Source organism: Macaca fascicularis, chromosome 3 (assembly GCF_037993035.2).
Source record: "Macaca fascicularis isolate 582-1 chromosome 3, T2T-MFA8v1.1".
Lineage (NCBI taxonomy): Eukaryota > Metazoa > Chordata > Mammalia > Primates > Cercopithecidae > Macaca > Macaca fascicularis.
This window is the reverse complement of record NC_088377.1, coordinates 165546337-165618425: the sequence shown is the minus strand read 5'-3', so window position 1 is coordinate 165618425 and position 72089 is coordinate 165546337. Positions and strand designations below refer to the sequence as shown.

The window sequence follows — 72089 nt, the reverse complement described above, 5'->3', positions numbered from 1 at the left end:
AGCATATTATATCAAAATGTTACTAATACATTGTTTGAAAATAAATTGGTCCTATGTTTCTGACTTTTTGAACACTGTATGAAGTGTTGTTTTTAACTATAAAAAATGAAACAAGGCCAGTTGTGGTGGCTCACACTTGCAATTCCAGCACTTTGGGAGGTCAAGGTGAGCAGGTCCCTTGAGGCCATGAGTTTGAGAAAAGCCTGGGCAACATAGCAAGAACCTATCTCTCCAAAAATACAAAACTTAGAGGACGTGGTGGCACATGACTGTAATCCCAGCTACTCAGGAGGCTGAGGCATGAGAATTGCTTGAACCAAAGGGCAGAGGCTGCAGTGAGCTGAGACCATGCCACTGCACTCCAGCCTGGGTGACAGAGTGAGATCCTGTCTCAAAAAAAAAGAGAAAGGAACAACTTAAACAGTTAATAAAGGATTGTTAATAAATAAATTATTCCTAATGAAATAAATCCCCATAAATACATTCCTGGAGAAGTGTTATAAACAATTGTTCTAGAAAGACTGCAGGTAACTCATTTTTTTTTAAGTTGAATTGATCTGTGATACGTAGACCTGACTGGACTGAAGCCATGGACCCCAAAGAGCAAGACTCCACTGAAGAAAACAGTCCCCACAACTTTACAAGATATAAGCAAATCAAGAATCTTTACAGAATTTTTAAAAATCTGTGTCTCCAAGGGAATTTTTCCTTTAAAATGTAACAGTGTACCAAAGGAAATTGCAAAGCAATTTGTAAATATTACTCTATTTTTGGTGAGCTAAATAAAATTATATATGTTTATTTATATGCTTAAAATGTAGTCCAAAAGAATTTTTTGATTTACTTATATACTTCTACCCTGCTTACATTTTTTTCAGTATTTACTATTTTCATACTTAATTTTTAAATTAATGTTAAATCAAATTTAAGTTAGTCATATACAAGCATCAAATGGTAAATTGTTTTTATAACAGCATAAACTTATGTGTTTTAATATCTACTCCATATTTCCACTAAATAAAATTTTAAGCCATAGCATACAACCAGAGAAGCCCAACAATTCAATCTTTTCCTTATCTGAGTTTTGTATTAATAGACTCTTTCTTATCTACAAAGAATGCCAGACGCATTGAAAAACAGCTAAGATTAGAATCGCAAAACATTAGTGTTTGAAAAGAACTAACAACACTGAGCAATTATCAAGTGTTTAGTATTTACCATCCTTTGTTCTAAGAATTTTTAAATTACAAGTTATTTTGTCCTTAAAAATCTTATTGTTATCTCAGTTTTACAGTTAAAGAAACTGAGAAACACAGTTTGAAAAACATAACAAAGGTCACAACTTCACAGTGGTGGAGCTAAGATTTGAACCAAGCAGATACAGTGCTATTAACCACTCACCTACCAGCATTCATTCCAGGGTACTTTTTAGAGAGTTTAAACAATGGACAGAAATCTTAACAGGGTCTATTTGATAGAGGTGGTTCTAGGTATTTGATGGTTTTTGGTTTTAATCATATTGAGTCAAAGTCTGCTTCCCTGAAATTTATACTAACTGGTCTTAGTACTTCCATCTAGAAAAAATATAACAAGTCAGAGAATCAGTAGACAATGAGTTGAAAAAAAACTTTAACAGTTACATTGTCCAAATATCAAGTGCTCCCTCATCTAAATGGAATTTGAGGAGAGCTATCATATCTCTTGTACTATTCCTGTACTATTTCCCAAGCTTCTTTATTCTTTTTTTTCTTTTTTTTTTTTTTTTTGAGACAGAGTCTCACTCTTTTGTCACCCAGCCTAGAGTGCAGCGGCGTGATCTTGGCTCACTGCAAACTCTGCCTGCCGGGTTCAAGCAATTCTCCTGCCTCAGCCTCCCAAGTAGCTGGGATTACAGGTGTGTGCCACCATGCCTGGCTAACTTTTTATACTTTCAGTACAGACAGGGTTTCACCATGCTGGCCAGGCTGGTCTCAAACTCCTGACCTTGTGATCCTCCCACCTTGGCCTCCCAAAGTGCTGGGATTACAGGTGTGAGCCACTGTGCCTGGCCGCTCTCTTTTCTAATTTTTTCAATCTGGCTCTTTGGGAACCAGATTGGGAACCACAGTTAAGATGTACTTTGGGAACCACAGCAGTTTGTCAAAGTTTCTCCTGGGTTTTGATATGCAGAATTGAATATAACATTTTAGTATAAAATTTGTATACCACAGAATGAGAGATATTATATTATACGTAATATATAATTAAATTATATAATGTGTTGATAATATGGTTTGAAGGAGAAGACATCCCTGCTCTGCCCACATTTGTATATCTCATGCTAATGTTAGACTATTGCATTATGACACAGTTGTCCTAAGGAGGCCACAGTGTATTGTAATGCCAATCGCATGAGTAGAAATTGGGTCTCACTGTGATGAAGTAGTCACTCCCAGTGCCAGTTATCCATGGAAAAGATAAATCCTGGGAATCGAATTATAATTTGGGAGAGTCTACAGTGAGGAAAAAAAAATGAATCATGTTCTTCACTCTACTCTGAGTCTTCAGAAGTGTTTGGAGGGTTCTTGGGTGATGGGGAAAATAGACACTGCACAAGGAGGCAGACCAGGTAGTTAACAAGGAGATACAACCCTCTCACTGGGCAGGGGTCACACCCACAGTGGACTCAGAGGACGGCTAGGGTTCTGTTCTTAAGAAAAGCCATTCCCAGAGGCCAATTGTATGTGATGTTCCTTATGTAGAAATTCTCTCCAGTTTCCTGAAGGTTTTAGTTAAATTATAGTCATAAGACCATCCTATCTGCTTAAATTATGGTTGTGCCAGAGTAAGAATATACAGGATGCAATTTGTTGGTGCCCATGAAGTTTCTTAAAAGAGAAGAGAAGAGCTGTGAGGTCCAGCTGCCCCTCCCTATCTGGAGACTCTCTGTCCATGACCAAGCCTGGAGAATTGGAAAATTATTCTATTAAGGGAGCTGGCTAGTTTCCTTGTAGCATGCTAATATGTTTAGCTTTTCAACAATCACATTACACCTTATAATTACAGTAAACTTTAAATCAACTAAAATGCTCGACTTTTTCAGATATCTTAACTGTACATGTACCATACTCTTCGAATTATTATTATTATTATTTTTTTTTTTTTTTTTTTTTTTGAGACAGAGTCTGGATCTGCCGCCCAGGCTGGAGTGTAGTGGCGCGATCTCGGCTCACTGCAAGCTCCGCCTCCCAGGTTCACGCCATTCTCCTGCCTCCGCCTCCTGAGTAGCTGGGACAAGCACTCGTCACCACGCCTGTCTAATTTTTTGTACTTTTAGTAGAGACGGGATTTAACTGTGTTAGCCAGGATGGTCTCGATTTGCTGACCTCATGGTCTGCCCGCCTCCGCCTCCCAAAGTGCCCGGATTACAGGCGTGAGCCACTGCCCCCGGCCTCGAGTTAGACTTTTAACGTAAATATGAGACTTCACAGTTTTCAATTACATAGGGTTTGTTTTTGCCCTAATATCCCAGCATGTCAAGATCATATAGTCAAACTCCGTTTGGATCATTTTAGTACTAGTGAGCCCTCCCAGCCTTGGCCATATTCAAGTTGGACAAACATGTGTTATTAATAAATAAGGCCAAGGATGTAACCTTGCTTTATTTATTTGCCCAGCCTTGAAAGTTGAAATTGCTTACTATTAACTAGTACATATTTCATCATCGAGTACTCAAGGATATCACAGGAGGCTTGTCAAATGCCTTGCAGCACTTAAAATATGCTATATTTATATCACCCCTGGATAACTTAGTGATTTTACCTGCAAAATAAAAACAAATAATTGGTTAATTTAGCTGTTATCAAATCTATCTTATGGTTCTTGTAATTAACTTATTCTTTTTTAAAATACCAAACTATCTGCTTAATACTTGTTTTATACTTTTTGCCAAGAATCAATTTCAGCATTAATAGAATTCACATTTCCAATTTTTAAAAAATATGAAAAGCATTATTCCATCAATCCATTTTCTCCTTATGCAAGATTTAAAAAGCAGCATACCAGGTATCTCTTCTGCTAACTTCCCCTTTTGCTGGTTCTAGGTATTAGGCAACAGAGGCAGAGCAATAGAGATGTAAAGCCAATTATCAGAGATGGACTTCCTCTGTTCCAATAGTTTTCAAGTATGAGTGACCATCAGAACTAAGTGGGGAGTGTTTTTTTAATTGTCGACTGGCTTATTTTCATATACATTCCTTGGACCCATACCCCAGTATTCTGACACAACAGGTAAGAGGAACCGGAAATCCCCAGGTGGTTCTGTTTAAGAGCCAGGTTTGGGGACTACCATGCTCATATCTATAATTTTTTCTTGGATATGATGGAACAAATTATTTTGATAGAGAAATAATTATTACTGTATTTCATAGATTCCAAGACACTTTTTATGCATTTTAATACTTTCTTTTTTTTTTTTTTTTTTTTGAGGCGGAGTCTGGCACTCTTGCCCATACTGGAGTGCAGTGGCCCGATCTCGGCTCACTGCAAGCTCTGCCTCCTGGGTTCACGCCATTCTCCTGCCTCAGCCTCCCGAGTAGCTGGGACTACAGGCGCCCGCCACCTCGCCCGGCTAGTTTTTTTTGTATTTTTTAGTAGAGACGGGGTTTCACCGTGTTAGCCAGGATGGTCTTGATCTCCTGACCTCGTGATCTGCCCGTCTCGGCCTCCCAAAGTGCTGGGATTACAGGCTTGAGCCACCGCACCCGGCCTGCATTTTAATACTTTCTAAATGGGGATATAGTTTACAACTGGTAGTGGTACAGTTTAATTGAGAGCATCTTCTTTTGCTGTGCTTAAAATGTGGTTCATCTTACAGTTGATGGCATATTTGATTCAATGACATATGGTTGGTACAAGTTGTCAATTAATTTCACTATGTTTTATAGTCACACCTTATCTTTAACCTTTAATCACGTGGCAGATAAATACATGCCTTTGGTCACAAGGTGGAATTAGTTGAGAATGCCTAGGGAAAACTACACATTTCCTTAGGACCTCTGGAAAAGTCAGCAATCATCTCTGTGGTGCAAGAAAAGCCAATAATATCTAGGTGTTTTTGGTAACAAAAATTGAGGGTGAAAAAAGAAGACTCATGAGGAGTTATAGACAATTCTAAGCTCTCAGCTTAATGTGGCCAAGAGAAAGCTTTTAGGAGTAATAACTTGCCTGTAATCTCAGCACTTTAGGAGACTGAGGCAGGCAGATCACAAGGTCAGTCAAGACCAGCCTGGCCTTCATGGTGAAATCCCGTCTCTACTAAAAATACAAAAATTAGCCGGGCATGGTGATGGGCACCTTTAATCTCAGTTTCTTGGGAGGCTGAGGCAGGAGAATCACTTGAAACCGGAAGGCAGAGGTTGCAGTGAGCCAAGATCGCACCACAGCACTCCAGCCTGGGCAACAGAGAGAGACAACATCTCAAAAATATTATTAATCAATTAGAGAGAATGGCACTGCATTGCTACATAGGAACCTTTTATCGTCTTGCTTTCAGGAAAGCTTCCTTGTGGTAGAGGTAAAGCTGGAAATGAAACTAAGAAATAGGGGTCAGACTGTGATCCATGCTGGCACATAGGGGTAGGCTGCATGATGAACCATGTGTGACAGTCATAGCAGGAAAAGAAGTCAGGACTATCGATCTGGCCCAATTAATTTTTAAAAAGAAGAAAATGAAGAAGAGTTACAAAGCTGTTTAGTGACAGAACAGGAAGAAGAACCCAGGAGCATGGCTCTGAGTCCGGTGTTCTTCACATTATGTTACATCTCTTGACGTCTAAGCAGAGTGTACAATTTCCATGAACCTTAGAAGTCAACACTTTAAAAATTATGTTTATATTATTTCAATAATCTATGAACTTAAGTATCTTCCAGATATATGGTGCTAACTACATTTTGGTGACTAGGCTGCTTCGTTTTTCTTTATATAGAAGTCCAGATTTTTTCAACAAAAATATGCTCTATCTTAGGAAAAATATTTGACCTTAAGCATTTATCCATTTTATTTCTTGACAATTACTCAAAAAGAAACAAAAGTAAAACAAAAATCAATAAAAGTCACTTTCTCAAGACCATAGTCAGACCTTGCTGTCACCTTGGTTTAAGAATCATTAAAATTTAAGACTGATTAGTCTGCATTAGAAGAAAATAAAAACTTTAGAGAAATCTTTTACCATAGATTTCAGATACATAAGCCAAAAGATACAGTATAAGTGATGAAAAAGAACATTTTTCTCAGCTTTTACTTCCTGTGGTTAGTGTTATTTAAAACCAGTTGATTAAGATGATACTGAAGAACAATGGTCTTATCAGTAAGTGGCACTGATTAAATTGGATATCCATATAGGAAAATAAATTAATTTCCACTGTATCTTCCATGATTTAAAAAAAAAAAATTCTACGTATATTCCAGGTGTAAACATGAGAGGTAAAATAGTAAAGTTTCTTGAGACTAGCATAGTGATATAGTTTGGCTGTGTCCCCACCCAAATCTCATCTTGAATTCCCATGTTTTGTGGAAAGGACCTGGTGGGAGGTAATTGAGTCATGGGGGCAGGTCTTTCCTGTGCTGTTCTTGTGGTAGTGAATAAGTCACAATGAGATCTGATGGTTTTATAAGGAGGAGTTTCCCTGCATGGGTGCTCTCTCTCTCTTTGCCTGCTGCCATCCATGTAAGACATAACTTGCTCCTCCTTGCCTTCTACCGTGATTGTGAGGCCTTCTCAGCCATGTGGAACTGTAACTCCATTAAATCTCTTTCTTTTGTAAGTTGCCCAGTCTCAGGAATGTCTTTATCAGAAACATGAAAATGGACTAATACACATAGTTATCCTCTAGATAGTATTAATGGCTTTGGTTTAAACAAAGATTTCTTAAGCAGGACATAAATATACTATCCTTACAGAAAAATGCTGTTACATCAGGCAACACTGACATTAAGAACTTCTCTTCCTTTCTTTTTAGGAAAAAAGAGGGGGATCTTCCTGTGTTGCCTAGGCTGATCTTAAACTCCTGGCCTTAAGTGATCCTCCTGCCTCAGACCCCAAGTAGCTGGAATACAGGCACGTACCACTGCATATGGCAGAACTTTTGTTCTTTAACATAGACTATTAAGAGATAAAAAGGCAAGCTGCCAGAATGGGAGAAAATGTTGAGTAGATATTTAACTTGGACTAGTGTTGCTATGGACACTCTTAAACCTCTTCTTTTGTGCACATTCTATACATTTCTCTTAGGTATAGCCTAGGAGTGGTTTATTATATAAATCGTATATATATGTGTGTGTGTGTGTGTATTTGTATGCAATCAAATATTAAACAGCAATGAAGATGAACAAACTACCATCAAAACAGCATGAACGAACCTCATAAAAATAAGTCGAAGGGGGAAAGGCAGGCACAAAAGGGTGTATGCTATTATGATTTTATCTATATCAATTTATAAAACAAAAAATCTAGGGTAATAGAAGTCAGACAGTAATTGCCTTTGACAGGGAGGGTGGTAACTGGGAAAGAACACAAAAAGATTTCAATGTAAAAATGCTTGACCCTGCAGATGTGTAATCTGTATACTTTATGTATGCTATACTTCAATAAGACTATTGTTATAAAAAGAATAAAATAAAAAACATTATAGTAATCATCATGAATTGTAGAACTGATTGTGAATTAATAGAGTTGTGAACTGTAAATGATCCAAAACAATCAATAAATTTTAGCTAAAACAATTACTGAAGGTGACTGTACACATTTCTGGTTACAGAGGATATTTATTAGTATATTAATCTTATTCTAGATAAAATTTGTTTTATTTTGAAGTGATGAATAAGTTTATCAGGTGGTATTTTTAATTTTTAAACTTTATTATTTTCTTTTTTGAGATAGGGTCTCGTTCTATTACCCAGGCTGGAGTGCAGTGGTGCAATCACGGCTCACTGCAAACTTGACCTCCCAGGCTCAAGTGATCCTCCCACCTCAGCCTCCTGAATAGCTGGGACCACAAGTGTGTGCCACCATACCTGGCCAATTTTTTTAATTTTTTCTAAAAAATAAGTCTTGCCATGTTGCCCGGGCTAGTTTCAAACTTCTGGGCTTAAGTGATCCTCCCACCTTGACCTCCCAAAGTGCTGTGATTACAGATATGAGTCACTGCACCTGGCCTATCATTCTTATTTTTATTTAGTTTTATTTTATTTAGTTTGCTTCTATAACATAGATTAATCTGGAGCAATTTGATGAATTGCAAATTTTCTTCAGAGTTGCTTTTTTCCTGGTTAATTCTCTAATATTAGGCTTTCAATAGAAATTATATTCTGTAGTTTTCTCTGATCATAAAGGTAAAAAATTCAGCAGTTCATATGTTTAACAGACTATGGAACCTTTTAATCTCATTTTTCTAGAGAATACGTACTTGCTATGGTCTGTGTGTTTCTGTCCTCGCAAAATTCATATGTTGAAGTCCTAATCCCCAAGGTGAAAGTAGGATTTTGGGGCACTTCTCTCATGAACAGAATTAATGTCTTTATGAAAGAGCTCCCAGAGAGCTGCCTTGCCCCCTTCTTCCATGTGAGGACACAATTAGAAGGTGCTGCCTATGAACCAAAAGGGGACCCTCTCCAGGATAGCACAGTGATATGGTTTGACTGTGTCCCCACCCAAGTCTCAAGACACCTTGATCTTGGACCTCCCAGCCTCCAAAACTGAGACATAAATTTCTGTTGTTTAAAATCTACCCCAATTTATGGTATGTTGTCAGAGCAGCCTGAATAGACCAAAACACACTACTATATCTACTTGATTTTTACAGGCAAAGAAAGAAAACAAAAATCTTCAAAATAGAAGTACTAAAGGCATGGAGACCAGGTAGGAGGCTGTGGCAGTCAACCAGGCCGGAGAGCATAGTGACTCACACTAGGTTAGCAGCAGCAGAGGTGGTGAGAAGTGGTCAGATTGTGGACATATTTTGAAGGCAGAGCCAACAGGACTTCTGATAAATTGAACGTGTGGTGTCAGAGAGATGTCAGGAGTGACTTCAAGGACTCAGGCCTGAGCAATCAGAGGAGTTGCCATCAACTATGTGGAGAGAACAAGTATGCAAATAGAAGGAGGATAGGGACATCAGGGCTCTAGGAAGCCTACAAGGAACCCAGCTTTGTGGAGTGTTCTATTGATCTCAGACAAAAGAAAGGATCAATGAATAAACTATCAAATTAGAAATGATCACTGAGAAAGAACACATCTGTCATCAAGACTGTTCCTCCTGTGGAGTAATTTTCTCAATTTTCTCAGGGATTAGAATGTGGTTAGCAGCTTCCTAAATATGGATGACATCCTCATCAAAATTTAGAAGGTGGGTTGCAACTTCTTCTACCCTCTGGAGACTGAGGCCTAAGGAGAATGAGTATCTTATCTAATAATAGTCAATAGTAATTTCCAGGTATCCTCCTATTCCTAGAATAAACACATCTTTAATCTTAAAACACTTATTGTTTGTCAAATGGGAATAGCAAGCTAGACACCGGAAATTTGATTCGAAAAAATTTTTAGCAATGATAAAGCAGAAGTTATACGTAAACTAAATTGGAAATATCGGTTGCAATATTCCCGGTAATAATAATAAATTCAGTAATTAGTAATTTATCATTATTATTATGAAATATTTCTTCTATGCAAGGCATCACACTAAGTTCTTTTGTGCTTTATCTCATGTAAACTTCATTACAATTTCCTGATTGTACAAATGAAAAAACCTTAGAGATGGGTTCACAGCTCAGAAGCGTGCATCCAGATCTTAAATCTACATCTATCTGGTTCCACAAACAATGCTAGTTAGTTACACTGCAAGAATAAGTTTAACAATTTAGAATTAGGTATGTCTATCTCTTCTTCTCATATTGCTTCATTTTCCATAAACACATCTTAAAATAGAAAGTGTTAATTTGAGTTGGCGTGGTCACTTTTCCAGTATCATGTGATAGCTACCAAAGAGCTGCTTTATCTTGAGCAGAGCCTCCTCATGACAGAATAGGGTAGAGGAGGGGACTTTCTGGGAGACCTTGAGGTCCTATTCCAGAAAGTGACATTCTTTCATTCTTAAGTTATTTTCTCATCTAGTATTCACTATCTTAATTTGTCCTACAATAATTACATGTGTTAGATAAGACTTTTATGAGCAATCTCATGTTAGAGAAGAAAATTGTTGCCATAAATATTGAGGTGATTTGCCTAGAGTCTGAGAGGATGTTGGTTCTATCTCTGGGACTGGAATAGTTAGATTTATTTCTTAAGTGAACTGTGTATTATTTTTCTCCTTAAAAGCAGATTTATTAAGTTTTATTTTACAGGTAAGAAAATTCGTCCATTCTAAATGTATAATTCAATGAGTTTTGTTAAATGCGTACGGCTGTGTGACCATCACTAAAATTAAGAAAAAAAAATTTCCTTCTTACCCTCTATAGTCAATTTCCCCTCCTGACTCCCAACACCTGGAAACCACTCACCTACTTTCTGTCACTAGAGTTATGCCTTTTCTAGAATTTCATATAAATACAATCCCATATTCTATAATTTCTTGTGTCTGCCTTCCTTTGATTGCCATAGTGCTTTGGATATTTACCCACGTTATTACATGTATCAGAAGTTTGTTCTTTCTTATGCTGAAGAGTATTCCGTTGTGCAGATGTACCACAACTTGCTTATACATTCATCGGTTAATGGACATCTGGGTTGTTTAGAGTTGTTTGCTGTTATGCATAAAGCATAACATAACACAAATTAATATGAACATTCACAACAAGTCTTTGTGGGAACATGTTTTTTCACTTTTTCCTCAGTAAATCCCTAGGATTGGAAAGGCTGAATTGTATGGTAGATATATGTTCAACTTCATAAGAAACTGCCAGTTTTCTAAAGTGGTGGTAGCATTTTTAATTCCCACCAACAGTGTGTGAGAGTTCTGGTTGTTCTATACTTTCACCATCATTTGGTATTTTGGCCATCATGGACAAGTTACTTAATGCCCTGTAGGCCTGGTTTCCTCAGCTTTAAATTGCAGCTGATAATAATACCAACCTCATAGGATGGTTGTGAGGATTAAATAAGTTAAGCATAGTCATATGTCACATGACTGCATTTCAGTCAATGAAAGACTGCGTATATGAGGAGGTTCCACAAAATTGTAATGGAGCATATATAGAAACCTGATATTGGCACTTGATATTGGCATTGCAGACCAAGGTGTGGAAATGACTGACATTCAGAAGTGGCATTGGAACATTTGGTTTTTTATATGAAAAAAACATGTAAATATAAATATGAGCCAGGTGCAAAGGCTCGTACCTGTAACCTTAGAGCTTTGGAAGGCAGAGGCAAAAAGATCACTTGAGGCCAGGAGTTTAAGACCAGTCTGGGCAAAATAGCAAGTCCCTGTCTCTAGCCAGGGGTGGTGGCACACACCTGTAGTCCTAGCTACTTGGGAGGCTAAGGCAGGAGAATTGCTTGAGCCCAGGAGTTTGAGGCTTCAGTGAGCTATGATTGTGCCACTGCACACCAGCGTGGGTGACATAGCAAGGTCTTGTCTCTAAATAAGTAAATGCAAATATACATACCATCTAGGTTTGTGTAAGTACATCCTATGATGTTCACATAATGACGAAATCTCCTAGTGATGCATTTCTCAAAATGTATTCCCATTGTTGAGTGACTCATGACTGTATGTGCAACACTTAGAACAATGTCTGGGGCTTGGTAAATGTTTAATAAAGATTAGTTCATTTTTTTGTTATTGTTCTTACTGTTATTATTATCTTAACTCAAAAAGGAATTGAAAACTTTTGCTATGTGGTCACACTGTAAATAATCTTTCTGGAGATGTGAGACTTGTTGCAACTGTTTTATGGCACTAGTGGGGAGAGTGTAATAAAGAATGGTTTGGGAGCGTGTCCACTTCTTCCATCCCCACATACCCCAGATACCAAATCCATTGGCAAGAAGCAAGATGGTGGTTTACCTGGTTTCCATATGAAAGATGGGGAAACTCATTTAACAATTCACACACAAAGGCAATACAATATTGGGATTGGAGTTTAAGATAAAAGACAGAGAAGGAGGAGACAAGCACTTCAAGATAGATGCTCCAAGGACAAGAGGGGAAGGAAGACTTAGGGAGTAGAACCAAGTCAGTCGGTACAGGCAGATACCTGAGGTAAAGCCTGGGGCAGGCTAAAGAGGCTTCATGGACAGCTCTGGGAATGATGGTTAGAATGAGGCGAAGACAGGTAGGATGGAGAGGATTTCACAAGCAAGATCTAGACCCAACTAAAGAGAAGATCAAATTGGTGCTAGAGAATTAAATCAGATTTGAGAAGAGGTAAAGTGGTAGTTTTTGTAGGCTGAAGATAGAATCTTTCTATAGTTTCTCCACACTGAGAATTATAAACTCCGTTATACCCCCAAGAAAGCCAGCAAATATTTCTACAGACAAAATAGCAAAACCCTCATGATAGATAGAGCACATCTACATTAGGGAAAGAATGTGAGTCCAAGTCTTTGGCGAATAACTTCCCACTCTTACCCTTGGCATGGTAGTCTCTAAGCATCATAGTCTGGATGATCTTAAGCCACATACCTACCCACTTCGACCTTTCTACCTTGACTCTTAGGCCAATCAAATCTCTTCTACCATCTTTCTAGATCTATTTCTGATGGATTTTTCTATCCCACTCTCCCCATCCTCATCACGTCTACATTCAGCCTCAGTTTCTCTCTCTACCTGCTGCTTATCCTGACACAAGGACTTTTGATCTCTGCTTTTTCCTCTTCACCTACACTGGCTCATCCTCATCCCACCCCATTCTCTGAGTCTCTTCAGTCTAAGGAAACGCACAAGGCATACATTTAGCATCCTTGTCTGCTTAATTGTAACATCATCACTGTGAAAAACACCAACTGCACTGCCAAGTGCCCCTGTGCTCATCTCCTTGGCTTTGTTGAGCTAACAGAGCTAGGCTTCGCATCAGGCTCAGTTCTTGTTTTGGTCTTCTCTGGCACTCCCCCTCTCTCTCTGTGACCTTAAATCAAACAGATGTTTTACCGCTTGCTTGGAGGCGGGTAAAAAATGTCCTAATTCATGGGAGAGTTGTGAGGACTAATTAAAACCTCCTGAGGTCTTTTGAGAACTTGCTCCATTCTTAGGAAACCTAAGTTCTTGACAGCCTGGCTGCCGGGATCCTTGTAAACATGTCTGGCTTTTAGGAGCAACTTCCTCAAGGTAGGAATGGACTAAAACGAAACTGCAGTGTGACCAGCCATCACTTCAAATGCAACCCTAATGCAAGTATCCATTTGTATAGCACCCCTTTTTGTGTTCAAAGTGATTCAGATATATTTTCTTTATTCTGATTTCTTCATTTAGAGGCTTTCATGTGGGAGACCCAATGGTTAATACATGCAAGAATATGTAGTAATACTTTTTTGTGGTAAAGAAGGTAATCTTGGAGAGAGGTTTCAGGCCAAAGTTTCTCTTATGTTACTTGACTGAATGAAATCCCTTGCTAATTTATATCTACAAATATGCCTTTGAAGTGACAACAATCTAGCTCAAAATATATTGTATAATCAAAATGTGGGTGAGGGATACTAAGAGAAGCAGATGATGCCACCCGGAAAGTCCATCTGTGTGACTTTCAACGTAACTATCTTAAGCAGGAGGACGGATTCTATCCACTGTGGCAGGAAGCCTCAGACATTGTTTTAGAATGAGAATCAGAATCAGAAAGCAGTCCAGGGGATTTACAGGGCTGTGGACAACTGCACCCTTAGCCCTAATCTTCCTGAGAGTAATAGAGTAGGGGGCAAGCCCCATTTTCTGCTCTGTCCCAGTTTACTCTTTACCATGCTACTTCACAGAATCGACCTAAATAAATAAAAATGGCAGAAATCAGAAATCAACACTCCCTTTCTATAACCTTAAGCCAGATGGATAATTTTACAGGAAAAGATATGAAGGAGGAAATTCAAAAATATAAACAACAGATAAATGAAGCTCGATCCAGCTGGAATAATTTCCCCCAGGCAGAACAGGCTCCTCCATTGATTGTAGCCTGACAGAATTCCTCAGAAGGAATGAAAAGGAACAGCACGTGTTTGTATGGACCCCAGAAAAGAACCATGCCCCGATGCTATGAGCCTCTTTTAAAAGAATTTGTTTTATTATTTGATGTTCTTTTTCTTTCCTCTCTGTGTTTTGTTTCCTGATCATACATATGAAATCCAAGGCAGTTACAATACACTGTCATGCCACACAGATCTATCAGAGATACTACTGGGTTTGTGCAAAAGTTACTATGGTTTTGGCCATTACTTTCAATGGCCAAAAGTATTTTACTCAGGCCTGACAATAGCTCACTATTCCCTCAAATTTCTTCTCCCAGACAAGCAGGGTCTTATACCCCTGGGCTGTAGCTGAAGCTGTTTCCCTCAATTCCAGGTCAAGTGGGGGCATGTGTTACCTGCACTCAGACTGAGGTGTGGGCCGCCAGCAGGAGACGATGATCTGAGAAGCATGGAAGGAAGCGAATCAGATGTGAGCAGACCATCCAAGGGAGGCATCAACCTGTGGGGCAGAGCATGAAGTTCACAGAATACAATTGAAAATCAGCCACCAGAGGAAATTTAAAACACAGCAGAGAGGAAAAAATCTGATTTCAGCCCCAGCTCTCTCACTGCTATCTGTGTAATTGTGGCTATGTCATTTAGCATATCTAAGTCTTAATTTCCTCATCATGGACATAATGACAACTTCTATCTCAAGTACTATGAGGAACAAATGTGAAGATACATGCAAAGCACTAATTAGAATACTTGGCATAAGGTAGAGGTTCCTTATATTTCATCTACTAGAATTACTACTATTATTGTTATTGTTGCTCACCCTTAACAAAGAGGAGAGTCGCTGTGTCCATATTCATAGGGCATTCATGCATTTAGTGTGGCAAGGAGGGATTAAAGAAATCCTACCTGGGCAAACACAAGATGCCTAGCACATGTTGACCCCAACTGCTCTCCCATGTTAAAAATGAGAAAACAGAGGCAAAAAAGAGATTAAATAATTTGTCCAGGGTCAAAAAAAATAAATAGCAGAGTTAAAATTCAAGCCTGAGCAGTCAGCTGTGTCTCGATATCTAAACATTCCCACATAACCTTTTAGTTTCTTAGCGTCATCCACACTCCCCGACATTTCCCAGATTACGACATCTCCCTTTTTAGTTTCTGCCTGGAACATCCTTTCTCCTCTTCTCGACCTAATAAACTTCTACCCAACCTTGAAGTTGCAGCTCAAATGTTATCTACCGGGTCCTTGTGAAGCCTTTTCTAAGGCCACCAGGAAAGGGGGTTTCTCCTTTCATTGGGCTCGCACGGCTCTTTGTCATCACATTTAATTTGGGGTCAGTTGAAGGGGCTGTCCACTCCCTTACAGCAGGGATCTTAGCCTGATGTCTGCGGAAGGGCATCGAAGGGAGGTCTGTGAATCAGGCATGTGGATATGTACCTGCATGCACACATACAGTCACAAACAGAAATGCACACAGATACGCAGCAGAGATTTTTATTCTATTTTGCAAAATTATCTTGCTGTACACATTATTTTCATGTCTATTAAGGGCTGCTCCTGTAGACAAGCACTGTATACTCATCAGTGTTGTCATGATATGTCACAACAGCTTCCCATTGGTAGGAATTAGTGAATCTGTGTCCTGTGATGATTATCATGAGCACCTATCTTTACTTTAGGACTGGCTTAAGTTAGAAAAATGTAAAAAAAAAAAAAAAACCCTAACAAAAAATATCAAATATCCTTTGCCTTTGCTTTCTACTATATATGATAGCGCACCAAAGCCCAAGTGCTTTATGACAACATTCTTGCTAATGGAAGGAGCATCAAGCCAAAAATGCTGAAGTGTCATTTCATACTTTTTCTTCCAAAAATATATTAGCATAGATCTGTTTTAAGAAGGGAAGGCTGGAGTTGAAAAGGAAAAACTTCGCCAAAATTTGATCTGATTTGACACTAGGCAGCAGCACAGTGTCAAAATAGAAACAAGGTAATTGGTAAAAGCCATGTACCCCAGAAATAATTTACTGTGTGGTTTGAAGCAGAAGAAGCAGGTAAAAGTAGTGCTTATTTAAAATGAAATTATCGGCCAAGCACGGTGGGTCACTCCTGTAATCCCAACACTTTGGGAGGCCGAGGTGCAAGGGTTACTTGAGGTTAGGAGTTCAAGACCAGCCTAGGCAACATGGTGATATCCCATCTCTACCAAACATACAAAGAGTTACCTGGGTGTGGTGGCACGTGCCTGTGGTCTCAGCTCCTCTGCATAGGCTGAGATGGGAGGATCCTTTAAGCTCAGGAGGCAGAGGTTGCAGTGAGCCAAGATCACACCACTGCACTCCAGCCTGGGTACAGATTGAGACCCCATCTCAAAAAATAAATAAAATAAAATAATTATGTGACGACTGACGTTTTAAAATTAATATTGTGAGACATGTGATGAAGGAATTAGAAGATTCTTTATGCAGCCGGCTAACGCCTTCAAAGATGATTTCCTATTTAACAAGCCCTTTTTGAAATTTAAAATCCATCAACATCTTCGGAATGTTGATAAGTTTCTGTTACACATAAACCTCATTGGACGCTTTGTGAACAAACAGAACCCCTGTGGTGCAGGGTAGCACATCTTGGAGTTTCACAGTTTTAGAGGAGGAAGTATCTTCATGCAGTAGATCTGACTCACTGCCTTCTATGGTCCTGCTTGTCTATAGCGAAGTGTCCACTAATGCTAGGGCCTTGAATCATTGCCTTTTGAATATGTTTTGTCAGAAAATGAAAACAGAACATGAACTTTTTTTTTTTAATCTATGATATAGAAATATGCAGACAACCCAAAACTCAGCATAACTCTTTTTAAAGTACTTCTGCTCAGATAACCCTAAAATTGAAACCCGGGCTCTTAATTCTTCCTTTGTTGACATCAACCTCCCCTTGCTGAAAATGAAACTCAGTGATGTGAAGCCAATGGAAATTAAAGGATGCAAATCTAATTCAGATAGTCTTGAAATATTTTGTCGTCCCCTTGTCACAGGCCCATTGTGTCATCTGTGAGCTTGAACTGATTCTATTTGCTACAACATGCTGTTTTGAGCCCAGCTTTTTAGAATGTGTTACCATCAAAACAGAAAGTCTGCAGGAAAGTGCACATACTGCCATGTCAAAAACCATTCTCCAATTTCAGATTCTCATTCAAAATAAGGAAGAGGCCTGGTGTGGTGGCTCATAGCTGTAATCCCAGCACTTCAGGGGGCCGAGGCGGATGAATCACTTGAGGTCAGGAGTTCAGGACCAGCCTGGTCAACATGGTGAAGCCCCATATCTACTAAAAATACAAAAATTAGCTGGGCGTTGTGGTGCATGCCTCTAATCCCAGCTACTTGGGATGCTAAGGCAGGAGAATCCCTTGAGCCGGGGAGACAGAGTTTGCAGTGAGCCGAGATCACGCCATTGCACTCCAGCCTGGGCAACAAGAGTGAAACTCCATCTCAAAAAAAAAAAAAAAAATGATAAGGAAGAGATGCTTTCTCATTGAAATTTATTTTTTAGCAAAACCAAAGTTTATTTTTAACTTTATTTGCACGTTATAGACTTTTTTTTCTTTCCCCAATGTTTAAGCATGTTGCCTGAAATTACTTTTCCATGCTAAAATTGACAGAAAAGGTGTAATTCTTTATAAACAGCATTTTGATCCAATGCAATAAAATAAGCTGTGTACGTAATTTTTCTTATAATCTTATATAAATATCTTCTGGAAGAAAATCGATAGGCTTCATCAGATTTCCAAAGCCTCCATGATGTTAAAAAGGTTAAGGATAATACCATGAAAATCTGACTATCTTGAGGAAAAGTCTATCTTTGTAACTTGCCTTCTCCCCACAGAATCTAGGAGAGTGACCGCACTTAATACTCAAGGATGTTAGTGATGATAATCATGGTTTTTTCATTTCCTAAAGGATATTGATCATGAGACAGAGTTAGCTGAGTAAACAGAAACATATATGGATTTTAATTTTAAAACTGAGTTCAAAACTGTCTTCCTTATAAAGTCAAGGAAGAAAACCTCTTTATTTAGTATCTTATGAATTGGAAAAGGAAGACCAGACTGGGAAGATGTAGAACAAAAATGTATTTCCTTTGTTTGCTACCACAAAATTATGGAATAGAATATGTTTCTTTACTTGTAGTGCAAGCATTTGTATACTGGGTTCATCAAAGTCAAAGTCTTTATCAATTAAAATAAACATCCTAAAGGTACTGATTTTGATATGGACTGAACTGTGTCCTTTCAAAATTCATATGATGAAGTTCTTAAACCCTAGTAGCTTACTATCATTATCATTAGTAGTAGTAGTAGTAGTAGTAGTAGTAGTAGTAGTAGTAGTAGTAGTATTTGTAGAGATGAGGTCTCTCTGTGTTGTTCAGGCAGGCCTTGAACTCCTGGCCTCAAGTAATCCTCCCATCTTGTCCTCCCAAACTCTGGGATAACAAGCATTAGCCACTGCACCCAGCCTTAAACTCTAGTAGCTTAAAATGTGACCTTATTTGAAGACAGGATCTTTACAGAGGTAATTAAGTGAAAATGAGGTCTTTAGAGTATTGTCTAATCCAACATAACTGGTGTCCTTAAAAGGGGAAGAAACATGGTCACAAACAGAAACATATGGAAGACACAAGGAGAAGATAGTCACCTACAAGCCAAGGGAAGAGGCCTGAAACACGTTTATCCCTCATGACTCTCAGAAGAAACCAATTCTGCTAATACCTTGATCCCAGACTTCCAGCCTCCACTGTAAGAAAATTAATTTATGTTGTTTAAGCCATCTAGTCTGTGACACTTTGTTATAGCATCACTAGCAAACCAATAGAGATATATAGAATAAATCCCAGGAGACTCCAGGTAAAGAAAGTGAACCCAGACTAAAGGACTTGAGGAAGCACTAAGCTGGGGCACAGAAAAAGATATGATGTATTAATTCCTCTGACCACCACCCTAGGGAAAGAAGAAACCTCTCTTAAAATACAGAGCTAGCTCTGAGGTTCCAAGTTTTCAGTTTCTTCACCATACATGAAAGCTATTAGATATACTATCCGAAGCAATCTATAGATTCAATGAAATCCCTATCAAAGTACCAGTGTCATTTTTCACATAAATAGAGGAAACAATCATAAAATGTGGGTGAATTCAAAAAAAAAAAGTCCAAATAGCCAAAACAATCCTGAGCAAAAGTAACAAAGCTGGAGGCATCACACTACCTGACTTCAAAATATACTACAAGGTTATAGTAACCAAAAGCGAGAGCATAGTATTGGTACAAAAACAGACACATAGACCAACAAAACGGGATAGGGAACCCATTTCTATGGACGGGTAAATCCATGTTTCTATGGACAATTGATTTTTAACAAAGGCGCCAAGAACATATATTGGGGAAAAGACACCCTTTTCAGTAAATGGTGCTGGGAGAACTGGATATCCATATGAAGAAGAATGAGAACGTACCCCTATCTCTCAACACATACAAAAATCAACTCATGTTATATTAAAGATTCAAACATAAGACCCCAAACTATAAAACTACTGGCATAAAACATAGGGGAAATGCTTCACTACATTGGCTTGGGTACAGAATTTATGGCTAAGACCTCAAAAACACAAGCAACAAAACCAAAAATAGACAAATGGAGCTATGTTAAATGAAAGGCTTCTGTACAACAAAGTAAACAATCAACAGAGTGAAGAGATAACCTGCTGAGTGGGAGAAAATATGTGTAAACTGTTCATCTGACTAGGGACTAATATCCCGAATATATAGGGACCTCAAACAACTTAACAGTGAAAAAACAAATAATCCCATTTTAAAAATGGGCACTCCAACCTTGGTTTGCATCTTGACCCTAGCCCTTGTTTCCCAGTGGGTTACTTTGGGAAAGTTGGTCAGAGTAAAATCTCAATTTCTTCAGATAATAACAGTGTCACCATCACAGGGTATTATGGAGATAAATGAGAAAATGCCTATAATCTTTTAACACAGGCCTTGCCCAGAGCGAGTAATCAAAAAATAAGAGCTAAAATAAAAATAACAGCAATACAACAAACAAGCATATGGGGCTTACTATATACCAAGTACTGATCAAAGAGCTTACACATATCAATTAATTTCATTCTCACACAGATGAGGAAACAAAGGCACAGACAAGTTGTGTAACCTGCTCAAGCTTACACAGCCAATGAACAATGGGCCTAGAACTCAAACTTAGGTAGTCTGGCTCTAGAAACCATATTTTCAAACTATTAGACATACTATCTCTATTATTATCCATTGTTAAAGACACAGCCTTTATCTCTTTCTTGAGCTTTGAAATCACATGGCTTTGAAAAAAAAAATTATCAAGATACCCTACAGGCACCTCAAATACAACATGCTCAAAACCTAATCCCCCAAACCTGCTTCTCCACCTGTGCTCCTTTCTCAGGACTCGATGACATTGTCCTGGCAAGGAACTTGGTGTCAGATTGAGGTTAGGAGGCAAGACTTTACTCCAGACCAGATTGAAGATTGGCTGAAACATGAAAGAGGCACCAAAAGCAATTCTCCATAAGACACACCTGCCAGTATCATGACAGTTTATTGTTGCCATGGCAACACCTGGAAGTTGCCTTCTCTTTCCATGGCAATAGCTCAGAAGTTACCACACCTTTTCTCAAAATTTCTGAATAACCTGCTCTCAGTTTGCATATAATTATAAGTGGGTGTACATATGACTGCAGAACTGCCCCTTGGCAGCTACTCTCAAGCCCTGCTCGGCAGTAGCGGTCATGAAGCTCTAACACTGCCACCTCAATAAAGCTGTTTTCTTCTGCCACTGGGTCACTCTTGAACTCTTTCCTGAGCAAAGCCAAGAACCTTCCGAGGCTAAGACCCAATTTGGGGGCTTACCTGCCCTGCAAAAAATTAGGTTCCTTGCTTTCCCTTGACCCTCCCATATCCAATCATCCAAGTATTGATTTCTAATTCTATCCTTTTCTCTCTATCCCTAATACTTCCCTAATTCAAGACTTTATCCTCTCTGGCCTAGATAATGGCAATAGCCTTCTAACTAGTTTTCCTGCCTCTAGACTCAAAGACCCAATTTCTCCACAACGTACTTTCTCTGCAGATTTAAAATACAAATCTGACCATTTCAACCTGGGCTAAAGGATTAATTGCTGTTTCACTAACATCATCCAGAAGACACTTCATATCTGACACCTACCTTTCCAGCCCCAACTCCCATCTTGCACCATGTCCCGCTTCCTTCTTGCATTTCAGCAATCTCCAGAGGCTCTTACACTCTCTCCATCTCTCACACACACACACATACACCCACACATGTGCACACATGCACACACACATGCACAGACACTGTGCTGTTTCACAAATACTATATTGGAGTCTGTGTTTTAAAATTATCAGCATAACTCCTAAGAATATATAAAACAATCACAGGGAATATATAATCACTTACTTCCTACCCTACCAATTCCCTCACTGACAAAATAACCACAAAATTAATTTACTTGTAGAAAAAAGTTTAAATCAGTTTTATAAGTAATTTTAAAAAATTATCTTTCAAGGACACTGAAGAACTTGCAGACAATCACCAAACAGTAACATTATTCATATACTGTTTTTACATTGTAATACCAGATTTATCTGAAATATAAGCTGACTGATTTCCTTCAGGATACATACTGTGACTAGCACTGTGACTAGCTATTATTTCTGTTTATTGAAACCAAAAGGCTTCAAGGACACAGAAATGTTACTGCTGAAGAAGCACAGGGAACTTGATGCCGTTATCTTACTGCCCCCTGCTGCTATTACTGTGTGTTATAAATGAGGCCCAGGAAATCGTAAAGTGATGCAACCTTCTAATAACCTAAGCTTCCTCTTTTCTCGATTGCCAGTGTCTCCTTTAATCCATAAAAGCCATATTGAAAGCATGTAAAAAATTAACAGATGACCCTTGATAACCTATTCCCTATGATACAGCACCCAGAAAAAAAATATATTTATTTTTTCTTCAACCTTTAAGTTTCAGGGTGTATGTGCAGGATGTGCAGGTTTGTTACGTACGTAAATGTGCGCCATGGTCGTTTGCCGCACAGATCAATCCGTCACTTAGGTATTAAGCCCAGCATCCATTAGCTATTCTTCCTAATGCTCTCCCCTTACACAGGCTCCAGTGTGTGTTTTTCCCAATGTGTCCATGTATTCTCATTGTTCAGCTCCCATTTATAAGTGAGAATATGTGGTGTTTGGTTTTCCGTTACTGTGTTAGTTTGCTGAGGATAACAACTTCCAGCTCCGTCCATGTCCCTGCAAAGGACATAATCTCATTCCTTTTTATGGCTGCATAGTATTCCATGATGTACATGTACCACATTTTCTTTATCTAGTCTACCACTGATAGGCATTTAGGTTGATTACGTCTTTGCTATTGTGAATAAGGCTGCAATGAACATACATGTGCATGTGTCTTTATAATAGAATGATTTATATTCCTCTGGATATATACCCATTAATGGGATTGTCGGGTCAAATATTATTTCTGCTTCTAGATCTTTGAGGAATAGCCACATTGTCTTTCACAGTGGTTGAACTAATTTGCACTCTCCCCAACAGTGTAAACGTGTTCCTTTTTCTCTGCAACCTCACCAGCATCTGTTGTTTCTTTTTTTTTTTTTTTTTTTGAAATGGAATCTCACTCTGTCGCCCAGGCTGGAGTGCAGTGGTGCCATCTCCGCTCACTGCAAGCTCCGCCTCCTGGGTTCAGGCCATTCTCCTGCCTCAGCCTCCCAAGTAGCTGGGACTACAGGCACCCGCCACCTCGCCCCGCTAATTTTTTGTGTTTTTCATAGAGACGGGGCTAATTTTTTGTATTTTTAGTAGAGACGGGATTTTACCGTGTTAGCCAGGTGGTCTCAATCTCCTGACCTCGTGATACGCCTGCCTCTGCCTCCCAAAGTGCTCGGATTACAGGCGTGAGCCACCGCACCCAGCCCAACCTCTGTTGTTTCTTGACTTTTTAATAATTGCCATTCTGATTGATGTGAGATGGTATCTCATTGTGGTTTTTATTTGCATTTCTCTAATGATCAGTGACGTTGAGCTTTTTTTCATTTGTTTCTTGGCCACATGAATGTCTTCTTTTGAGAAATATCTGTTCACATCGTTTGCCCACTTCTTAATGGGGTTGTTTGTTTTTTTCTTGTGTATTTGTGTAAGTTCCTTGTAGACACTGGACATTAAATCTTTGTCAGATTACAAAAATTTTCTCCCATTCTAGTAGGTTGTTCACTTGATGATAGTGTCTTTTGTGTTCAGAAGCTCTTTAGTTTAATTAGATCCCATTTGTCAATATTGTTAAAATGGCTGTATCACCCAAAGTAACTTATAGATGCAATGCTATTCTAGTTAAACTACCATTGACATTTGTCACAGAATTAGAAAAAACTATTTTAAAATTCACAAAGAATGGAAAAAGACCCCAAAGAGGCAACACATCCTAAGCAAAAAGAGTGAAGCTGGAGGCAACATGCTATCTGATTTCAAACTATACCACAAGGCTACAGTAACCAAAATAGCATTGTACTGGTACAAAACAAGCACATAGATCAATGGAACAGAATAGAGAACTCAGAAATAAGACCACACATCTTCAACCATCTGAACTTCAACAAACCTTACAAAAATAAGCAATGGGGAAAGGATTCCCTATTTCTTAAATGGTGCTGGGAGAACTGGGTAGCCATATGCAGAAAATTGAAACTGGACCCCCTTCCTTACACCTTATACAAAAATTAACTCAACATGAAGTAAAGACTTACATGCAAAACCCAAAATTATAAAAACCCTAGAAGAAAATCCAGACAATACCATTCAGGGCATAGGCAAGGGCAAAGATTTCATGACCCAAACGCCAAAAGCGAATGCAACAAAAGAAAAATTCGTTTCTTTTGTTTACCCATGGTCAGAAGCTACTCTGAAGCCTGGAGTGAAAAGAAATAAGAACTAGTTCCTTTGTGTTATAATGTTACTTGACTTCACATCCTTGCAGGAGCAGTATTGTATAATGGTGGAATGCACAGGCTTGGGAGTCAAAGTCACCCACTCCCATCTTCTTTCAGCCTCTAGGACTTATTAGCTGTCTGACCCAGGGCAAGTCATTTATCTAAGGTGTAGTTATTTCAACTGGAAGAAAAATTATTAAATGAGAAGTTGTATGTAAAGCATATGATTGTTGTATAATAAACAGAAGCTCTTCTTATTTATGAAGAATTGTAAAGTGGTGATTAACAATTTCAGTCAGACTAATTGGCAGCATCACGTGGAAACAGAACATCACTAAAAGTATTCGTCACTAAAGGCAACCCTAACTATTCGGGAATTAAGGTTTCTACAGGATACAAAAATTATGTATTTAATTTTGCCTGCTCAGCCCTCAAAAACATTTGTATAATACATATTGCAGTTTTAATGGTTTTTCCTACTTTTACAAAGTTATAAGCACAGCATATTGAACCCAGAAATGTCTTTACCTCCAGTCTTTAATTAAAACCTAGCAGTGCCACATGTGATGGGTCACAGCTGTGGTCACACCTGCACTCTCAGCTACTAAGGAGGCTGAGGCGGGAGGATCACTTGAGCTCAGGAGTTCAAAGTTACAGTGAGCTATCACCATGCTGGTGCATCCCAGCCTGAGCAACACAGTCAAATGGCAAAATATCCTGTCTCTTAAACTAAACATTTTTAAAAAGTCAAAAATTTAAAACCTAGCAGAGAAAAATAAAATCATTTATAATGATATAGTCTAAAAATTACATAATTGTATATTTATCCAAACCCATCCTTGTCCTTATATCTGTTATCTAGGATTAGCAAATTAGAATAAAAGAAGTGATATGCTTCAATAAAAATTATATATTCTACCTACTACTTTGAGGTTTATTGTTAAATATATCCTGTATTGAAATGATTAGAAAGCAAGTAAGTGAACAAAGTTGTATTAGCATAATGTTTTAAACGTTTATAGAGTCTAATTACAGATGTAACACATCAGTCATAAGATAAACACCTTCACGGAGGTCCCAATATTTTTCTGATAATTGGCATGTACATGTAATATAGTACTTAAAAAATGGCACATAGTGCTTAAATGAGATAATTTGTAGTTTTCAGTCAAATTAAAGATGTTATAAATAAATTTTACTTAATATACTACCTTACGAAATAAAAATATTGTCAATTTTATATTTCAAATGTAAACCTTAAATCATCTAATAGAGGAAAAATTTTGGAAGATAGATACATTCTTCAAATAAATAACCATTACTATGTTTTGGGCACCTACCATTCTTATAACAAGCACTGTACTAGCTAACTTTTGTTTACTTTTTCTAGTCTTCTAAACAATTGACCTAGTTGAGGAAAGAAACTCAGAGAAGTTAAGTTTCCCAAAGTCAGCGGCTTGCAAATTGCTAAACTGGGATTAGCTTGCTCTTCCCCCTATATCCTGCTGCCAAGAATTAGCCTTCCCATGAAAAACTAACAGCTCATTAACTTTTGAATTTTGTTTAAATGATATTTCTTATAAAAAAGTAATTTGCCAAAACTTTGTATAGCCCTATGCCCTTATAAAAGCAGTAAGAGTCAGTAGATAGATGAATTTGTAATTCCTTGTAACTGACGTACTTTAAAAATATAATGATGATTCTCATAGACAAATGCCACATATAAAATAAAAAGGGATAAAAAATAAAATGTTCTTTTTAATGCTAAACTTTGGCTTCTGTTTTCATACTATAATCTACAGGTATCTAAAAAGTCGTATCTTACGTTTTAGAAATGGTAGCAGTCTACTAAAATAGAATTTAAGTATAAATGAGAAAACAAAGTTTACTCTGAAAAGAAAAATAAAAGATACCCATAATAAACTATGAAAAAAAATGTCAACATTACTGATTATAAACCAAGTTAAAACAAGATGTCATTTTCACCCATCAGGTGAACAATGACTGCAGAATTCTATAAAGGCCAGTGTTGTTCATCTCTATTAGTGAGATCATTAATTGGAACAAAAGTTTTTGAAAGATAATTTTGCAATATCTATCTAAATTAAAATGTATGTACCCTTCACATCAGCAATTCCATTTAATCCTGGCAAAAGTATGCCATGGTATATATGTACATGATATTAACTATAAAATTTTTGGCAGAGAAAAAAATTCCATAAAATAAATATTCACCAACAAGAAATTTCCTTTAAAATTGTCATATAGTGGTATCACAGCATGATGTGGTCAGTACAAAAATGTACTGATATGGACAGACACCCAAAATATATTGCTACATGGAAAAAGCAAGTTACCAAAAATTATGGCACCAGAGCCCAATTTGTTATTTGTGTATATATACACACACATTTGCTTCCATATTATTAGCAAATTTCCGGAATTATATACAAAAAAACTGAAACCAGGAGTTGCCACTCGCAGAAGGAAGAGAGAAGGAAACATTTAGTTTTCCACTTTGTATTGTTTCATAAAGAGCAGCAATGATTTTATAAGAATAAAAAAAAATTACAACTCAAAATGGATTAAAGACTTAAATATTAAGACCCAAAACTATAAAACTACTAGAAGAAAATACTGAGAAAACACTTTAGGACATTGGTTAAGGCAAAGATTTTATGGGTAACACTATAAAAGTACAGGTGACAAAAACAAAAATAGTTAAATGGGACTATAACAAACTGAAAAGCTTCTACATGGCAAAGGAAAAACAATGAACAGAATAAAGCAAAAATCTGTAGAATGGGAGAAAATATTTGTAAACTATGCATCTGACAATTGACTGATATATAAAATATACAAGGAACCCAAATAATTCAACAGCAAAAAACAACCTAATCAAAAAATTGCTGAAGGATCTGGGTAGACATCTCTCAAAACATACAAGTGAACAAGAGGTCTGTGAAAAAAAATACTCATCTTTACTAATCACCAGGGAATGCAAATCAAAACCACAATAAGATATCCTTCACCCCAGTTAGAATTGCTATTATCAAAAGACAAAAAATAGCAAGCACTGGCAAGGATGTGGGAAAAGGGAACTCTTGGTGAGAAAGTAAATTAGACCAGCCATTATGAAAAACATTATGAAGATAGGGAATTTCTCAGAAAACTAAAAATAGAACTAGTATAGTGATAGGGTTTGGCTGTGAGCCCACCCAAATCTCATCTTGATTTGTAGCTCCCATAATTCCCACATGTTGTGGGAGGGATCCAGTGGGAGATAACCAAATCACGGTGACAGATATCCCCCGTACTGTTCGTGTGGTAGTGAATAAGTCTCTCAAGATCTGATGATTTTATAAGAGGTTTCCCCTTTCCCTCGTCTCTCACTGTCTCTTGCTGCTACCATGTAAGAAATGGCTTTCGCCTTTCACCACGATTGTGAGGCCTCCCCAGCCACATGGAACTAAGAGTCCATTAAACTTCTTTTCCTTTATAAATTATCTAGTCTTGGGTATGTCTTTATCAGCAATGTGAAAATGGACTAATACACATAGGATACAGCAATCCCACTATTTATCCAAAGGAAAAAAAATAAGTATATCAGAGAGATATCTGCATCCCGTGTTTATTGCAGCACTATTCACAATGGCCAAGGTATGGAGTCAATCTAAATGTCCATCAACAGATGAATGGATTAAAAAAAAATGTGGTATATATACACAATGGAATATTACTCAGTCATAAGAAAAATGGAGTCCTGTCATGTGTTGCAGCAACACAGATGGAACTAGAGGCCATTATCTTATGTGAAATAAGGCAGGCATGGAAAGACAAGTATCTCATGTTGTCACTCATATGTGGGAGCTAAAAAAATTGAAATCATAGACAGCGGAATTATTGTTATGAGTATTAGAGGATAGGAAAGATGGGAGGAGAGAAGGATAGGGAGAGGCCAGATAATGGGTACAAAACAGCTAGAGGGGAGGAATAAATCCTAGTGTTCTATAGCACTGGAGGGTGACTATAATCAACAACAACATTGTGTGTGTTCAAAAAGCTAGAAGAGAGAATCTTACATGTTCCCAACACAAAGAAATGTTTGAGGTGCTGGTTACCCTTATTACCATGATCATTACACATTGTATGCATGTATCAAAATATCACTCTCTATGCCATAAATATGTACAATTAGGACATGTCAACTAAAATTAAAAGAGAAAAAAGAATAAAAAAGATTTTAAGCTAATCTAATGTAAAAAACTGTACAAGCGGTTCAGTTTTTAAAACTTCAAGCTTAAAAATGCATAATTTTTTTTAATTTTTAAAAAATGCATAATCATTTGAATTATTTTTATTGCTTTTTAGAGCTCAGTCTCAATTCAGATATTAAAGCTTAAACATAAAGAAATGAGATCTGTAACAAGTAAAACATTCTCCTTTTTTCTCATGAAAAATGTAATGCCTCAAAAAAACTAAGATCCTGAAAACTTGTGCCATCATTTGAGAGTATCTAGACAACTAGATTTGGAATATGTGGTTTCATCTCTTTTTGTTTCTAGGGAGGCATGTGGAAAGGAAGGAGGAGATAGTAATATTTGTACAGATCAGACTAGGCAAGAAATTCAAATACAACTGCTCTGCGCTTTAACAGAGTCGAAGGTTAATTGTATACACTGAAGATATTCCTTTCATTCCTGTGCAAATTAGAGTCTTCAATGGCACCAGAGAACGCAAAAAAATACTAATTCTTTTCTCTTATTTCTTCCCTCCTTTTGATTTCTTTTCCACCCATCCTTTTTCCTTCTCCCTCTCTCTCGATTATGAGCAGAGGAGAAACATAAATATCCAAGCACTCTAAGTCTTATTGATGGGTTGTATTGAAAGGGTTTTCACTTTCAAGTTCTTAAACACTCTATATCAAGTTTTATTTATCAAAATGTCAGTGTCTTGTGCAGAATGATAGTGTTGAAACAATTCTGGCAGCTTTGCAAGTGAAACGCATAATATGAGTTTCTGCACTCTAAACTGGAGTATTTACATAAGCTATTGATTCCTGGAATACAAATCCCTGAACTCATGGTTGAGAATTCATAAAATATAGCAGTGTTTGTCAAGTTCAAAGGAAATTATCATTTTCTAAGTATAATTATTCAGACAGAACTTTCCAAAAATGATCTTTCAACAAGACCTGTTCTTTTCCGAGATTTAATTAGTTGAAAAAGCACCCTTTAAGATGGACATATTGTTCATTTCAGCTAACCCGTGCAATCACAAACTCACTACAGAAGAAATGATAAGAAACAAAATATTAACAATGAACATTGTGGTAGAGACTGTGGAGGATGAGGTATTGTAGAAAATTGGAGGAGATCCTTCTGTCTCCACGGGAGGCTTTAGAGAGGCATCTATACAGACACCATCAGCAATACATACATCAACAGCATCAGTGTCTTTTACATCAGCTTTCTCCTTACAACTCAAGTTGGTATAACAGCTGCAATAAAATTTTTCAGAAAATTCCTCCAGGTCTTCAACTGTTGGTTTTCCATGTACTGTGAACTTTCCACCTTTCTCCAGTCGAATATCAAAATTGTCTGGGTTGAGGTGAAGATAGTCACTTGAATTCCAGTCCTTCCTTATACACACTCCTTGCTCCTGGCAAAGCACTTGGCTACACATTTTGGCTGCTAGTGTGACGTTGATTATGTAAGGATTCAGTATAGTCTCCATGTAAGTGTCTAGGAGCAAGCAAGATTTCTGTAAAATTATAAGACAGAATATCAAAGGAAAAGTTAGTTGATATGTGAATTAATTTAGTGTACTAAGCAATTTTTTACAGAAGAATGCAAAACCAGAGGTAGCAAGAAGTAGAAGATAATTTCTTTTTTACCTTAACCAACAAGATTATTCCAATTGCTTTTTGTAAGACTTACAAGTTTCACATGCCACTTCATTCCACTGAATTACTGACTAATTGAGGCTTAATATTCCTTACCCTTGCTCTTCCTCCATAATTCATAACATTATCCGGGGATAGAATGCTACAGCTGTTACAGTAGGTTAGAGTATGGTCTCTAGGATCCATTTGCCCTGATTGGAGTCCCAGTTCCATTAGTGACTAGCTGTAGGAACTTGGGAATTTCTTAGGCTTTCTAAGTCTTAGTTTCCTATCTGGGTGACTTTGGGCAAGTTGATTAACTTGATTATGCTTCAGCTTTATCATCTGGAAAATAAGGATAATTATGATGCTTACCTCATAAAGTTGTTATGAAAATAGATTTTAAAAGAACAATACATATAAATGTGCTGAACACAGGGGAATACCATATTTTCAGTTGACCCTCAATAAATTACAAATAAATGTAAGAAACACTACATTTGTCAGACAATTTTTTTCCTGAGACAAATTCTCATTCTGTCGCCCAGGCTGGAGTACAGTGGTGCAGTCTTGGCTCACTACATCTTTGATCTCCTGGATGCAAGCAATCCTCCTGTCCTAGCCCCCTGAGTAGCTGGAACTATAGGCATATGCCACCAAATCTGTCTAATTTTGGTATTATTCTGTGGTAGAAGTGAGGTCTTACTATGTTGCCCAGGCTGGTCTCGAACTCTTGGGCTCAAGCAATCTTCCCACCCCATCCTTCCACAGTGTTGGGATTACAGGCATGATCCACCATGCCTCGCCTGCCAGACAAGTTTAAATAGCATGGAAAAGGCTTATAATTTGGCTTATAAATTGCTGGCTCAAATACGTTAAACAGGTTCAATTGAGTATACTTTCTACTAAATGTTATGTATAGTCAAGTTATGGGTGAATAATGACAACTCTTTTACAGATTTGGCAGACTATGAGTGATGACTAACTAAAATGATTCATCTTGAGACTGGCATGTTCTAAACCCTGGACACTATCCTCTAAGAAATATTGAAGTTGATCACTTTTTTTCATATTCAACAGTTCCATTGAATGAGGTAGTTGTGCTAGTCCTTTTTCAGGCCAAAGGAAGTGGTGGTGGTAGATATGCAGGCATGTGAAGAAATCTCAGCAGCTTCCATCTGAATATATTTCTTTTCATCTTCCTTGAGATGATGTCATCTATTGTTGGCAGAATAACTGATTGCCAAAATTGTCTGCATCCTAATTCCCTGGAACCTGTGACAATGTGAGCTTACATGGCAAAAGAGACTTTGCAGATGTGATTAAGGAATGGATCTTGAGAAGGGGAGATTATCCTGAATTATCAAGATGGACTCAATGTAACTACATGACTCTTTGAAAGTGTAGAAAGTTTTCAAGCTGAGTTAGAAAGATGAAGTGAAGGAAGGAGAAATTCAAAGTGTAAGAGAGATTCAATGCGCCTTGGCTGACTTTCAAGATAGAAGAGGGCCCTGAGCTAAGGAATGTACTGGCCTCTAAAAGCTGGAAATAGCCATTTGCCAATAGCCAGCCAGATAATGGGGATCTCATTGCTACAAGCACAAGGAAGTGAATCTGCCAACAACCCAAATGAGCAAGTATCTTCTCCTAGAAAGGAATTCAGCCCTGCTGTCATCTTGATTTTAGTCCATTGAAACTCATATTGGACTTCTGATCTAAGAACTATAAGATAACAAATTTCTTCTATTTTTTTAAACCACTAAGTTTGTTGTAATTTTTATGAAAGCAATAGAAAACTAATACACCATCCATCTTCTTAACAATCCAATAGTTTTGAATGGTGTTTAGAATGAAATTCAACTTCTTCTCTTGACTTGTGCACAATGTGACACGGTATAACCCTTTCCTCCTCTTGTACAACCTTCCCACATCCATTCTACCTTAGACATAGTAGCTATTTCACTAGCACAGCAGGTTCATTTCAAACTGCACTTACTGTTCCCACTGCTTGGAATGGTCTTTCCTCTAATTTTTACCACAATTGACTTCATCCTGTCATTCAGATGGCAGCTTCAAATTAGACAACGCCCTTCTCTGATACATTCCTTGATAAGTTCTCCACATCTCTGTTTTAATTCTCTGTGTAGCACTTACCATATCAAAAATGTTTCTTACTTGTGTACTTTTTAAGTACTCATAAGTTCCAAGAGTACATAGACTTTCTCAATATTCTTCAACACTATGTTCCCAATACAAGGGAAATGAGAATTTATACCAAGTTCAAATAACATTGCAGCTGCTTTCTCAACTCCACAGAGACGAGGGTTATACAAAGAGGAGTAAAAGGGTGAGAATGACTTGAGAATCATTAACCTGCATACTTTGTAGTCTATGGAAATACATTAAAAGTGGCTCTGTAACAGGTAAGACTTGGTTCTTCTCATTTGTGTGTGTGTGTGTGTGTGTGTGTGTGTGTGTGTGTGTGTATATATATATATATATATATATATATATATATATATATATGTATATAATCTCCATGGTGTAAATCCTCCTGCCATGGCCAATTTCAAGCTACCTCCCAAACATTACTGAATGCAGATCTGGGAATCAAGTATACCACCATTACACATTATGGTAGCATGCCATGAAGTAGCACATTATTACATAGTATTTCCATTTATAAAAGTATGAAAGACGTAAATAATCTCAAGAGCATGGACCATGGTAAAATGAGGTAAAATAATTGATATATTGAAATGTGTCACCTGTTTTTAACATAGTTTTTATTGTAAGTTTTTATCATTTAATTTTTAATAATGGCAGTGATTAACAACTGGCTCACAAAATCCCTGAATATTTACCAATTAGGTCTCAGTTGGGACCAGTAGGGCTGACTCTGTCACACCACCAGATCTAATAAAATGGAATGAAAAGAAATGGCTCATTTGCATTTGTTTTCTGTCAATTCCAGTAACTGCAAGTAAACCTGCAATTACCAGTTTCTTAAGTTGTCAATGAATCAGAGAAAACATGACAAGTAATCCATGACTATTGATTGCAAATGACATAGAAAAAAGGGGAAGTAATGATAGATCTATTATTTAAAATAATCAGAAGTTGAGAAAGGTAGCAGAAATATATACAACAGAATCTATAGGGGACAATTTTGGGACAATGCCACTAAGAAGAAAATAATCATATAAAAGTTGAAGGATTGTCTCTGGTATGGATAATACTGAAGATGATTTGAGAGACATAGTAGTAGAATTTGAATCTAAGCTTAAAGGGCCACTAAAAAACAAGTGTGATACTTAAATAGTATGTCATGTCATCCTATTCATTGAGGAATGCCTGATTCACTCCTCCTCAGAGTAAGAGTGGAGTTTTCAGTTTTTTAAAAAAAGAAAAGAAAATAGTATGGAGAATTTATAAATATGTATAAGTTTTTAAATAATAGGACATTTGAGAAGGGAGTTTATGGATTTGGGGAAACAACTAATAAAAATTAAGAATTTACTTAAGAAAATTATCATTTTACAATGATTTTCTGACACATAAAATACTTTACCAAGGGTCACATACCTTTTTCTGAACTTATATTTCCTGTTATTCCTTTATATTAGAGATCCAATTAGAGTAAGAGTTATACAAAACAGGCAGAAGAGTTATACAAAATAGGCAGATGGGCTCCGATTACCTTAAAAAATTCTCATAAATGTAACTGCTGTTAAGTATTTTTAAATAAAGACTATGTCTATTCTATCCAAACAATAAGAGATGAATACAATGCTTCTCAAAGGCTTTCTTAGACTACTAGAGTGTAGACTATTTGCTAAAATCCTAAGATAGGACCCTTGGGCCAGGAGCTTCATCTGGCATTCCTCATGGCATGTTCATCATTGGTATTTCCACATCCACCAGAGAAGAAAAAATTCAGCTTCAACTCAGCAATGTCCATAGGACAGCTTTCCTCTTAGGTCAAGAAGGTTGATGAGGTGGGGGATAAAGATCTGATATACAGAATTAAACAAGAATGAAAATAAAGGAACAAGGACCTATCTTCTGATACAAAACACCATGCCAGAAAATTAAGATTGTAGTCTTGTTTTTGTTACTTAATAGTCATGTAGCCTAGAGAAAATCAATTATTCACTGAATTTCTATTTCCCCACTGGAAAACGGGTATACTATTTTCTGCCTTACAACCACCACACAAATGTATTTTGATTCAGCCAGTAATACTTCAGCACCTATTACTGCCTGCTAAGCATAGTACTACTTATTTTCTTATTTAATACCAAAACAATCCCCAAAAACATTAAACATAGAAATATTTTCACCTATTTTCTACCAATTCAACTTACCATACTTCGCGTTATACTGAGGCTTCCCCATATTACAATTCCAGAAGCCCCCAGAGCAACAGTTTCACCAAGCGTAGACACAAGTTCTTCCTGGAAAGTGTGACAGAAAGAGTTAGCAGATAAAAACGAAATGAAAGTGCTATACATAGGACAGTAACACCGAAGCTAAGCATGCTGACCCAATAATAATAATTTTAATATTTCCCCATTATTTCTATCTCTTACACAGCCATTGCCTTACTATAAAACAAATAAGATACTATTATTGTTTCAATCACTTCTATTGAAAAGACAGCAGGCCTAAGAAATAAAAAAAAAAAAAGAAACTGAGTTCATACACTGTCTATACTACCTAATTCTCCCTGCCTACTAAGAGATAAAGACATTACATTAAAGATTAAGCATATTCTTATTTTGCATTCATAAAATAATGTAGAACTACTTGTGTACACATTCCTAATATTAAAAACTAGATTTCACTCCCTTCGAAAATAATATTAAATTTCAATAAACGTATTTTGTGAATTTCATTTCATAGCCCTCATACCTTGATTTACTTACTCGAGAAAGGAATTTCAAAACTTGATCAGTAAAAACTAGGCGGGCATAGACAAAAACCGGAAGTGGATTTTTTGCATCAGGTATTTTGGAAACCCTGATGGCTTCCCGAACTCGATTGCGCACATAGAGTGTAGCAACTACAACAGACTGCTGAGTGTTCAGATAAATGGATGGGTAAAGGGCAGTGCTTTCATTCCATAACCAGCTGAGATCATCATTTCTTTTTATTTCTACATCGAAGCAACTTCCATTGTAACCGGGTTTCCTATAGTGATGGTTGTAACAATCCGGAAAAAGATAATAACCCCACAAGTGATTTGGCCGAAGTGATCTTCCCAATTTTATAGTCTCTACCATGAAATCCTTCCCTGCCTTTTCAAATTCTTGTTTAGCTTTGTCAGTGGCCTGTGGGAGACTAAGCTGTACATTTTGTTGCTGAACCAGTTCAATAGACCTATTCTTGTAAACATCTTTAGGTTTCCAGTTTCTTGCCCAAGTGGGTCTCCATTCTTCCCAGTCAATAACAGCCATTCCCAAATTGTCTACTGGCATATAAAAAAGAATGTCTTGCTTAGATTTGTCCAGATGGTCTTGCAAGGAAACCTTCTGGGGGATTCCTCCATGCACAGTTACTCCTGTGGTTAGGTCTATATATGGATAGTAGCCAAGTCTATCAACATAAAATATTGTAACACCTTGCCCGGTGACGTTTATTCGGGGGCTTCCCATTAAAGTGAAGAGGCTCATATCTAGTGGCTCATTAAATTTTCCAAGACAAAATTCACTTGGGGCATTCCAGGCCCAGAGGAAAGGCACATTTGGAATAATAGGGGGTGCTCTGAAATTCAGAGTTAAGCAACACGGAATCAGAAGGAAGGTGAAAACTATCTGTGATACTCCACTTGATTTAACAAAGCTTCTGAAAAAGATGTGCTTGAATTTTAGCACTCCCATTGTAAAGAGTAATGACTATGAAAACATTTATTTCTTCCTACACACGTTGGTTTACCCAATATTTGATGCAAAGTGTGAGCACAGATGAAAGGGAATGGAATGAATTCACTTTGGTGGATAAAGAGGTATAATGATTAAGTTACATTTAAATATTATTATTCTTGTTTCATGTTTCAGGATTGTTTTGCAAGTTGCGTCACCTATAACTGAAAAAAGAAATACAGAATACATTGTTATGATGCATTTCATAATAAAGAATGTAAGCTTCACCAAGTTCTCAACTTTAAGTGCAGGGGGTTTAATTTCATCTTAGAAGATGGAGGACCCACTCCTGTGCTTGAATCTATGAAATTATTTCCTTTCATGTATGATACAAACTCTATGCTAGTTAACATTTTTCTCATCTTTCCAAATCACTACTGGGCCTACAGAAAGGAGACTGTAGCTATTTTCCTTTTGCCTTTCTGGCTGTACAGAATGCTGTACCAAGCAATGCCTTAGCAAAAGCCCATTGGAGGAAAATAAATTCCAAGTTGATCCTCTCATTCTGTTTATTGCTTCCTGAAAGACCACTTGCTAGCTGTCTTCCATATACTGAAAACAACCTTTCATAGAATTCTGAAATTTCATCTTTCTCTTTCTTTCTTCTTTTTTCTCTTTTTTTTTAATCAAAGGGGAGCAAACTCACTTCTGCCAGAAGTAGTAAATCAACAGTTTGGCTGAATGTATTGAATCAACCAAAAACTTCTACCAAACAAGTTGAAAGGCTCCTTGGTACACTCCTCAATCACATCTTAAAATAATGTACTCTCATGTCTAAAGTTAATAAAACATTTTACTACTTTCCATTTTCTACTAAAAGGATTGGCTCTAGCCTAACTTAAGAAAAGCAATATATAGATTTTGGTCTTTTTATAGTGTTTGATAAGTAAGATTGTCTTGTCATTCTGATTGTGACAAAGCAAGGTGTTATAGCACATACTCTGGCTGTATTAAACCACAAAAGTGGTACAATAAAATGGTCTGGGCTCAAGAAATTAAACTATGTATATACTCAGCATTTAGGATTTGCAAAAATTACCTGCAAGAAGATATATTTAAATGTTCTGTGATTCTAGGAGGGAATTGGAAACTTTCTTTTAAATTAGATTAGTAGTATACTGCTTTATGAAAGTATAACAAGAATTATACTTTCTTCCCAGGAACATGTGTCCTTACCATAGCAAATTATCCGGTGATTTCCATTGCTGAAAAATATATGACTCTAAAGAGATCACCATATCAGAATAAAATAAAATTATAAAGACTATTATAGTCTCATGTTTTGAAGATAGTGAATTTTTCCCTTCATGTTTAGAACATACAAAGTACCTAAAGATTTTTGTAGCTTAAATACTCATAAATTTCTTTATTCAGGACCTAGATAATCTTCACTTAAAAAAATATTAGGGGGAAAAACGAATTGCTTTTAAATACCAACTGTCAATACTAATGCCTGAATGGCAGGGACAGGGAAAAGAAAATGGAATAAAGGATTAACTTTCCCTGTATCTCAGGGAAGGAGTAAGCTAATCCTACTGAAATTAACATTTAAATCTATTTACACGTGTTCATTTTATGTAAGAAAAAGATGGGGGACCGGGCTCAATGGCTCATGCCTGTAATCCCAGCACTTTGGGAGGCCAAGGTGGGCGGATCACCTGAGGTCAAGAGTTTGAGACCAGCCTGACCAACATGGTGAAACCTCATCTCCACTAAAAATACAAAAATTAGGCAAGCGTGGTGGTAGGCTCCTGTAATCCCAGCTAGTCAGGAGGCTGAGGCAGGAGAACCACTTCAACCCAGGAGGCGGAGGTTGCAGTGAGCCGAGATAGCACCACTGCACTTCAGCCTTGGTGACAGAATGAGACTCTGTCTCAAAAAAAAAAAAAAATAAATAAATAAATAAATAAATAAATAAATGAAAAACATGGGGCAGAATGAGCCTGTTGAGAATGTCTCTACCCATAGAAGTCTTCAAAAAAGAATGGACACTTCTATGCTTAAAATTTTAATCAGTGAAATATCTTTTCCTCAGCATAAATCTAAGGCAAAGCCTTGGAACAGAGAATTGGCACAAAATTGAGGATAAACCTAGAAGTTAGCATCAAGAATAACATCTTTTTGTTTAAAGTATCTAATAGAGAACTTTACCTGTTTACAGAGAAAACCTGACATTGGCCTAGACAAAGAATTTATGACTAAGACCCCAAAAGCAAATGCAACAAAAACAAAAATGGAACAAACTGGACTTTATTAAACTAAAAAGCATCTTCACAGCAAAGAGGATAATCAACAGACTAAACAGACAACCTACAGAATGGGACAAAATGTTTGCAAATTATGTCACTGACAAAGGATTAATACACAGAATCTACGAGGAACTCAAACAAAATTGAAGAAGAAAACAAACAACCCAATTAAAAAGTGGACAAAGGACATTAACAGACATTTTTCAAAAGAAGACATGCAAGAGGCCAATAAATGTATGAAAAATGCTCAACATCACTAACCACCAGACAAATGCAAGTCAAAACTGCAATGAGATACCATCTTACACCAGTCAGAATGGCTATTATTAAAAAGTCAAAAAAAGTGTTGTCATGGATGCAGAAAAAAGGACACACTTATACACTTTTGGTGCAAATGTAAATGAGTACAACCTCTATGGAAAACAGCGTGGAGATTTCTCAAAGGACTAAAAATAGAACTACCAATCATCCTAACAATGCTATTACTGGCTATCTACTCAAAGGAAAAGAAATCGTTATATAAAAAAGACAACTTCATTCAAATCTTCATTGTAGCACTATTCACAAGAGCAAAGTCATGGAATCAACCTAAGTGTTCCTCATTGGTGGATTGGAAAAAGAAAATGAGGTGTATATACACTATGGAATACTATTCAGCCATAAAAAAAATAAAATCATGTTCTTTGAAGCAACATGGATAGAGCTGGAAGTCATTATCCTAAGTGAAATAACTCAGACACAGAACTGCATGTTCTCACTTTTAAGTGAGAGCTAAACAATGAGTACTCATGGACATAAAGATGGAAACAATAGACATTGGGGACTCTGAAAGGGAGCAGGTTGGGAGGGGGATGAGGATTGAAAAATTACCTGTTGGTTACATTGGTCACAATCTGTGTGATGGGTACACTAGAAGCCCAATCCTACCATTATGCAATATATTCATGTTACACACTTGAACATGTAACCCTTAATCTAAAATAAAATTAAATTTAAATATCTTTTAATGAAAAAGATACCATTAAAAAAATAAAAATAAATACATAGATACCCTAATAGAGAACCTCATCTTCCTGGAAAATCTTAACTAATTTAACCCCAGGTAATAATGCCTGACCTTATCTTTCCACTAGTATTCCTAAGCTCTATATTCAACTTATACCTATTAAAGTTGCATTTTTAAGTGTCTTCCTTGCTCATTGTGTAGATAATTGCTTCTTAAAGCACTTCTGCTAAGTCTTTGCTATTCCCCAAACCCAAACAATAGCACTTACCCAGAAGTCTGCTTTCAAAGTCCAGCCACCCAATGTCTCTTCAGTAGTATCAAGGCAAGAAGTTGGCTGGTCTCAATGTCTTCCTAGAGCACTGGCTAGTCATTAGCATCCCTTTGAAAAAAAATAAAAAAGATTATTTTCTCTCAAAATAGATTTAGAAACTTTAAATTCTGAATATATCTAAAATTCTACTTAAACTCTTATTCCTGTTGTAAAGGCATTTTATCACTGGAACACATGCTAGCTAAATCCTTTGAACTAGGAATCACTTGTCTAAGGATAAGTTCAAAATGATTTTGTAATAAAAATTATGTAGCTACGTGTAGTTATTCACACATGTAGTATTCACCACTATGTATTGTAGCATCTATGAAATGAGAAAAAATAAAAAGCAAGTTCAATACCCAATGATAAGAAATGATTTAATATGGTATTTCAACCTGAAAGAATGTATGCAGATATCAGAACTAGTTACAAAGATAATGATGCAACATGTAAATATGTTTGCCTAAAATACGAAGTGAAATAAAGTACAAAACTACACACTGTTGAAGTATGCAAAAACATGTATGTGCATGCTTAAGGAATTAAAACTATTCAAAAATGTGAAAGAATATTTGTATTTTCTGAGTGTCCATTATATATTTCTGATCTTCTAATTTTCTTTCATCCAACTATCATACTGTTTCTCAAATAAAAAGTGGAAATGAATAAAATTTTAATGTTAGAAAATAGTTTGCCAGAACAAATTTGAATCTCAGCTTCCCTTCAGTGAGGAAAGACAAATAACCATAAACCTCTCCACACATTATCTACCAGGATGCTTGTACAGGGGATTCTTGTTCTTGTAAGAGGAAGAGGAGTTGATGATTGCGAAATTTTTTTTCGAATAAATTTTACTGTGTATATTTAAGGTATACAACATGATGTTATGGGAAGATTAGGATTTTTGAGGTAAGGAGAGGGGAGTATCAGACAGGAAAAAAAAAAAAAGAGCCAAATTTCTTGGCTTAGTCCTCTGCTTTTCTTTTCCACAACAAACGCTTTATTTCCATGACAAATGCTTTCTCTCTAGAGAATCATAACGGATATAGAAGTCAGTCAAGACACTGCCTTCAGAATCTACCTTTTGGAATTCCCATTTCCTGTGAGTTTATGTATACAATATCTCAATGGAATTAAGAACTGAATTTAGACACAATCCTCTTACCATTAAAATTGTTATAGATTTTGAATATAAATTATGATCATAAATATTTTTAAAAATTTAGAAATATGGACAAATATTGAAAAAGGCAAGACTATAACTTTGGTGAAAGCAAACCGTAACATTACCAAAGGGGGAGGAGCAAAGAGAGTTCCAAATCTAAGTCATGCACAAGGCACCTCGTCAATTTCCATTTCTCTACAGACCTCACTCAAAACTACCAAACTTTGTTACAATACTGAAAATGGCCTCCAGCCTCGGGAAGCCTGAGGATACTGAGATAACTTTAGTGTTCTAAATTACTTCTGTACATACTGTGGGAATCATTCTTTAACATGAAAAATGAAAAGCAAATTTCCACATGAGTGGTAGGTCCCAAGCTGATTGCCCTCGTATCCTCATCGCATTTGGTAGGATGTGTGGCATTTCCAAGGTACATAGTTCATAAGTCCAACCCAAAGGCTGACTAATACATCCAGTTACAAGTAACAGTGACTCCAAGCTAAGAGTTTTAAAGAAACTTTTAAGAGACCAGCATAATATCCCCAAAAGCGTATTTTTTCTCCTAAAGTAAAAATATTTACAAATATTTTCACGAATGAAAGGAGCTTTTGTGTAAGATTATTTTCTAGGAAACTTCTTAAACTATTGTATTTTATAAATAAATTGACCAGAAATAGATTATCATAAACTTGATTCAACAAGAGAAGTTAATCCCATTGTAGGTGGCATTTCATCAACTCTTTTTTCTTTCCTCTTTATTATTGTTGTCATAATTATTCCTCTCCTTTGGTTCTTTCAGCCTCGTCTTAACTTTCTCAGTGTCACCTAGATATGTTTTGAACAAGCCAGAGATTCTTGAGGTTAAAGAAACTGCTTAAAATGTGGCACATTACAGAACTTTGTATCTTTTTTTTACAAAACCATACCTGCTTTTTGCTACAAAGCTGTGCAGTAGAAAGAACAAAAGGCAACTTACTTTTAAAGTAAAAACTGAAAAGTTTTCCTTTAAGATGTGATTAGGTCAGAAGTCACTCCAATCTATTAGCTCTGCAGTATTTAACCTGTTGGGTGAGAAAAAACAGCCCTTTGCCCAGTCAATTAAAGGAAGATTTAATCTTTTGAAATGTTACTGTGTAATGTGGTAGGGAAACCTGTCTGTGTGTGTGTGTTTGTGTGTGTGCGTGTGTGTGTGTGTGGTGTTTTAATCTCAGCAAATTCAATCTTTGAGACACAATCTCAGTCTGTTGCCAAGGCTGGAGTGCAGTGGCACAATCTTAGCTCACTACAACCTCCAACTCCCAAGCTCAAGTGATCCTCCCACTTCAGCCTCCCAAGCAGTTGGGACTATAGGTGCACACCACCAAACCTGGCTAATTTTTAAAATTTTTTATAGAGATGGAGTTTTGTCATGACATCCAGGCTGGTCTGGAACTCCTGGGCTCAAGTGATCTCACCACGTCGGCCTCCCAAAGTGCTGGGATTACAGGCTTGAGCCATGCACCTGGATTTATTGTTCAGCTTTGGTTAAATTAATAATATATTTCTATAGTGTAATACAAATGAAGCATACACTTCATGGAACTGTTTTCAAGAAAATACAGCATTGATTATAAAAGAAAAAGTAATTTCTCCTTTAAAAATTAATGAAATAAATTAAAATTAACATTTTCAAAATGATAAAGCAAGTTTGACATTTTTTTATGATAGAAAAATACTACTTTTAAGAGTTTTGAAAAGAAAATAAATCTCGGAACCGCAAAATCACTAAGCCAAGGGAAGTGTCAACATAGGCACCATGTCAGGCAAAACTGCTTCCCATTTTATTCCTAAATAAGCTAGCTACAAAGTTTAAAAAGCTACACACCCACCTCACAATTTGCCCACAAGAAAATGCCTCCTGGACAAAGGACAGACAGAATTCAGAGTCATCCCACTGAGGCTCACCTGAGACATGCATATCTGATTGCTTCCTCTACCTTATTGTTTATATAAAAATGCAGATTCACTGAACCAGACTAAATTTTGTATTCAGTGGAAGGCTGATCAAGGACTCAAAAGAATGCAACCTTTTGTCTCTTATCTACTTACAATCTGGAAACCCCCCACTTCAAGTTGTCCTGTCCTGCTGGACCAAACCCATGTACATCTTACACATATTGACTGATGTCTCATGTCACTTTAAAATGCATAAAAGCAAGCTGTACCCTAACCAACTTGGTGACATTTGTTAGGACCTCCTGAAGCTATGTCATAGGCACATCCTTAACCTTTGCAAAATAGACTTTCTAAATGTAGTATGACATATCTCAAATACCTTTTGCTTTACAATTTGGTGATCAGTGGAAGGGACTCTACATGGAGGTGGCCCCTGACGTTTGACAAATCTCCAACTGGCTTGGTACCAGCTTGAACTTTTATGGCTCCAACCAACAGGACAATTTGCTGAGGCCTGGAATCTTCCCTCCCTCCAGAGAATCCCCAATCACCCAAAATTTGGTTGAGATCTAAACTTTATTTTGCTGTACAACTCTTTTTCTGAGTTTTACTTTCTTCCAGCAAGGAAGGCAAGTTTTTCTGCTTTCATGACAATGGAAGGCAGGTAACTCATCTCTGGAGTTTGAGCTCGCTTTCCAACAGGGAAGGCCAGTTTGAATTTTTTCCTGCTTCTAGGATGGTAGAGAGCTGTCTTCAGCCTGAGACCCACTCCTAGGTAAGTAGCTGAATTGGGATTTTGTCTTGGATAAGGTTATGATTAACAGTCAGCTGGTCTTAATTCTCCTTACCATTAGAGTGCTCAGTAATGATACTGTGGGGTTTTTTGTTGTTTGTTCTGGTCTTTCTCTCTGGTCTCAGAGTTGACCAACTCTACCGGACTTGGTCAAATCTGAATGAGAATTCCAAATTATGGGGAACAAGACCTGTCTGAATTGGCTAAAATTCCTCATAACTGCAAAAGAGAGGGGGGAAAAAAGTGCTTGGTTTCTGTGTTTGTTTCCTTTCTTAAAAAAAACAACTGTTCTTTCGTTTACTTTTCTTCACCCTATTCCTTCCCCTCCTTTCACTATCTTCAATACCAGGAAAAATCTAAAGAGGCTTCTACTGATTCAAACCCCTAAAAGAACTCAGAACATGGGCACCACTTGCCCTTTTTTGGGGTGTTCTGCTTTCTTCGTAGAGTTTCAAAAGTCATGGGCAGATTCTTCCTAGGTCCAAAGGTCTACTTTCCTGTATTTGCATTACCTGACCTCTTTGGCTTTGGAGGGTACAAAAGATTGCCTTGTACTATGAAAGGATTTGACCTTGGCATGTGTAATGGTGGACAAAAGCTAACAAAGTTAAAGCTGGCTGAGGACAGTTACAGGAAGTGGTCTTCACTGATTTTTTTTTTTTTCCTCCTAGGAAGTTGGTGTTTAGGATCCTAATTCTAATTCAGAGGTGCATTCTGAAGAATCTTTTTCATTACCTTTACTCCCAAAATTAATCTAAATTGGCTTGACTGTGCTTTTCCGTGAGAACCTGAACTGTCAGTCATTGATAAATGAGAGACTGAGTTTTCTCAGCTCTGAAGAGAAAGGGCATTTTGCTCTCTCAAGTTCCTAGCCAAAAAGCACCCTTGGGTACCAGCGGCCAAGTTGGAGTGAATAGGGGTTAACCCCCTGTGACATGTAGTGGCCTTATGGGGAACCACCAACAAAATTAGTTTAAAAAGGCTCATCCAGTAAGTGCATATGGAAGCTGACCACTTTACACTTCGAGCTCTCCCAGAGGTGCTAGACCTCTGGAGACAGAAACTGCAACAATAAGAGGGCAGAAACGACTCAGCAGTGGTACAATGTGGAGTCCCGCCCACAACCAGCACACTTGGACTCCCCCATGCCAAACCTTAGGACACAGCTAAGTTCCTCCTTTTAAGAAAAAATGTGGGAAACAAATCATCTAAGAAAGGAAAGACAAGGAGGATGACCTCCTCTCAGGCACCCTGTTTGGTTTTATGATGTCTCTACTTGCAAGAGGTAGTATAAATGGAAGGGCATGCTAGGTTTTCTAATACTCAAGCTGGTTACACATTAGGACTGTTCTTGTGCACATTTTATACTTACAGGCAAATTATGTCAAGGAAAATTCAGAGCCCTAAGGTCAACCTGCAGCTATAAAGTTCCTAAATTCTCTATCTCTGTTTTTTTTTTCCTGCCTGCTTTGTCTGCTGTTACTTTCCTACTGAGATAAAATCCACTGTTCTCATACAAACATTTTTGTTATTGTTTTGCAAACCAATGGGTTTTGTATTAATATCTCATGGCTAGATTTCTGAAGTAAAAGCTGTAGGATCTTTGTGTGTGTGAGTGTGTATGTGTGTTTGTGTGTATGTACACATACTTTGTTACGTTTTTGGCCACAAGTTACCAAATTGGGTTTAAAGTTAAGGAGTACTTATAAATGAAAAAATAAGTCCAAATGCTTTTCAAGTTCACATGACTTAAGTAAAACCTTTCATAAGCTAGTTTTAAAATTATTAGTAAGTAATATTAGAAATGTCTTAAAAATTGTCAGTGTGTATTTTTGTTTGCATTTATTGGTCAAGAGATTTCATACTTATCCCTTATCCCTTTCATAAGGTGTCAACATTGGCATAAGGGTAATTAAATGATAAACTCAGCCCAAAATGGAATGATCTTTGCTTTTATAATTTTTTATAAATAAGATGTTAATATTGGTTTAATGAAAACAGCTAAATCTTGAATTACTTAGTAAAATAACCACATATTTAATCTTAAGGTTCTTACTTAGGTAAACTCCTGAAATTCACATGCTGTAAAATGATGACAGGGAAATAGCCTTAAATGATTACTATCACAGTTTTCATAAATAACCCAGGTAAACTATTAAAATAAAATAATTGGGTAGATGTAATGGGATAAATACTTGTAGATAAATATCATAATTTAGAACCTAAAGTTATATTAAATTAAATAATAGATATTTTATTAAATGGGTATTTTCCAATTAAAAAGTATGTAGAGTAGGAAAACATTCTTTCTAAAAAAAAAAAAAAGATGCGTTCTTGTTCAAAGATGAATACTTTTTGTCTAATTCAAAGCTATTTTAAAGATTATGTATAAAACAAGGTAAAACTAACCTGGAAATAAGAGAGATGTAAAGAAAGTTAAAGAAATAAAGTAGTATTTTTGGTAAGAAAGTTTAAAGAAAAATAATTTTATATGCAAAACAATCTTGTATGCTAAATTTTTGTCCTAGAATAAAATGACTGGTTGTTAAAGAAAGAGGGATGTTCAGGACAACCATGTTCAAGCATGTCATGAATGGTCTGTGTAAGTCATAATAAGAGGGTTTATGAAAAGAAAAAACTTTTATATGATCAAGTTGTCTATATTTAATATTTTTAAAACCCCACTTACACGCTAAATAATTTATTAGAATAACGAGATTTTCTTAAGGTACTGCTTTACTCAATAAAATCACAAGACTTTATAATTTTTTGTATGCAAAGTTCAACTTTTACTGCGTCTCGGTGTTTTCAGGTCTCTCTCCCCTTTTAAATGGACTGAAATAATAATTCTGTCCTTCAATTCATTTTCAACTACTGTAAGTTTTTTCTTTGGGTCATAATTGTTTTGTCCTGATGCTAATAATGTTTTATCTTGAAGGTCTAAAGGAAATGTTTTCTTCCAACATAATATTCTGTGCTCTTGGCTTTAAACTGCTCAGGAAGCACCTCCTATGTCTAATTAATTCAAGTACCATTCTCATTAGATCTGACGTGAAAATTGTCTAAATGAACAGTAGTCACATTGCAGAAGGTCTTTTTTTTTGCCTTTTGGTAACTGGGCCTAACAAACAGATTTTACATTTTATCAAAAAAATTTCTCTGTCATTATTATTAAGTTTGGGTTTGCTTAGGAAAAAACTGAGATTAAATTTTTATTTAATTAAGGTTATTACATCCCTGTAACTTTCTGCATGTGCTTTTACAGTCCTTGTGTCATTGAGTACAGGGCTTTGACTTCTGACTCAAAAAAGGACCCCAAATCTTGCTAAATCTTAAACACTGACAGCAGTTAAAGCCTCAACTTCAGACCCAGGAGAAGATGCCAATCAAAATAAACTGTGTTCATGAGACACAGGGCCAGAAACTAAAACTATTCAATTCAAGTCCCAGGGACTACAGCAGAAGAGCTAGGCATGTGAGATCATAAGGGCTGATTTTGAGAGAAAATAAGTTCAGTTTCTCTATAAATTAACCATTAATGTTGAAGGCATGCTGAGGCAAGACCAGAATACGGACCCCTGTGTTAGAATAACAAGATTTTCTTTTTTTTTTTTTTTTTTTTTTTGAGATGGAGTCTCACTCTGTCGCCCAGACTGGAGTGCAGTGGTGTGATCTTGGCTCACTGCAAGCTCCGCCTCCTGGGTTCACACCATTCTCCTGCCTCAGCCTCCCGAGTAGCTGGGACTACAGGCATCTGCCACCACGCCCAGCTGATTTTTTGTATTTTTAGTAGAGATGGGGTTTCACCATGTTAGCCAGGATGGTCTTGATCTCCTGACCTCATGATCCACCCGCCTTGGCTTCCCAAAGTGCTGGGATTACAGGTGTGAGCCACAGCACCTGGCCAACAAGGTTTTCTTGGAGCATTAACCCACTTCTTAATAAAAGATTATAAAGGTTACAAAAAGGCTTATGGAAATCATATCTTATGGTCAAGATAATTAAATTTTTATAGGCAGTTTATAAGATTTGAGAGACATATTTAATTGACTTCCTTCTGTCTTCATTAAGGCTTATTGTTTGGGAAATTAAGTCTCCTCTCTCGAAGACAAAGGTTTCTGCTTTTGTTTTTTTAATCTTTGAGTTATCATTTTGGCTAAATAAATGACTTACTTTATAATGACTGTGATCCTATTTTGTGATATCAAGTGTTCTAAACATTTTATATTTGAAAAACCTTCCAAAATCAAATTCTAATTTTGGTCCTCATAAATTTATTGATATGAGTTCCCTAAAGTTTATAAGAGATATTTGGTTTATTTGATATAATAAAATCATACAGGAAGCATTGTCAAATATGAAACAATGTTCAACCTTCTTTGAATTATATTTATATAAATGTGTTATTAGTGTGTGTTCTGGAGTTGTACAAAATTCCTGTGCTTCTAATACATCTAAGCATATGTTATCAGTAATAATTATGATTATTACGTGAAATTGTTGTATTTCACAGAAGTAACCAATTTTCTTGTAAATTGTGTATTTAACTATGACTGTTCTAAGACTTTTGTCATCCAGTTTTATTTTTATCTTTTTCAAAAGGTGGCATTATAACCAGCACAGGATTCTGACAGGTGCTCTTGAAGGCAGGTTTCTGATAACTTTGGAGATTGTGACACTAGAATAGAGGAAAAACTTCCAAGATTCCTAAGGAGAGTTGAAGTGTTCATGAGTAGCAAGCAGAACAGGAGTTAACTGCATAGACTAAACCCCATGGAAGACTGAAATAAATCCTTTTATTACTTTTTGCTTAAAATGTTACTGATCCTTCATTTATCAGAGGTAAGAAAAATTTTTCTTTTGAAATACTTACAGCTTTTAGTAATTGAGTAAAGTATATGCCTATAAACAAAATTTGGAGCATATTTCTCTCTACGTGATTTCTCCACAATTTGGAAACCAGTTGCAAGTATGCTTAACTTATAGCAATATAGTTATTTGCATAAGTATAATAAGAATCTGTTTTCTTTTGTAACAGGACATAATTGTAGACACTAATTATTTTACCAAGGTTTTTTTTACTGGAATTGAATTCTTTCAGATACAGACTCCTTTAAGGAATCAAAGTTGAATTAAAGAGCAATAAAAGTCCCTTCAGAAAGCTGGTCTTCTATCTTGTCTACGCAGTCCCTGTACAGGTTCCTGACCTATGACAAGTAAAGTCCCAGGAGCCCCAAGATTCTTTGGGACCTAGAGGTGAGGAATTCACTCCATTAATACAGGTATTTGCAGGCACAGGCTGGGCTTAAGGCATTAAAGTCAAATCTGAGATTCCCTATGGAATAAAGTTTCAGCAAAGCCAATTTTTTTAAAAAAGAAACAATTATTCTTGCCAATTTTATGCATATACTGTCAGGCCTTTATGGCCAAGTATAATAAGACTAAAACTTATTTTGCAGCTGAATTTTTCTTATGATTTGTCTTTAGTGAAAATAGGACTGGAGAAAGAAAAAATATGTTTCAAACTATCTCAGAGACCTTTGTTTTAAGCTACACTTTAGAAAAAAGGTCTCTCAGGCAGTAAATAAATAACTATAGTACACCTGTTGTTAGATTCTAGTCTTGCCAAATATTTTTTAATTTTTATTATTTGGACTGAACTTACAGTTTGGACTGAATTCTAAAATTTTTCCTGACTACTGGTCTACAAAATAATCTATTCTCTTTTTTCTTCTATTCCTTTTTTTCCCCATTTTTCCTGATTTGAAATCACTAAAAATTAAGCTGTGCTTTCTTAAAGTCCTGCAGACTGAAGCTAGACAAATTAAACTTTAGAAGAAAATGACAGGAACCTATTTACAAACATAAACCACTTTCATACCAGCCTACTGATTCACAAAGTTCAGAGTAATAATGCCTATATCAATTTTCCAGTATTGCTCACTTCTTTGTTTTTCTCCCTTCCTCTCCCCATATTCTTTCTGTAAAACGTGAGATTTCACAACTTGCTAAAAATGAGCTTTCCTAATAATGTGGGACCTACCTGTCTAGGAATAAACTGTCCTAACCACAAGGGATGAGACATAACCTGACACGAGGGCCCATTTTCTTCTAAAATGCTTTTTCTGAAAGACTTTTAAAAGAAAAGGGGAAAATGTGAAAGAAAAATAAAACTTGGGAGGCCCAAATCACTAAGTCAAGGAAAAAGTCAAGCTGGGAACTATGTCAGGCAAACTGCTTCCCATTTTATTCCTAAATGAGCTAGCTACAAAGATAAAAAGCTACATACCTCCCTCACAATTTGCCCACAAGGGAATTCCTCATGAACAAAGGACAGACAGAATTCAAAGTCATCCCACTGAGGCTCACCTGAGACATGCATATCTGATTGCTTCCTCTGCCCTATTGTTTACGTAAAAATGCAGATTCACTGAGTCAGACTAAATTGTATATTCAATGGAAAGCTGATCAAGGACTCAAAAGAATGCCACCTTTTGTCTCTTATCTACCTATGACCTGGTGGCTCCCACCTCGAGTTGTCCCGCCCTGCCAGACCAAACCAATGTACATCTTACACATACTGAGTAATGTCTCACTTCTCCTTAAAATGTGTAAAAGCAAGCTGTACCCGGACCAACTTGGGAACACGTCAGGACCTCCTGAGGCTGCGTCACAGGTGTGTCCACAGCCTTAGCAAAATAAACTTGCTAAATGTTTTGAGACCTGTCTCAGATAACTTTTGGTTTACAGAATCCTGCTTCTTTTCCTTAAGATGGGAAGAAAGAGGGGAGGGAGAAAAAGAAGAATAAAATGATGAAATCCTTCAAGAGCAGTTCCCAAAATAAAATTTTATTTAACTACTATTTGGAAACATAGAGATATAATTCACACATGCCCAATTTGTACAGCAAACTTGTCCTATTGTAGTGGTGTAATTAGGAATTAATATATCTAAGAGACTAGAAAAATCACAGTCTGATTAAACATGAATTGGAAATATTGAATCCTTCAGCAATGACTCAGTATTATTGATGTATTATAAGAAATATTAGTACTTTCACATTTTAAAAATGCATTATAGGTCTAAGCACCACCATGGCTCATGGCTGTAATTCCAGAGATTTGAGATGCCAAGGCGGAAGGATCACTTGAGGCCAGGAGTTTGAGGCCAGTCTGGGCAACGTAGGAAGACCCCCATCTTTACAAAAAATAGAAAATAAAAAAGTTAGCTGGGCATGGTGGTGTGAACCTGTAGTACCAGCTACTGGGGAGGTTATGGTTGGCGAATCATTCTAAGCCAGGAATTTAAAGCTGCAGTGAGTTGGGATTGCACCACCACACCCCAGCCTGGATGACAGAGTGAGGTCCCATCTCTTAAATTAAAAAAACAAAAAAGTATGATAAGTCAACACTAATTATGCTGTATTAAAAATAAGAAAATAATTCATCTTATTCTTGGAAGATAATTCCTTTGGGGAAAAAAGGTGAATAACATTTTATGTCCAAAATATCTTTGTAGGTTTCAGAGCTTATTAAAGAATATATATAATACACCTTTAATATTAGGATTAGTTTATTGTTAAACTTTCAGAGCCACTCATCAATTGGTACTCAATCGATGCATGCTAAATGAGTTAGTTAGTAAATTATATAAGTGAACTTGATATACTTTAAATTTCACTAGACTCAAAATTATTACCAATGGTGACACTTTAAAATGAAGATGTTCAAACACAAACTAAATCCACCAATCAGAAGCCAAAGAAAAAAAAACAAAAAAAACAAAAAAAAAAGAGAACTAAGCAGTAATTACAGCAGTAAAAACAGATTTAATCCAGAAAAAAACAATTGCAATAGGGGAAACAAAACCTCAGTATACTACTGGGCTCAATTCCAAAAACAAGGAAAAGCGATAATTTGTAGCCAAAAGGCAGGGTGGGGATCAGCAGGATAGAAAATTACTAAGAGGAAAGATCTCAGGTAAGGCAGGTTCTGGTGAAAACAACCTAACAGTATTCTTACTGAAGGCTGCTCGGGGTGATCAGATATCTCCTGGGGGATGATGGAGGATGAGGAACCCCCAAGAGTAATCTGAAATCGAAGATGGGGAATTCTTGCTAAACTGACTTGCAGGTTCTTGCTAGAACTGGACTCCGAAAGGAAGGACACCCAAGCCCAGAGTTTGAAACTTAGACAAAAATAATGCACAAATGAGCCTGATTAGAGTTTGATTAGCAGAATATCATTGTCTCTCCTCTTGTGCATAATTAGTTAATTAACTAAATGAATTTGATGTCCTTTGAGTTTAAGTAAACTCAAAATTATGGCTGATGATGAAACTTAAAGTCAAAATATTCAAAGAAAAACCAAGTATGTCATCCAGAAGCCACAGAACACAAGCATTATTCAGAAGACTAGCATGTCTTTCGCAGGCAAGCATAAGGCTGACGCACCCAAATATGACTGAAATGAAGTAATTGAATAAAGACTTAAGGCTGGGCATGGTGGCTCACGCCTGTAATGCCAGCATTTTGGGATGCTGAGGCGGGCGGATCACGACATCAGGAGATGGAGACCATCCTGGCTAACAGGGTGAAATCCCATCTCTACTAAAAATACAAAAAATTAGCCGGGCATGGTGGTGGGCAACTGTAGTCCCAGATACTTGGGAGGCTGAGGCAGGAGAATGGCAAGAACCCGGGAGGCGGAGTTTGCAGTGAGCCGAGATCTCGCCACTGCACTCCAGCCTGGGCGACAGAGCAAGACTCCGTCTCAAAAAAGACTTGAAGAGCATCTAAATGCAAGATGCTAATTAAAAACATAATAGCTTTGCTGAGGATGCTGTCTGTCAAATGTCTCTTGTCAAACCCCAGGCTGAGATCAGTGATACTTGACTTTCAGTCAACCCAACATCCCACTATAAAAAAAAAACCTAGGACCAATCCCGGTTCTATGATTACAGTGGTTCAGCTGCCTAGCACTAAGGCAAAGGGCTCGGTACCAAGTTAGGCTAAAGTTTAAGAAGAATGACAAACACCTTTATTACTACTGGTGCATTGCACAATGATGTTCACAAAAGTATAATAACCATAATGAGGGCTATGGGTTTGCAATTAACTGTCTATTAGCAATAACCAGTGTTTCTCTTCTCTCGACCAGTCAGATGACTTTTGGGATTTATTTCTATGATTTGCCAAAGTCATAGTTACTAAATCTTCTACATATGGGATTGTATTAAAGATCCAAATAGCCACTATAGTCAGACACAAACAGAAAACACCTTTGTCCAAAGGTAATAGGGACCCAATCTCATCAATTGTAACTAAGCATATTAACCAATGCTGAAGGTAAATGCCAATAAATTTATATTAGCTCATCTTCAAAAGATAATGCAACAAGTTATTTTTCCTGTTATCTATTTAAGGTATCTGATGCCTACAGAGGTATCAGGCCTCTACATGGAGCACTTAGGATGCAGACTGAATTTTTCCTTGGGATAGATGACTTGTTTAAAAATCTTGTCAGAGTGTTAAGTGGCTTTTTATTTATCTTCCTAAAAAGCTATGTCCTGAAGTCTACCTTAAGAATGCACATTTTGTACAGCCAGGCATGGTGGTATGTGTCTGTAGTTCCAGCTGCTTGGAAAGCTGAGGCCAGAGAATCACTTGAGGCCAGGAGTTTGAGGCTGTACTGTGCCAATATCATGCCTGTGAACAGCCACTGCACTCTAGCCTGGGCAACACAGTGAAACTCCATCTCTTTAAGAAAAAAAAAAAAAAAAAAAAGCACATTTTGTGATAGCAAAACTATGACTAAAGTCTTACATAATCAAATATCTTCCCAGCACCAATTGCCACCATTCTTTCTAACTAATGTGATATAGTACAAGATTAGAATATACTTGTGCCACAAAACAACACTAGAAACATTTATTAATGTCTTTCTTGACAATGACTTTTTTTCCTGTCTTCTCACATCCACTTTTTACCTTTTACTTTCTGTCTTTACTGTCCTCCATTTGCCTATGGGAGGTGGAAGCTGATGAAACACGTGTCTAAAAAGACTAAGGAACTCAGATCCAGAAAAGAATTGAGGCTTTATTTCCATTTGTAGTTCTATTACGAAACAGCTGAAAGATCCAAATTATTCAATTTTAAGCATCACTTAACTCTTTTAAAATACATCAGTAATTCCTAAATCTGTCTAAATTCCAGGAATGTTGGGATAATGAGTAAAATGATACGTATGAAGTGTATGGTTTTTTTTTTTTTGAGACAGAGTCTCACTCTGTCGCCCAGGCTGGAGTGCAGTGGCATGATCTCGGCTTACTGCAAGCTCTGCCTCCCGGATTCTCGCCATTCTCCTGCCTCAGCCTCCCGAGTAGCTGGGACTAGAGACACTCACCACCATGCCCAGATAATTTTTTGTATTTTTAGTAGAGACAGGGTTTCATGGTGTTAGCCAGGATGCTCTCAATCTCCTGATCTCATGATCCACCCGCCTGGGCCTTCCAAAGTGCTGGGATTACAGGCGTAAGCCACCGCACCCGACCTGACGTGTTTTTTTAAGAAACTATGTAAATCTAAAGTGTAGTGTTATTTCCCCTGGACTACCAATATTATTAAATCTTGCTTATTATGGCTCATTTGCATTTATTCCAAACTACAAGAAAGATAACTGTAATAGGTATGGAGAGGATTCTTTTTGACATTTTGGGAGCCATAAAAACCAATATATATAATTCAAATAGGGGTATCTGTATAAAAGTTTACAGATTGTAAACCCTTACCCTAAGAACATTAAAGAAATATTTTCCATGGATACTGATTTAGACAATACAGAGATGCTTGGGGGTAATAACAATAATCTAAGTCTTCTGTAAAGAATGTGGTTAATAAGAAAGGTGAGGTGGGAAGAGGAAGGGTTATACATAGCAAAATTCATTTCGAATTGTAGAAACTCAGAGCAAGATGTATTTACAATTGTCCCTTTATCTCCACCAATAAACTGAGACACTGCTGGTGTTTTGCCTCCACAGAGATCACATGCTTCTCATTAAAAGGGAAATTGGAAAGGTAAAACAACACTTCCACAGCAGAATTCAGTCAGCCCCTCCACTCTGAGACCATCTGTGGCTAAAGTCTATTTAGAAAGAGCATTACAGAGTGAAAGCATTCTCATAAAGTTTATAAAATGTATCAGGGAAGAAGGGAGGGGGAGAACTAAGATAAACCCAGCCTGCAGCACACTCAGCATTAAACGTTAGGTTAGCTTGCTCTCTGACCCACTTCCCAACAGTGTTTCCCTGTTGCTCCAGAATCACGTAGACTGTTAAAAGATTGTAGTTCCCCCTAACTGCTCTACATGACAACTTGAACATTATTAAATGTAAGTTTTCCCTTTGAGATGTATTTTAAGTCCTGCATACCAGTGAAACTACTGATGTCAGCTGGTCTAGGGACCACATGAGGAGCTAACTCGTCTCCTTTTTCCAAATAATACAGTTTTCTCATCCTAATGAGTTCATCCCTCTTACCCCGACCAATCAATAACCCCAATCTTCCAGCCCATTGTCCTCTACAATCCCCTTAAAAACCTCATCCCAGAAATCCTTGAAGAGATGGATTTGAGAGTCTCCTCCCATCTCCTCACCTGGCTGCCCTGCAATCAATAAACTCTTTCTCTGCTGCAAACACTGCTGTCTCAGTGTATTGCACTTTACTGTGTAGCAAGCATATGAACCCGTTGGTCTTACAACAAAGCCACAACTAAATTTCACTTAAGTAGTGCAATTCATTTGAAGCACAATAGAGAGTAATTGAGAACACAGTAATACAAGAAAGTGATATTAAGTAAGCCTATACCTAGCATTTTTTCCAGATTGAAGGTCACAACCTATTAGTGAGTCATGAAGTAAATTTAATTTCTTGTAATAAGACTTTTAAAAAGCCCATAAAATAGACTATAATAGTGTAGAATAGGATAGAATAAAATAGGTAGGATAGAATAAGAAATACCTTTATTATATATAATAAATAATATTTTAAAAATTGTTTGCTATTCTCCTGTTAATCTGTGTTTTTGTCAGTTCAATTCATGAGCCTCACCCACAGAACTTCAGGAGTAGAGGAAAGTTACTTTTCTTTCCCTACAGTTCTGGCAATGAGAATGGGATATCATTGGCTGGGACACCCTGCACACTCCAGAGGCTACCATTGAGATCTTGGGAGCACCCAGCAATGTTAGCAAAAGGTAAACATTTTTACCACATCAACCTCCTAATCTCTGCCTGTAGAGTCTGGTCAAAAGAAAATGGCAAGAGACTATCCTTGTCTTTCCCTTTTCAAATTCAGATTAGCAGGAGAAACCATTTGTGTGAACTAGTTCTTTGGGTATAGATACTTATGATTTTTTTGCGTGTGACCAATCAAAATTTAATTTCTTTAAGCTACATTTTGCCACAAGCAAAGAGATGGCAAATCAGTTTACTGGTCATCATTTATATACAAATAAAGAAGGTGAGATTAGGGTCTTGTACACTTTTTCTGGTCCGTGTGCAGAGTAATGGTTCAAACCAGTTCTGTGGTTCCCAGTAGATTTGTAATGGTTCAGGTTCTCTTTATTCATCTTCATAGGCAGTTAGAAACAGATTCACATGAAGGTTATGAAATAGAGTATGGTTACCATCTCCTCAAGAAAAAGGCTTGGATCTAATGCAGAGATGGGGGCAAGGAATCAACTCAGGTCTCCTGTGCTCTCCATGATGCAACTTCAAGAAGACAATTATCATCTTCACTCCCATCCAAGGGAGCACAACGAAGTAGGTGAGGGTCTTCCACATACTAGCTGAGCCCTCCTAGCCATAGATACCACTTGATGTGGCTGCCCCAATTTGGGATTGGACTGATCCCATAGCCGAGGAGCCCAGAATGCAAGTGGGTTCTGGCAATGAGAGTGAGATATCATTGGCTGGGACACCGTGCACACTCCAGAGGTTACCACTGAGATCTTGGGAGCACCCAGCAAAGTTAGCAAAAGGTAAACATTTTTACCACATCAACCTGGACATTTTCAACCTGGACTCCTTGTGATTTTTATTTGAAGTACTCTTGGTTTTAATTCATCCTTTCCCTCCCAGAGATGGTCATTGTTTTCCTATGTCTCTGTCTTTTGTGTAATTTTTCATATGGAAGGGAATCACAGGCATATGTCCTATAGGCATGTTGTTAAAACTGGCTTTATAGACTGATGGGTTTACTGTCCTCATTGGGCAGGTGTTTGGACAAACTTTGCTGTGGGTCATCAATTTTTAAAAAAAAGCTGAGGTTTTCCTTTCATCACTTTTTATGTTCTGAGATCTCGGCTTGTAACCAGTGAGGATATGCTCTTTGGTTTCTGCCAGCTGATGGGTACAGGTTATCAGGGATGCATCAAGTGGCTACCATAAGGCTAGGAACCCTAGACATTGGAGGGTATGCTGAAAAATCAATTGGAGAAAAGCAGATTAATTGGAAAAAAAGGCATGCAAATCTATTTAACGTGTACATACAGGAGCCTTCAGAATGGAGTCCCAAGGATAGAGGGGAAATTGTCTATTTTTATGCTTCAGTTCAGCAAAGTATGAACAGCCATATAGTAATATGACTGGACGAAAAGTAATGCTAATAGACTGAGGGAGAGAAGTCCAGCCAGGCCTACCTGTCTAGATTTTTCTTGGCCTCTCTGTGCATGCATTCCTTCCTTCTAGGTAAGGGACAGGAATCTCTCTGGAATGGGGGTCTTATGACCTACAGTCAAACAAGGTAGGTCACATGATTCCTTTATGGCCAGTTTTTATATAGAAAGACAGAGGGAAAGTTAGAGTAACATTTTTAGGTTTTATGGCTGACTTGGGAAAAAGGGGTTCTGATATCTATGACCTGTTCAGGGGAAGAGAAATTCTAGTTTTTATGGCTAGCCTTGGAGGCAAATAGGACTGAGAGACAGGAGGGCAGAAGGTGGTCAGATAAAAACTTTTGCTTCTGAGGCCTTCATTATGGGGTATTACTTTCTGAGTCCCAACAACATGAAGTGTGCAAGCAGCATTTTCATTGTCCAACCATGCCAGCTTTCAGGAGAGTTTGTTTTAATGAGGGGTCAGTATGGCAGAGGCACTTGAGAGTAATGACTTAAGAACACCCTGACAATGACCTTGTAGTCTAAGAATCCAGGAGTAGCCAACCCAGAGTTTCACTCCTTAGCTAGGAAGGACATCTGAACCCCTGACCCATCCCTTAGAATATAGGCCATACAGGGAATCAAGGCCCTTTGCTTTGGGTTAGATGGAGCTTGCTAGGTGGCAGGTGCTAAATAAAAATGTTATATAATCTGCATGCTTTTTACAAATGGGAGCAGTTCTCCTGTCCAGCTCTCCATGACCAGACCATCCTTGTATGTAAGTTCCCCCAGTAAATCCTATGTCTCATTTGCTCTCAAGGTCCCACTCTATACGGAGTCTTTGTTGTCTCTACCCTTATTGCTTTGCCAGTGCGGGAAGTCCCATCCAGCATCACCTGTCCAATCTCACAGATTAGAGAGTCTGTAATTGGAGGCATCTCACTTGTGTAGGACACCAGAGACACTAATTTTCACAAACATTATTCTTACTGCCTGTGACAATGAGGGTTTTTGCTTTCTTAGGCTATTTTTGGGAGTGTTTTTTGGATCATTGGAGCTGCATCTTCTGCACCTCTTTGGGGATACCTCTTGAATTCATGATAAAAATGTATTCTAAACCTAGAAAGTTACCTCCAGGTTTTTTCATGAAAAGATTTATTGGATTGAGTTGCTGTTAGAGTGGATATATGCTTGGAGATCCTATTTGCAATGGCTACATGATGAATTCATGGATTTAGAAAAACTTTTAGAAAGATTTTTAGAGAACTCTCATCCTAAACAAATGATTTTTTGGTACCTACGGGAAGTTGAAATCGGAAGTAGGACAAAAAAGAGCATTATGGCTAGGCTTAGAGATTCCCTCAAGATTAAGAACAGAAATTAGACTTAGAACAAAAGTTAAAAATCCACATCTACTGTACATGTTCCTTTCCCCTGCAACTGTGCTCTTCTTTACTCTCAATTCCATATCCCTAACCTTCCGGAAGGTATTTTGAATCTCCAGACCCTGACTTATGTTTCTCTCCCTCAAATCCAGCCCAGACTCCTAAGCAAATTCCTATAATCCCTGAAGCTCCTCTGACTTCTAAGAAAAAAAAAAAAAAAAAAGTCCCTAAACACCCAGCTTCCTTCTTTAAATTCTTTTTCCCTGCAAGAATAGCAGAAAGCACTCTGGCCTAATCTCCAGGCCAGGGAATACAAGTTACTTATGTAAATGCTGATAGTCAGAAAATAACTTTGTCAGAGGCCCCAGGGATACACAGCAGGGCTCATTTCATTGTCCCTTATAATTCCATCTACTTTCTGGGTCTATATAATCAGATCCCATCAGCTGCAAGTCTTCCCATGAAATTCCTTTTGTGGATGTATCCTTAGTGCCCACAGCAAAGAATTCATGTCCTCTGGACAGCAGCAGATCTTTTAAAATAAAAAGTTGTTTTATACCACACCCCACCCCACCCCCAAAATATACACCTTTCAGAAGATCCTATCAAACTTAGAGAGAAGTTAGAAAAGTTAGTGACAATATACAACTCCCCTCCTAGGGATTTTGATTGGCTCTTCCTACCCAGGGTGATACTGTGGTTACCAGACAAGCCAGACAGCCCCCTAGGGACAACTACCTCTCCCCAGCAGCAAACACACATAAAGAAAACAGGTAGCCAGAACTTCTCCCAGGCCTTCCTGCAAATGACGAGGAAATGACTCAGCTGGCAGCTGATATTTAGGGCCTCATAAAAGTGATAGTAGAGACCTTTCCCACCAAAGTAAATTGGTCTTAGGTTGAAAAGTACACTCAGAAAGAAAAGGATGCCAAGATTTTTGTGGAATGTTGTATACAGACTTTCCAAAGGCATGCTGCATTTAACCTCAAAGCCCCAGAACAGAAAAATCTTATTATTTCCACCTTTATTGGAAATCCTCTGTCTGGAATAAGGAGGCAAATCCACAGTAGCTTTTTTGTCTGGGCAGGACAGTCTCTTCAACATTATGATTGAAGCTTCTACCCCATTCATTGAAAAAAGGCTTGCAGGAAAAGAGGAGGGGGGAAAAATTAACATCAACTGTCCTTGCCTTGCAAATTTAGTCTTTATAAAAACACATCTATGACTCTAGGGGCAACTCAAGTCCCACCCATTTTTCTTACCAGCCCCAGAGCCTCCCCTATTCATTTCAAGATGTTTGCGGGTACTATATACAAAGCCAGACATTGAAAAAAACAATTGTCCTGCACTTAAAAGAAAGGAAAGCTTAAACAATCTCTCCTGACCCCAACTTCCTCAGAGGATCCATTTTCCTCTTTCTGAGAGAGGAAGCATATCCTCCATCCTTAAAATAGAAGATCAAGAACTGAATTTTTAAATTGACACTGACGTGACTTTCTCTACTACTGGCTCAAAGTATTCATCTCTATCTATCACCTCTAATTCTATTCAGCTGTTGGAACTCCAGGGAAGCCTGTTTCATTGCCTACATCTTAGGCCACCCAATATTTGTAGGCCCTCTTAACATCCATCACGCCTTTCTAGTTTCTGACTTCTTACTGGCAAACCTTTTAGGCAGAGGTTTGTTATGTAAATTTAATGCCACCATAGAGTATAATTATAAAGATGTTTTTTATTTTCCTACCTTCAGACCAAACCTCAAGCTTCCTACCTTCCCTAATGGAAACCCATATCAATTTAAAATCTTCTGAAGAGGATGCAGTCCTAAAAGATATCCCACTTAGTATTTGGGCCTCACATATAAATGAGATTGGATAGCTACTGAGTGCACAGTCAATGGGTGTTACCTGGAAGAGTAATAAACTTTTCCTATAAGTAGCCCAATACTCTCTCTTTCAAGATGAAAAATAAGGAATTGAACCTATAATCGACTATTTTATAGCAGGGTTTTCTTATACCTTCTTACCCTGCAATACCCTAATCTTGCCAATAATAAAAGTAAAATTTGATTTAGATGGGAATCAAATCCCATCTTAGATTTGTACAAGATCTGAGAGTCATAAACTCTTATAATGCCCCATCACCCCATAATTCCTAATCCAGCCACTATTCTGACCTCAATTCCTGCTGATGCAGTCTGGTTTATAGTAATTAACCTCTGGTCAGCTTTCTTTTTAATTCCATTACTCTGGGACTCAAAATTTGTCTTTGCACTTATGTTTAGAGGAAGAAAATCAACATAGATGCATACCTCATAGATATTATGAGTTCCCCTCAATATTTTTCTAAGTCCGTAAAACCAATCTCAACCCTGTAGCTTTTACTCAAGGCTTCACTCTTTTTCAATACATTAATAACCTCTTTCTTTATAGCCAAACTAAACAGAGTGATCTTATAGACTCCCTCATTCTCCTAAAATAAGTAGCTGAATGAGGCCTTAAATCCTTCATATCTAAACATCAGTGGATGCAAACAACTGTTACCTGCTTAGGACATGAGATATCTCAGGGCACTAAAAATAGCACAAAATGCCTTGAATCAGCCTTGCCCATCTCTCTCCCAAAAACAAAAAGCAACTGCATAAATTCCTAGGGGCAGCTAAATGTCACCGATGAATTCCTGCTTTTGCTGCCCATGCTAAACCTCTATAGATGCCCTCCTCCCGATGCTACTTCAGAGTTCATTTCCTGGCTCTTGGAGCCATTGAACTGCAAAGCCTGAAAATGAGCACTTCTCACATAGCCAGCTCTTGGCTTACCCAACTTTGGCAAACCGTTTCACCTATACTACCATGAAAAGAATAGGATTGTTTGGGGTATTCAGAACAACCTCTTGCCTCTTGGATATGAGGACTAAGCTCTGATTTTTTTCTTACCCAAATTTCTACCTAAGGGGTCTAGGGAGTCATGCCCTACAAACTGTAAATTCTCATCAGTTGGGTTTTATTGGACCGTATATATTGTGGCTTACTTTTCAATCTGACTCTGGCATAACATTATGAGACAAGGAAAAAAAATGTTTAACCCCAAGATATATTTCCTTGCCATACCTTAAAATTGCCCTGCAAAGTGTCTTGTGGGAAGAATCCACATTCTATAGAGAATCCCTTTCCTTTTTGTTTTCCTTTCTTCCTTCCCAGATCCAGGAGATAATCAACTAAGAGCCAGGCACACTTTTAAGTCCTATTAAAAAAACTATTTACAACCTGGTCTCTCTAAAATCTGCTATCTAAGAGCTTCCTCTGCACAATAAAACTTGGTGTCCATAATCCTTTATCTTTAACCTGAACATTCCTCTCTGTCGATCCCAGGTCTTCAGACAACCTCAACCAATTGTCAGCCAGAAAATATTTAAATTTACCTACAGGCTGGAAGCCCCCACTTTGAGTTGTCCTGCCTTTCTAAACCAAACCAATGTATTTTCTTAAACGTATTTGATTAATGTCTCATGCCTTCCTAAAATACGTAAAACCAAGCTGTATAAATAAGGGAGGAGACCACCCCTCATATTGTCTTATGCCCAATTTCTGCCTCCAAAGAAAGAAAAAGTAAAAACTAAAAGGCAGAAATGAAATCCACAGGCAGACAGCCCGGCGTCACGCCCTGGGTGGTTAAAGATTGACCCCTGACCTAACTGGTTATGTTATCTATAGATTCCAGACATTATGTGAAAAAGCACTGTGAAAATCCCTGTCCTGTTCTGTTTCAGCACCCAGTCACATACCCACTGCTTGCTCAATCAATCACGACCCCCTCACGTGGACCCCCTTAGAGTTGTAAGCCCTTAAAAGAGATAGGAATTACTCACTCGGGGAGCTCAGTTTTTGGAGACATGAGTCTTGCCAAAGCTCCTGGCTGAATAAAGCCCTTCCTTCTTTAACTCAGTGTCTGAGGGGTTTTGTCTGTGGTTTGTCCTGCTACACCCCAACTACCTTGGACACATGTTCTTAGGACCTCCTGAGGACTGTGTCACTGGCCATGATCACTCATATTTGGCTCAGAATAAATCTCTTCAAATATTTGACAGTTTGACTCTTTTCATCAACAGATATCCTATACTATATTTCTTGTAAACAAGAAAGTATCAGAGACAGGTCTCAATCAATTTAGAAGGTTATTTTGCCAAAGTTAAGCATATGCCCAGAAGAAATAAACATGGAATCACAGAAACAGTCTGTGGTCCATGCCTTTTTCCAAAAATGAATTTGAGGGCCTCAGTATTTAAAGGGGAAAGGCAGGCCATTGTGGAAAAAAGGAGGGTATGATAATCCACATGTTGCAAGGGAAAAGAAATAGGTAGGGAATAGTCAATTACGTATTCATCCAGCGCTCAGTAAATCTGCACTTTACATAAGATAAGGTGAACACAGAGTAACTACCTATGGAGTTATTTAACATTTTATCTCTAACTATCTGCTTAGGAACAAAAGAAAAGGCAGTTTCTTGCGCAACTCACATTTCAGTTTAATTTTTTTTTTCCTTTTGGCATGGTGAATTGGGGTCCTGAGTTTTTATTTTCCTCCCGCATTCTCAAGTCAATTAGACTCTATGGCATCAGGCATGTTCCCATTCCTGCACGAAGTAGTCACAACTGGTACCTTAGTTGGCAAATTCAGTATTCTTATATTAGGTTCCCTTCTTTACCTCCACATTCCCCATTCCCCCATTCTGTGTCCATTCTTTTATGACTTAATAAGACTCCGCACCTCTCAACACAGTAGCAGACCACCTGTACACAGGCCCTATTAACCAATTCCTCTATTGTAACACCTTTTTTTTTTTTTTTGAGACAGAGTCTCATTCTGTAACCAAGGCCGGAGGGCAGTGGCGCAATCTCGGCTCACTGCAACCTCTGTCTCCCAGGTTCAAGTGACACCATGATAGTGGTAAAGAAATTAACAACTGAGGTTATTCCTCATCTTGGCATTTCTTTATAGATTGAATCAGACCAAGAAACTCATTTTTTAGTAGAAATAAACAACTCACTCCCCAAATCTCTGGATCACTCATTAAAATTTCTTACTTCATACCATCCTCAATCATCAGGGCAGGGGAACATAAAAATCTAGACATAAAAAGAACTTATAGGAAAAAATCCATTAAACCATCTCTTTCAACCAGGAGATCAGGTATACATCAAGATTTTTAGAAAAAGTGTGTACTATTACCTTATTAGGAAGGACTTTATGAAGTACTGCTAACCACCTACACTGCTATCACACTGTCTGAATTCATGTGAGCCACATCAAGGTAGAGCCAGTCATCACTCTCAGGACAACTGAAAGACCATCCCTACAGGTGACCTCATAGTAAGGATTTCAGAGTCAAGGCTCTAGAAGCAAGATGACACCACAAAGCAAACAGCTTTCCTCAAGATCACAGATCAAAAAACTTTGCTTTCATCTATTTTCCCCCTTTAAGTTTCTCTCCTTCCTGGTGTGTGGGGGGAGTAAAGGGAGGATCTTTTTAAACAAAACCTCCCATTTATTGAGAAGCTCACTGGAGATTACTTGTCTCAATCTATCCTATTCTCTCTCTGATCCTCCACTATGGGCTTTCTTTCAAATGCTGCCTCTTTCATATTAACCTCATTCTTTTCTTTATAGGTTTCACACAAACCTGACACCACCCTTGCATGAGTTTCTCAAACCTTGGTCATGTCAACTAAACAATATAATTGTTGCTTATGTCAACATCTGTATAGCATGAACAAACCTGAATTAGTTTTTATTCCTGTCCATGGGGTACCAGGTAGACCAACTATGGAAGATAAATTAATGAAAGAGTATGGTATCCATGGCCAGAAAAACAATGTCACTCTACTTTTACTTCTGATGAGTTCATCGGGCAAGGAAAAACCTCTGTGCATGCTCAACAATTGTCCCTTGCTCAAGTAAAGATGTTGGGGAAAAAAAAAAAAACTTTCCAATTAAAAACAAATATGGTACTGATCTCTTTCCAAGTAACAAGCCAAGACAATATTGCAATCAAACCCTGTAGTTTGACTCCATACACCACATCCTCAAACCCTTCATGGAGGTCATAATGAGGCAGGAGAATAGGGTCGGGAGACAAGAAGCCTGAGGACAAACTGTGGCTGACTTCTTGGAATTAGACCAAAAGGAAAACTCCACCTCTCCATGCCCAAGTGAAAAGGGGCCAGAGTTCCTGCCCTCTACAAAACCCTCCTCCCCTACGTCACAAATGAGAATTGCCTCTGATTGGTTGTGGGCCAACCTCCACTTCAGCCTCTGATTGGTCTCAAACCAAGCCTCCACTTCAGTCTCTGATTGGTCACAGGCCAATCCTTCATTTGCATAGGGTATAAACAATTGGAGGCCTCTAAAGGGTACTTAGGGGTGTTACCAAATTCTTTTAGTTTAATTTGAAACCCTGAAGAACATTGCAATGAGGCTCTTGAACCACTTGCTCAAGCTTGCTCCTGCTCTGTGGAGGCTACTTTCACTTCAATAAATCTGTGCTTTTGTTGCTTCGTTCTTTTGTTGCTTTGTTTGCACGTTTTGTTCAATTCTTTGTTCAACACTCCAAGAACCTGGAAAACTCACAGTCAAGACTTTCCATCTGGTAACAATAAGTGATTCTAGAACTACCTTTTATAGCACAAAGTTTTGCCAAATCACCAAATGTGTTGGCTGGTTCATAGGCCACTCTTGCACAACCTGGGTGGGGTAGCTCAGCTGCTCTCCTGATTAGGCTCCTTAACACCAGAAATTGTATATAAATAGATCAAAAATCTGGATTAACTTGGTCAGGTGACAAAATCAAGCCTTTTAGCTGTCAAAGCCAGATTGCAGGTCTCCTATGTCAAATATTTCACGACATTTTCTGCTTTTACAAACTGACAGAGGCACATGAAAATGAAGGTGTGGAGACATCAATATGACCAATAACAACAGTTGTGGAACATACTAGATCTGGAGAATTACAGGATCCACTTTTTGTTCATGAACAACACTGATCATTTTATCTTGTGTGGTTGATGAAAATGCTGCCTCTTTGTGAATCAGTTGGTACAAATATTGTCTGATTTATACCTTTGAACAAAAAAGATTAATATTCTCCATAAGACAATGAGGCTCAACCATTTTATTAGACTGACCAATTCCCACAGTTGGGAGATTGGTTTAATGGAATATGAAGAAATGTGCTTAAGTTTGCACTTTTCTGGTTATTTATTCTCATTCTAAGCTGTATATTCTTCTTTTGAAGATCTATCACTCAGCAACTAAACTGATTCTTCTCTCCATAGCCATTAATTCAGATTTTATTATGAGAAACTTATGGTAAAGTTTCAGATGGGGGAAATGAAGGAATTCAGAACATGCTACCCCAAAATATGCTACTTTGGTATGGGGATTATGTTTATTATTTTATTTTATTTTATTTTTTGAGACAAAGTATCACTTTGTTGCCCAGGCTGGAGTGCAGTTGTGCAATCTTGGCTCACCACAATCTCCACATCCTGGATTCAAGTGATTCTCCTGCCTCAACTTCCCAGGTAGCTGGGATTGCAGGCACGCGCCACTGCACCCAGCTAATTTTTGTATTTTTAGTAGAGACGGGGTTTCGCCATGTTGGCCAGGCTTGTTTTGAACTCCTGACCTCAGGTGATCCACCTTCCTCGGCCTCCCAAAGTGCTGTGATTACACACGTGAGCCACTGTGCCCAGCCCGGCATGTTGATTTTTTTGGGTTGAAGGTGATTGAGCAACAGCAGAGGCAAGAAGGGCTCTCTGACTTACCTCTTTCTGCCTCAGGTATGACAGAAAATTTTCCATGTGAAAGAGGCGCTCCCTGTTTCAGGAAGAGAACATTCTTATCACTGGAGACTGGGGGTCAATACTGAAATGGATCAGAACAAACAAAACTACTAAAATATTCCTTATCTTCCATTAGATTTTCCTGTGTATTTTCTGCCGCTTTCCCACAAATTACTGCCTCTAGAAGCTTAAACTCTTTTCCTTTGTTTTATCATTTCCCCACAATTTAGCATTCTTTGTTTAAAAAGTATATAAGCTCTTGGCCTGAGTTGCTTCTTTGGCTCTTCATTTTTCTTATAAAGGCTTATGTGTGCAGTAAAAATATTAAATATAACGTATATGCTTTTATTTTCTTAATCTGTCTTTTGTCAACTCATTTCATGGACCCCAGCCCCAGAACTTAGAGAGTAATTTTTTGTCTTTATACCTGGCCAAAAGAAGGTATTCCATAAATGTAAGTTGTTCCTGTTATTATTATTAATAATATTGTCCCTTGTGACCATCCACTCCTGTATGAAAGGCAGTAAAAAGTATCAAAAAAGAAGGGCCATGGCCAGGACCATTTAATAATTCACAGACCTGCTAACATTAAAACTTTTCTAAGAAGTTAAGAGACAAAAAGTAACCAAAATATGTGAACTATGAAGGAATTTTTCTGGTGGAAATGAAGTACTCAACAAATTTATACTGCACTGGAGCCAGATCTGATGATGGTGCTGTGCCTCCATGATGGTGAGTATCACTACATATGTGCTTCTGAGAAGGAACCTACTCAAGGAAGTCTTCATGGATCATGATTCTATCAGCATGTCAGATTAACCCAAGCCTTAGTGTACATTGCATTATTTTGACTACCTCTTTGCAACTTTGTAAGGGAGTCAACTAAAAATACTCTCTGTTTAAACTCAGACTTCAAGCTTCCTTCCCTCAACCCAGTTGAAATATTTTTCTGACTTATAAAGTGTGATTTATCTGGAAAGTTTTCAGTCTTTTAAACTGAATTAATGGAATAAGTACATAACATTTAAGTAAGTGACATTTAAAACAAGTAGTGGCAAAGCACATTATTAATATAGAATCCAGATATTTTTGCAGTTTTTGGTAGTTATACATTAGTCTGACCAAACAGGCTGGTTGTACTTTCATTGCACAAAATGGGAGGAAGAACAGTTACCAAAAATCAAACGAGCAATAGTTAACAAGATTATTTCTCAGTACCAAACTCATACCAACTTACTTTAGCTATTAGCATGTTTGTTACATCTATAAGTTACGAGCAACATTAATAACAAGTATTGCTTTTATTGCTATTATTAAATAATAGATCTAACATATAACATATGTCACAAAATGTATGGCGCATGCCCTCCAAAAAGAAAATTAACTGCAACTTCAGCTTTTTAATGACATTACAAAGATGTATTAATATTTGTAGTTCTCTCTGTCCCCCTACACCATCCCATGATAACCTAAGCATATTAACACTTATGAATGAGAAGACCAGACAATTGTGTTTGCCTCCTCACCAAGAACAGAGGAAAATAGGAGTGCTCTATGATTCTCACCTGAGACAAGAGAAACAGGAACTCAATGCTAAAGCAACAGGCGACTGAGCATCTGAGTAGTTGATGACAAGGTAGCAGTGTCCCTGATACACATCAACTAGGACAAGGCACAGAAAAAGAAGGAACTTTGAGGGAAGTCAGCTATAAACAATACCCAATAAGGCCAGGCCTGGTGGTGGCTCACGCCTGTAATCCCACTACTTTGGGAGGCTGAGGCAGGAGGATCACTTGAGGTCAATAGTTCAAGAACAGTCTGGCCAACATGATGAAACCCCGTCTCCACTACAAATACAAAAATTAGACAGGCATGGTGGCACATGCCTGTAATCTCAGCTACTCAGGAAGCTGAGACAGGAGAATCTCTGGAACCCAGCAGGTGGAGGCTGCAGTGAGCCGAGATCACACCACTGCGCTCCAGCCCGGGCAAAAGTGCAAGACTGTGTCTTAAAAAACAAATGAACAAACAAAAACAACTCAAGAATATTTATTAGAATTGGGGGCTGTTCCACTTCAGAATTTTTGAAGAGTTTGGACCAAACATGAGGTTGGGAGATGGAGACAAGTTCTTTATAAAATCTACTCTTTTGCTTAAAAACAACACAAAAGAACCAGAGCAAATAGCAAAATAACTTTAGAGGGCTAAACAGAAACTTCAAAAGGCACATGCTCAGTTGTAAAGATAATTACAGAGTAGTGAGTCTCCCAAGGTTGCATGTAATTAGTACTTTAGCTACTTAATGAATGTTTATGGTTGACAAAAAATATTGTTGTTATTCACTTGTGTGTGGCTTATTTGCTCTTAACATGCAATAGCTACGATTTCAAAAATCTAAGCTGCAAGTAACATTTATTGATGGACTAAACTGTTTTAATGAAAGGTGATATTTGTTATAATTTTAAATGTTAAAATAAAAACAGCAACTCTTGCATTAAAATTTCATTGAGACAGGTTAACATTAAAGCAATTTCTACCAAATCTCTAAAATCAGCCAATCAACAACTGATTTTGAAGTCATCTACCAATTTTCCGTAGTTAAGTAATTAATTATTACATTTAAACATTGCAGCAACACTCTGGGGTAAGAATTATCATCCTCATTTGTGAAATGAGAAAATAAGCATTAGAAAAAATTTGATAACTTGTCCACCAGTCCAAAGCTACAAAAACCAGTTCTAGCTAATTCTAAGGTTGCTCTTTACCTTGTCCTCTAGTGGACAAATTACCATCTTATAAAGATAAAAATATTAAGCAAACACAGACATTTTCTAGAAAAGGGAGAAAATATTTTAATTGTCTGATACAGTATGTAGATAATGGAAATCTTTCTGCTTGTATAATTAGCCATCATATTTTGCTGATAGAATCAACCTCACTTTTTTAAAAAAGGAATTAGAACTCACAGTCTAAATATCTTCAAAGTTAAACATTTAGTTGTATCCCAGTATAGTACTCTTTTCTCGAAACCAGTGATTGAGATAACTTTAACAAAACGATTGCCTCATTTCTTAATTTTTTTCACTCAACCATTGTTTTTTGTTCATTTACTCCAAATAATTAGAAGTGTCAGTCTGGCAATTATGTTTCATGTTTTGACTTAACTCAATTTTGATCAGGAAAATGGAAGTGCTGTACTCATATTTACTAACTTCTCACATCATGGGATGGAAGAACTTAGAAGTCCTTTAAACTAAGAAACAAACATTTTACCTAAGTTAAAGATGAGTTTGAATTATTTATGAGATCTTTCATCATCTGGTTATAGTACCTTCTAACCTGGCCAAGTGATTAACTGAAGGTCAGACTTATTATACAACTTCCTCAGAAAAACACAATGAAGAGTGGGTGACGTCTTCCTCCACTCATACTGGCTTACAAATTGTTGTGATATAAAGCACAAATGAGGGTGCCGGGCGTGGTGGCTCACACCTGTAATTCCAGCACTTTGGGAGGCCAAGGCGGGCAGATCACAAGGTCAGGAGTTTGAGACCAGCCTGGCCAACATGGTGAAACCCTGTCTCTACTGAAAAAACAAAAAATTAGCCAGGCATGGTGGTGCATGCCTGTAATCCCAGCTACTCAGGAAGTTGACGCAGGTGAATTGCTTGTACCCTGGAGGCAGAGGTTGGGGAGATCGCACCATCGCACTCCAGCCTGGGCGACAGAGCAAGACTCCGTCTCGAAAAGCAAGACTCCGTCTCAAAAAAAAAAAAAAAAAAAAAAAAAAAAAAAAAAAAAAAGCACAAATGAGGAACCAGGACAAAGGGCACCAGCTTTGATCTAGCTCAAGTCCTAAATCTAAAGAGAGAGTTGAATAGTCACCACCATTTTTACTTTTCTTTCTTTCCTTCCCTCTCTTATTTTTCTCTCTCACTCTACATATATCAACACATTTAATTCTAATACTACTCCATCAGGTAGGCACACTTATTATCCCCATTTAACAGATACCACTCAACTTTTTACCCCCAGACAAAGCAAGTTTCGGTCTCATCCCTTGGATTCAGATTTCAGAGCCATATCTACTCCATTGGCAAAGCCCTAGAGAGCCTTAGTTCAGCAGTTCCAGTGAGGAAAATAAACCAGTGGAGATGAGGCCACGTGAGTTCTTCAGTTCAAGACACGTGTTCCATCAAAATGCTGGCTTGAGAGATGTTTCTGGTCATCTTCAAAGATACAACGTTTCAGAATCTAAGGGAGAGAAAATTCTAGAAAGCTCCACAAGGGTTGTGGCTGGAACCAAGGACCCATACCATAGGTTTGGCTAAAACCAATCTGTGCCCAGGACCCTCAGTCTCCTGTGGTGTTGCGGTCCATAGTCATGGGCAGCCCCGGCCGCCCCTCAGAAATGGAAAACGGTGTTACCAGAAGGAACGGAGGTTGTTACCCACCTCAACTCTACCCCCTTCTATATTCCTAATGGCAACATTGGGTATATCCATTATTTTTGTCATATGTCCATTTAAATCTTCTGCTACCTTCATCGCCTCCCTTCCTCATCCAGCAATAATGCCGTGGGCTTCCCATCGTCCCTCGTGCGCCTGCGCCGCGGGGTTTGCCGGTATCCTGGTTGCAGCTGCAACCTGCTGCTTCTCAGTGCTCGGACTGCACTGATGCCTTCAGTTCTGCTCTGTGTTTTCACTTCTCTGTTTTTTCGCTTCTCTATACTACACTTGCAAGTACTCTGCCTGCTTTGATTTTGATTCTGGTTTCGCCTCTGTGCTTAAGAATCTTAATTTTAGGAATCCTCTTGACTATAATCTCTACAACCTACGTAAGGCTCTTCACTCTATAGCCAAGGTCTAGCATCCATCCATTAAATTAAGTTGATTAATTAAATTACTTGTTAGCAATTAATTAAATTCTACCAAATTATTTGATCTTTCCTGGCCCAAAACCGCAGTTAAAATGTACTTCTCTTTTGCTCCAGTTCCTTAGCTAATTTACTTCTATGAGGATTGTCATGCTGTAATAGCTTATATTACATATTTATACTTATATAAGCATATAAATATATTTATGTTATATATTACCATGATCATGTTAGTGCATTTTAATAGACTGTCTCTGTTTTCATTGATTGCCTAAGTGAGAATGTCAGACATTTTTAGGGTCATGGAGCATCTCAAATTATGCCATAGGTGCCACCTACTTAATTTATTGATGTGGCAATTTAACAAATGTTAATGGAGCATTAATTCCATGCCAAGCCCTGGGCTTGAAGGATACTGTAATAAGCCACACGGAGCTAGTCCTGTTCTCATAGAGCCTGTGTTCTAGTGGGAGGACACAGAAAACAAGTAATAAACAATTTCAGGGTGACAGCTGATATTGCAGAATTCGTTTTAATGACAAAGAAAGCAATTAGGGTTGAAAAGGTATATAATGTCCATTTTATAGCTTAATAGATGATGCTGACTCTTAAAGAGATTGCATCCAGTTAGCACTTCCTTCAAAAATTGAGTACTTACTTTCCTACACTCAAGCAAACACTGTATTACAATACTTTGTAAAGTCTCTGTCAACCTGAGTAATGTAAAAATGGTATCTCATTGTCAATTTAATCATAATTTATTTTCAGAAAATTTGAATCATTCATATTGTCTTTGCTGGTTTTCGGTCATTTTGAATTGGTTGCTTAAGAGCTCTTTACGTAATAGAAGAAATTAGTACTTTGT

General features: G+C 37.5%; 1 protein-coding gene across 1 annotated transcript; it reads right to left on the bottom strand.

The window, feature by feature from the left end:
* Positions 1–29396: 29396 nt before the first annotated feature.
* SPAM1 (sperm adhesion molecule 1) lies at positions 29397–63887 on the bottom strand. The gene is made up of 5 exons (XM_045387985.2): positions 63737–63887; positions 39531–39641; positions 35012–36171; positions 34451–34540; positions 29397–29962 (listed from the first exon to the last, which is right to left on the bottom strand). Exons 3-5 carry the CDS (start codon positions 35963–35965, stop codon positions 29474–29476), a joined length of 1533 nt encoding a protein of 510 aa, XP_045243920.2. The 5' UTR covers positions 35966–36171; positions 39531–39641; positions 63737–63887; the 3' UTR covers positions 29397–29473.
* Between the last annotated feature and the right edge of the window lie 8202 nt (positions 63888–72089).

Bases quoted from the DNA above. Each gene is read 5' to 3' on its own strand.
- SPAM1 (XM_045387985.2), bottom strand. From the start codon at position 35,965: ATGGGAGTGCTAAAATTCAAGCACATCTTTTTCAGAAGCTTTGTTAAA. The intron at 34,541-35,011 runs GTAAGTAAATCA...CACACTTTCCAG, and splicing joins TTTTGAAATTCCTTTCTCGA to GAAGAACTTGTGTCTACGCT. The intron at 29,963-34,450 runs GTAAGTTGAATT...ATAATTTTACAG, and splicing joins TCAGTATAACGCGAAGTATG to AAATCTTGCTTGCTCCTAGA.